The sequence below is a fragment of the Borostomias antarcticus genome, assembly GCF_949987555.1.
Source record: "Borostomias antarcticus genome assembly, chromosome: 9".
NCBI classification, from domain to species: domain Eukaryota; kingdom Metazoa; phylum Chordata; class Actinopteri; order Stomiiformes; family Stomiidae; genus Borostomias; species Borostomias antarcticus.
This window is the reverse complement of record NC_140242.1, coordinates 12,947,769-13,019,041: the sequence shown is the minus strand read 5'-3', so window position 1 is coordinate 13,019,041 and position 71,273 is coordinate 12,947,769. Positions and strand designations below refer to the sequence as shown.

At 47.9% G+C, this 71,273-nt stretch overlaps 4 protein-coding genes and 1 pseudogene across 8 annotated transcripts in view; 2 read left to right on the top strand and 3 right to left on the bottom strand.

The window, feature by feature from the left end:
- The window catches only part of dap (death-associated protein), a 9,879-nt gene extending 5,145 nt beyond the window's left edge, over positions 1-4,734 (top strand). The window contains exons 3-4 of the mRNA XM_084443614.1: positions 1,345-1,390; positions 3,691-4,734. Coding sequence (XP_084299740.1) covers positions 1,345-1,390; positions 3,691-3,810 — 166 coding nt within the window. The 3' untranslated portion in view covers positions 3,811-4,734. The remainder of the gene's footprint in view (positions 1-1,344; positions 1,391-3,690) is intronic.
- A 3,732-nt stretch (positions 4,735-8,466) lies between these two features.
- LOC311312842 (ankyrin repeat domain-containing protein 33B-like) lies at positions 8,467-23,781 on the bottom strand (the record flags this gene model as incomplete). The annotated part of the gene is made up of 6 exons (XM_084442847.1): positions 8,467-9,072; positions 9,306-9,504; positions 10,069-10,210; positions 10,318-10,458; positions 15,400-15,529; positions 23,371-23,781. 6 exons carry the CDS (start codon positions 23,779-23,781, stop codon positions 8,467-8,469), a joined length of 1,629 nt encoding a protein of 542 aa, XP_084298973.1.
- A 22,376-nt stretch (positions 23,782-46,157) lies between these two features.
- Positions 46,158-49,511, bottom strand: ropn1l (rhophilin associated tail protein 1-like; the record flags this gene model as incomplete). The annotated part of the gene is made up of 5 exons (XM_084443181.1): positions 49,417-49,511; positions 48,178-48,309; positions 47,900-48,023; positions 47,526-47,687; positions 46,158-46,337 (listed from the first exon to the last, which is right to left on the bottom strand). The coding sequence occupies exons 2-5, from the start codon at positions 48,306-48,308 to the stop codon at positions 46,158-46,160; spliced, it is 597 nt and encodes a 198-aa protein (XP_084299307.1). The 5' UTR covers position 48,309; positions 49,417-49,511.
- Positions 49,125-59,138, top strand: nup58 (nucleoporin 58). Of its 4 annotated transcripts, XM_084443176.1 has the most exons (14): positions 49,125-49,506; positions 49,774-49,931; positions 50,633-50,665; positions 50,759-51,019; positions 51,565-51,718; positions 52,021-52,086; positions 52,196-52,370; positions 52,515-52,594; positions 52,915-53,030; positions 53,169-53,251; positions 53,412-53,613; positions 57,900-57,968; positions 58,549-58,647; positions 58,934-59,138. In XM_084443176.1, exons 1-14 carry the CDS (start codon positions 49,424-49,426, stop codon positions 59,104-59,106), a joined length of 1,752 nt encoding a protein of 583 aa, XP_084299302.1. In that variant the 5' UTR covers positions 49,125-49,423; the 3' UTR covers positions 59,107-59,138. The 4 variants fall into 4 exon arrangements, with proteins under 4 accessions (XP_084299302.1, XP_084299303.1, XP_084299304.1 ...); XM_084443177.1 differs by lacking the exon at positions 50,633-50,665 and having other exon boundaries at positions 50,777-51,019; XM_084443178.1 differs by lacking the exon at positions 57,900-57,968.
- A 9,638-nt stretch (positions 59,139-68,776) lies between these two features.
- Positions 68,777-71,273, bottom strand: part of LOC311312841 (crystallin J1B-like) — a 4,805-nt pseudogene continuing 2,308 nt past the window's right edge. Inside the window, exons 5-9 of the transcript in view lie at positions 70,960-71,116; positions 70,698-70,813; positions 70,032-70,109; positions 69,309-69,448; positions 68,777-68,893 (exon numbers count right to left, since the gene is read on the bottom strand). The product of the transcript in view is annotated as a crystallin J1B-like (transcript). The remainder of the gene's footprint in view (positions 68,894-69,308; positions 69,449-70,031; positions 70,110-70,697; positions 70,814-70,959; positions 71,117-71,273) is intronic.

Genomic DNA, 71,273 nt, shown 5'->3' with positions numbered 1-71,273 from the left:
TCCTCTGCCCTGCTCCCCTGCCCCCCCCCCCCTCCCTCACCCGCGGGGCTGCGTCTGAATGGAGTGGTTTAGGGGGTGGGCAGCTCCACTAGGGATGAAATGGTTACCGGTTTCACGGTAAACCATAGTGAAAATTCCCGACGATTAGTATTACCGTTTCAAAATAAATGATCATTAAAACCGTGTTCGATTACCGTGCTTTTAATAACCACGGTAAATAGGCTACCATAGACATACAGTCCGACGTCATTCCACACACACACACACAGTAAATACCCCCCCCCCCCCCCACACACACACACAGTTATAGTACATACACACACACTCAGTGCTGTTCAAGTTCAGCTTTATTGCCATGGATGTTACGAAATCCTTTTTACATTTAAGAAACCCCAACCCAACACCAACATGAATATTCATACAACAGTGTGCATTACACACAACAGTGCACATTACATACTTTACCACAGTGGGCAGTGCATCAGCTGTTCAGCAGCCTGCCTGCCTGTGGGAAGAAGCTGCTACTGAGACAGGTGGCGTCTGGTGATTTGATTTCATATTTCACATGGAAGGAGCCAGAACAGAGCACGCGCGGGGCTGCTGTTGTCCTTAATGAAGTGTTACTTTTACAGTGGCGTAGATGTCGTGGACTAGAGGTGGTTCTGTGCTGACTCTTTTCACTGCTGTCTTTCCAGTCCTTTGTAATAGTCTGCAGTCCTGAGCAGTCATATTACCAAACCACACTGTGACACAGAATGGAAGAACACTCTTAATGTAGCAGCGATAGCATATATAAGATAGAGACAGACGGACAGACAGACAAGGTATCTGAGATGTGTGTGCCAAGAAATCGAAAGCTATCGACAATGTGAACAGGTGACCTGTAGATGGAAATGGGAGTGATTTTCTCTGATCTTTGATTCATTTAGTCTTAATGACATTGAGAGAGAGGTGGTGATCATGGCACCCTAGTGTTAGATCCTCCACTTCGCTTCTGTAGGCCCTCTCATCACTGTCACTATTAATCCAATCAGTGTTGTGTCATCTTCAAATTTAGATGTTAATACACAAGTTCATAGTTTATGTATGTGTGCATACATAAAGTTCATACATACACATTACACACACACACAAACACAAAGGCGGGCACGCACGCACATCGACACGCAAACAGGCTTGCACACACAAACCGTAAAGAAGCGCTGATGTCCTTGTGTGTTTATTAGAAGATTGACTTAACGTCTTCTACAGTACAGGTATGTCTCAGCAGTAGCCTGCTGGACTGGAACTGAGTAATGACTCTCTCTCTCTCCATCTTTCTCTCTCTCTCTCTCTGTTCCTCAGCAGCCCACCAAAGCCCACCGTGGTGGTGTCAGGAGCAGTCACAAAGGTACGAGCCCACACACACACGCTCACACACACGCTCACACACGCACGCACGCACGCACACACACACACACACACACTGCAAATTAGTTTTGTATATGCTATGCGCGCCCACTCGGCGCCGTCCAAGTAGCTCCACTCCTGGGTCCAGTTTCAAACATCAGCCTGACCCCTGTGTCCAGTACTGACGCGCACTGTAAAACGTCTCTGTTCAACTTTAATCAACGGGTCTATTTCACGTTTTTAAATAGCGTGTGTATTCTACGTTTAAGCACAGATAAAACGTGATACTGAGCTGTTTCACACAAGTGCCTCTACTCATCAATTACACGTTTAGCTGTGACACCGGTTCACACAGACAGGAGCGTCTGAAGCTTGCGGGCGAGTTCCAGAATCCTGCCGTGACGGCGCCCACCACAGGTCCTTCAGTAGTTATGTACAATGGCTTCTTTTGTGTTCTTGTTTAGTCTAATTATAAAACGGCTTGATAATGTTCCTATTGTTGAGAGGGCGTTCTACCGTGACCATTCACACGGCTAAAGGAAGTTAGTAGACCTTTAATTTAGCCTACGGTTGTCTTGTCTGTCTTTGATAGACATTTTATAAAAGCGTTATATTAACTTTATTCATCATCGCTTTGTTGTTCTTCAAGTTTGTAGCCTGCTTAGATTTGTTTTATTCTATCTAGCCTCTATTGTCGTGTGTGTGTGTGTGTGTGTGTGTGTGTGTGTGTGTGTGTGTGTGTGCGCGTGTGTGTGTGCGCGCGCGTGTGCATGCACATCAAAATGAATATAATTTATAAAGCAAAGTAAATATCAGCCCTTGTAGAACAGCATGAAAAAGAAAAAAATACACAGTAATAATACCACATATTGTGAGATGGAGTCCCCCTAAATTACCACTAGGGAAAAGTCAGCACCACGACAGCCTTACCACACACGTGCACACACACACACACACACATAGGATGCAGGGGAATCTGGGACAGCCGGTCTATTGGGACAGATAGGGTGTGTGAGGTGAGTGTGTGTGGCAGGGGGGGGGGGGGGGGGGGGGGGCTAACAGGCACGGCAACAGCAGGGGTGAATGGGTGAGCTGAGTGTGTGAGTGTGTGTGTGTGTGTGTGTGTGTGTGTGTGTGTGTGTGTGTGTGTGTGTGTGTGTGAGAGAGAGACCGGTGTGTCCTTGAGAGGGTCAGGATGGCCTGTGAGGGCTCCTGGAATGGTGTGTCTGCGCTGTACACACACTGACTGTTGGAGAGAGAGACGGAGAGAGAGACGGAGAGAGAGACAGACACAGAGAGAGACAGCGAGGGAGAGGGAGAGAGACTGACAGATATAGAGAGATAGAGAGAGAGATCTTCCTGATATCAGCATGGTGGCAGGACCCCCAGGTCTCCACCTCCGTCTGCCCCCCTCCCCCCCAGTTGTCCCATTTAGTCCTCATCCCGGCCACCACACCTGCAGGCCAGCGCCACACCAATGGGAGAGGGGGTCAATCGAACGATTTAGATTGGATTACTGTTTTCCTTCCTGAATGACTTTTATTTTGAAATTCCACTAGGTTATATTGCTGCCGGTTACAGCTTTGCTGAAAGCACTGTATCTGCGGGGGGAGGAGGGGGGGCAGGTGAGGCTCCGCCCTGCTGCCCGGCTGGCTTGAGCAGATTGAGATAGCAGTGAGTATCAGGCCTGGCGGGGAGGTCTGGTGAGAAGGCCTGCAGCTCAGGAGGGGTGAGAGACTTCCTGTCACACGGGTCCAAAGTCAACAGGATAGCAAACAGAACTGCACTGCCATGAAATAATCTCTCTCTCTCTCTCTCTCTGACTCTCTGACTGTGTCTCTGTCACTCTCTCTCTCTGTCCCACGCTCTCTGTCTCTCTCTCACTCTCTCTCTATGCGCGCACGTGTGTGTGTGTGTGTGTGCGCACGCACTTCTCTATGCGCGCATGTGTGTGCGTGTGTGTGTGTCCGTTATTCCAGATGTTTTAGTAGTGGTTATGTAACCTCTTCATCTGGCCTCCCTGCTGATTGGAATTTGACTTATTTATGTGTTTTTTATTTATTTATTCATGTTTACATAAAAACACGTCATTTCACCATCAAGAAACTGTAACACACCTACATTGTGTGCACATACTGACCCCCCCCCCCACACACACGCGCGCGCGCGCACACACATACACTCAATTATTTGTCTGTGGAAATGCCGGCCTGTGTGTGTTAAATGACTGTAATGTGTGTGTGTGTGTAGCCTACCTAACCCTAGCGTTGAACGTGTGTGTGTGACGGTTTGTGTTTCCAGGGGGATAAGGACTTCACCCCCGCGGCCGCCCAGGTGGCCCACCAGAAGCCCCAGCCCTCCGTCCCAAAGCTGCCCCCCTCCCAGCACCTCAACCAGCACATCCACCAGCCTCGCAAGTGAGCTAGCACTCAGCTAACCGCTAGGCTAACTCTGCTACAGCTATATGAAGCATGGAGGAAGTTGACGTTGCCCCTAGGCACAGATCTGAGTTCAGTTTAGGGTTTTTATACTCCCTGACGGTGGTGATGGCGTTTCCAGGGAGGGTAAACTGATCTTAGATCTGCACCTAAGGGCAACTTTGACCAGGAGCCACTGCGATGCACCAATATCAGACCACAGCGGCCAACCTATCCCAGCAGCCTACCGGACAACAACCAATCACCTGCCAGTGATGAGCATTAGCTCCCGCCTTCTAGCCAAGACTCTCCTCACAGACCACGAGAACCAATCAACCAATTAAGAGACAGAAAGCTGTTTATACCCTCGCAACCAACCAATGAGGAGGCTGATATTTCTAGGATTTATAATTGTGTAAGGGTTTACTGCTGAGACTGTTCCCCAACTGCCTGGAAACCTACTGGACCAGAGAATCAAGATCGGCCAATGGCAGAACAGCACATGAACCAATCAGCCAAACAAACGATCACCACAAGTGCTCTAATGTTATCAGGGCAACCCCGTTAAGCATTCCAATAGATCTCTTAGGAAGTTCCCATTCTCCCCATTTGCACACGCCACATACACGCACGCTCACACACACACACACACACACACACACCTACATGCACACTCACCTTCCATCAAAGCCCTGTCCCCTCCATTCTCTCCTCATCACTGAAGTGTCATTAATGCAACACTAAGTTCAGGGTTCCTAGAAAGAGAAGCAATGCCAAGAATTAGTAATTTGTTTATTTAATAAAGTTTAAGAGAAAAAGAGATGTTTATTTTGCTGGAGTTTGTGTTCTTGAGGTAAATTGTACAAAATCTTAGTGAGTGGACTTAGGCGTTAGGTGTGGTTGTCATTATAAATAAAGATTTAACTTAAAATCTCATGTTTTCATGTGTGCTCTGTGTTGTATGATGGGGGAATGAATCCTGAATGGGGGGAGGTTGTCAAAATAACTGACAGATGTAGTGTACTATTCCCTCACAACTGTCAGTTTTGCATGAACCCATCTGAGCACCTCAAATCTCTCACTCGCAGCATGGCGCTGTCAGACCCAGACCCTGTAGTGAAGCCACTCTCTTTTCCCTCTAACCTTCAGAGAGTCTGGACCTTCTAACAGTCCAGGCTGGTCTAGGCTATCTGGTGTATGATCTAAAGCCTGTATAGTGCCCACATTCACATGAGAACACTTATCCCTGGACCCGGCAGCGGTTTCAGAGGCTCTTAGGATACTGCTGACACGGTGCTTTGCCTTCTCCCGAGTCCTCCGGGGATGTGGGTGTTCAGAGTGGTTCAGGTAGCCTACTGGACATGACTGAGTTGTGATGCTATCGGTTCTGGGTGCTTCTCCTGAAAACCCACCAGCTGCTCTGTACGCTAATCTAGCAGCTCTCACATCTTTGTCCAGGTTTTTCGTGTTTGTTTACGTTTAGCTCAAGAAACCAGGTGTGCCTCGCTTCAGACGCTGAATTGGAACTGACAGAGCAGAGATATTAGGCATAGCCCTACACCGGCTGTAGATTTCAATGAGGTTGATGAGACAGATGTCTCATCTGTTAGTTTTACCAGAAGCCGTCCGGTCCAGAGAAATAAGATGTAGTAACGAGCTCATGCAATCCTTTCTGGCTTAATGCTAAATTAATGTCTTAAGCTGTGTCCTTTCCTACATACCATGACATGAAGGATTTATATATACATACAGTATAGCCTATGTGTGTATATGTATATAGGCCTATATATATATATATATATATATATATATATATATATAGCTTTTTTCTCCCTGGTAGGCCAAGTTTCTCCTGTAGCTCGTCAATAGAGCAGGATGATGGAATTGAAACCATTTGGCCCACTTGTGCCATAATAACTATCGTTGGCAGGTGGGCCTATAGTTTGTTAGCGTCCGTAGCCAGGTGTCGTGTATCAGCTTGAATCCTTGTCCTCAGAACGCCCCAAACCGGCTCAAACCAGTTGAGATTATCCTTCCAGGAAGGGGGTCTGTCTAAAGGCATATCATCATATCTTATCTGTCTCGGCATGCAGCCTACTTCTGTAGACTCTCAATGCAGGACGAGCATATGTATGAGATAAAGTAATCTCAAGACACTTTCAGGTCAAGGCTGTTTTATTTTGCTTTCCTTGTTTGCTTGTTTGAATTATGTGCTGTCCGATTTGTGCAAACCTGCCACAATGTGACAAAACGTGACGACCAACGTCAGTGTGACTTGTGTGATACAAAGTCACAATGACACTGACCTCTCACAGAAAAGAGTTGATGGACGAAGTAGCTGCTTTCCCCTGTCCTGCGCGGTGGTATACCCTCACCTTCCAGAAGAGTGCGCCAGCAACACCTCCTCAACCGTGTGGGATTTGGTTCGTGTGGTAGAAATGAAGGTAACCCCCTATTAATACATCCATGAGGTAACCTCAGGTCTAGGAGCACGTATACCTTCCCGACATCGTAACCCCTCAACTCTTTGGTGAACGCATTTACATATGACCCCGGATCAGCTGCTATAGATGACCTCCGTCCTGCTCCAGATTTGCCATGCGGGAGATTTGGAGAACGGCGGGTGAAAACCGCTGACCAAGCCTGCCGGGTTTATAATCCCAGGTGTCAATCTCAGCCAGCAGATGTTCACATAGAACGCTGGCCTAGATATTATATGACGGACGCCTGGCGACTGTCTTTACTGGACGCGCCATCTGTCCTGTCACGGCGGGAGCACAGAACTGTGTCACGGTGTCGGAATGCAGACCGCGGTACTCATTAGTTAAGTGCATTTACGTTTGATCTCTGCAGTGTTGAATTTCCTAGAACTAGGATATTATCTAATGATGGATCTAGGTCTCTTATCTCTCCTCGCCGTGATGAATATTTGAACTGCATGACGCGGATATTTCAAAAAACATTCTGCAGGTGATAAAGAGAAAAAAACAGGTCATTGTAGCCTATAAAAAAAAGTAGAGGCATAATCATAAATCGTGATTTATGTGAACCATGGATGGAAGTAGCATGCGGAAATAATCAGATGCTTTCTACTTCGGTTTTATGACCAGAGAATAGGCTACACAGACGTTAACTGTAGGCCTAGCTCACAAATCTGTTTTGCAAAACATTTTTTATTCACCACAAGAATATCATACATTTTTCATGTCCTTCCACCCAGCCCTCACACTCAAGTCATCGTAAACACTTCAGAAACCGTAGCCTATTCCTGAGACACTCTGTGATATGTAGGGGTGGTGGAGTCACCAGACGCACTCGTTTCCAGTGCTCAGATTGGCTCCCCTAGGCAGTCCTCTCTCTGTAATATTCCCGTAGCTATAGCCGGAACAGATGATTTACTAAAATGATCTTTTCTCGCAGTACACGGACTGACCCTGTTAGAACTCATCACCATAGCTATTAGACACACTCCTAGACGCTTCTTAAGCCCCCGGCCTTCCGGGTCGGAGCCGTGAAATTGTGTTCTTGTGAAGAACTTCACTGTATCAGTGCATTCCCATTTGCTTTTTCCAGCCTCATGGCAATTCTTCTTCCCCTCATTATTTTCCCATTCAGTTCTGAGTTAAAGCGGAACTGACCCAGACCTCGATAGCTGCGGATTTAATTTTAATGCCCATATGTGTTTCTGAATTAGCAGCACCACTCTGTTTCCGGCCTCGGCTTAACAACGGGCATAGACTGGTGGGCAGCTGAGCCAAAAGTTCAGGTTAGAAGGTTAGAGTTACACATACAGTAGGCCTACAATACTGCTGGTTCATTTGACAGGGAGCATCACCAAGAGATAGTGCATTATCTACTTACTGTCTAGATATTAACTAATAGGCTAAACACGACCATTAAAAGTAGAATATGACATTATCTTTTCATTTTCATCAGTGTAGCACAACACTGAGTTATAAAGTAAACAGTTAAGAGGATATGGTTCCAGTTGTCTCCCATCATCAACAGTAGGCTAGATACCGTAGCCCTATATAGGCTAGCAGTAGCATATTAATACATTCACATCTTAATAGTGTCAAAGTATAAGATAGAAGAAAATAAAAAGCCACCGCTGTATCTCAAAAAATATAGGAATTAGGTACATTCGAGTTGCAAAATACATTCATAGAAGTGCTCTTACAAAAAGCTGAAAGAAAATAGCTGCTAGTAGGATATCAGAGCATGATAAATAAAAAAAATCAATATTTATTGCTCAGTTAAAAAGTGTTAGTCATTAAGCTTTCACAAGTCAATATGACATATGTATGTGTTGAACTGTATGCAGTAATCCTTTAAAAGCCATAACATTTAACACATGAATTCACTTGAATTCCACTTCAATAACATCATGTGCCTTTTAGGCAATGCACAGTTCCATTGATGATGTGTTATAGTTAGATACATGTATGTGTTTAAATGATCCTTGTTAGTGCATGTGTGTTGTTTATGCTCTCTATATATCTCAGGCCCAAAGATGAACAACAAGCTTCACTGCTGGTATCTTGAATCACAAAACACTGTCACTTTTACTCCAAAAAAAGTAATAAATACGAAAATAAATTAAGGAACTTTTCAAGTATGGAAAACCTTTCTTCTTCCTCTTTTATCTGGTCATCTGACGTCACTTCCTCTTGGCAGCGGTCAGGTGTTTGTTGGCGAGCACCTCCATCCTCCTCTCCGCCTCCTCGGCACTCCTCCTCTCTGTCTCCTCGGCGCTCCTTCTCTCCGCCTCCTCGGTGCTCCTCCTCTCCGCCTCCTCGGCCCTCCTCCTCTCCGCCTCCTCGGCCCTCCTCCTGTCCTCCTTCAGCTCCTTGTACCTCCACTTGGGGACCTGGAGGAGGTGCTCGGCGCCGCCCGCCTGGCTGCCCTTCCCGCAGGCGCTCTCGGGGATGTAGGTGGGCGTGGGCGCCTTGGAGACCCTGACCTTGGGTGGCGGCGGGGGCGGAGGGGTCCCCGGGCGTACGCTGCTCCGCCTGGCCACGTGGAGGGGCAGCAGGCTGGTCCTGTGGGGGGGGGGGCCAGGGGCGTGGCCGGGGGCCGGGGTCTGGGCCCGCTCCGGCGGCGGTTCGGGCGTCCGCAGGGCGACGCCGGCGTTGTGGAAGAGCCGTCGGCGGCCGGCGGCCCTCTCCGGGTCGAGGGGGCGGGGCTCGCTGGCGCGCTGGCGACGGACGATCTCCGGGACGGCGCCGCAACGTTTCCCCGCCCGCGGCGGACTGCTGGGGCACACCTGACACAGATACACACACACACACACACACACACACACACACACACAACCACACACACACATTAGAGACGGATATCCACACACACCCTCACACCAGGAAAAGAACAGCGAGAAGGAGAGCAGGAGCAGAGGGGAGGCGTGGCCTAAGTCGAATCCGTCTGACCGTGCTGACAGGAAGAGCGAGTGTTGAAAGAGAGGGGGAGAGAGAGAGTGGCGTTGGCGAGGTCTCTCACCGTGCGGCACGCCAGCACCACGAAGGGGCTTGCCAGGCCGGTGGTGACGGTGACCAGGTGGTCGAGGACGCCGTCGTCGTCAGGGTTGGTGACGTTGGTGAAGCTGAGCGCATTGCGGACGACGTCGGACAGGCGCTTGAAGCAGTTGCGAGGCGTCGCGGCCTTCGCCACCAGGACGGCGAGCTGGGGCCACTCTGGACTTTGAGGAACAACAACGCACGTTACTAGAACATCACTGGAACACCACGAGAACATCACTAGAACACCACTAGAACATCACGAGAAAGTGTCAGGTGACACTAGGGTTGCAAAATTCCGGGGGATTCACAAACTTTCCAAAATTCCCAATGGGAATTTATGGGAATTAACAGGATAAATTCTGTTTTCCAGTTTTTTTCCCATTAATTCCTGTTAATTCCTATGAGAAGTTTGTGAATATTCCCAGAATTTTGCAACCCTGTGTGATACAAACCCAGGTCAAGTGACACTACTGTAAGTACAGTAGGCTACCTATAAAGCACATCTCCTCATACAAAGGGAATAGTAGAAACATATATATGCAAACTCCTCGTATCCTACTGGTAGAACATTCCGATAACGTCAACAAATAACTTTTTTTTTTAAACAAACATTTTTTACCCATAAGGAAGGAATGTTGGACTAGTCAACGATAAATTGTAACTTTTTTTTCTTTTTTAAATAGTTTATTTTATATTGTAATTTGTACAACAACACACATACACAGGCTGTTAGCTGGTTGTACCTGTAGGCTTCGCAGATCTGGCGAGGACAGGGGCGCGCCATGAGGCGGGTCATGGCCCAGGCGGTGTCGTATCTGCCCGTGAACCACGCCCACTCCCTGGGGGTCAGCCTCCGCCCAAAGTCCCGGGCTTCCGTGTCCGCTCCTTACACACACGGGAGGGGGATTGAATGAGGGGGGGGTGATGGACGAGTGGGTGACAGACATGATAGAGTATGGAGTGGGCGTCGCCGTGTGTGTGTGTGTGTCTACCTGCCATCATGAGAGCGCGTACACACTCCACCCTGCCCTGCATGGCGGCCTTCATCAGGGCGGTGAAGCCGTGACAGTTCCTCCGCTCCAGGTCCAGATCACAGAAGTAGTTGAGCAGGTAGTTAGAGATCAGGACATGCCCTGGGAGGGGGGGGGGGGGGGGAGAGTTTGTCGTGAACTCTTGGGACAGGAAGGTCATTTGTGCTTGGGTGTGTGGGGTTGTGTGTGCATGAGTGCGTGTGTGTGTGCATAAGTCTCTATGTGTGCACTTGTGTGTGTGTGTGTGTGTGTGTGTACAGTATGTCAGCCTACTATCACCTGAAGAATATATCAAAGATTAAAGGATTAATGTCTCAGCAGGATCTGGAAAAACGTGTCCATGCGTTTATCTTCAGTAGACTCGACTACTGTAACGGTGTGTTTACAGCTGCAGCTGATTCAGAACGCTGCTGCTCGAGTCCTCACTAAGACTAAGAAAGTGGATCACATCACTCCAGTTCTGAGGTCTTTACACTGGCTTCCTGTCTGTCAAAGACTTGACTTTAAAATTCTGCTGTTGGTTTATAAAGCACTGAATAGTCTAGGGACAAAATGAAGTCTCCGACGCAAATTCAGACGAGGCACGTACGTCACGCCCGGGGGGGTCAGCAGAGGTTAATCAGTCACGCATGACGCCAGCACCAGCTGACTGTAGCTGTCATAGCATTGGTCAGCTCACTAGAGCGCATGTATTTAAGCTGTCAAAACATGTCATTGTTCGCGCTTGCCATTACTGCTGGTTGTGCATTGTATGCTCGCTGCTTCCGCGTTCTCTGCTCTGGCGTCCGCTGCCATTACTGCTATTGCTCGTGTCTGCGCGCTCGCTGCTCCGCGTCTTGCTCGCGTTCCGTGCTCGTATTGTGATTTGGTGCGTTTGCTACCTGCTGCCCGCGGTGTCCTCGCTGCTTCCGCGTTCTCTGCTCTTGCGTTCCTCTCTGCCCGCGTCGTCTCTCCGGTCCGTGGTTTGGGGGTCCGTTTAGTGGCGTCGTGGAGCGCCGGCTTCCGAGGCCGAGGTGCCCGTCTCCCTGTAGCACCGTCGTGCCATACTTGCGTATGGTTCAGTTGCTCGCATAGCTTGCGTTGGAAGTCCGTTTAAGCATTGCTACGCCGCCGGTCACTGGGTTTCATTCATGAGCCGCTGATGTCGGAGGTTGTCCATGCCTCGTCTGCCGCATTCCTCAACTGTCGATGTACGCCGGGTGCATTCACCATTGAAATGTTTGCAGTTTCGGGCGTGGACGTGCTATGTGGATTCTCGTTATGTATTTGGTTCATCTAAGTCCTCCCCTCGCGGCTCGTTCGTGGATTCGCTGGCTGCATGTCAGGCATACTGCTCGTTGCTAACTAGCTGGCGTTCGTCAAGGTTCCCGTATTGCACGTCGGGGCATCATTATGTTAGATTGCCAATACTAGCTCATGATTCTCGCGTTCAATCGTTGCAGCCCGAGGGTTCCGGCCGAACTGCTCTACTCGCTAGCACCCATGATTGCGAGTGCCGCCACGCAGCTAGCATTAGCCGTTCGGTGGCTAATGCTAGCTGTGTCCCCATCAATCATCTAAGCTTGTTTGTTAGCGCATTTCATGCCCTGGGGCGGCACAGTGCGCTTTCCAGGGAACATGGGAGGTGGGTATACGTCCCACCCCTACATATTCTGGTAGGGACCTGACGTTCATGATCGCATCGAAATTGCTTCCGGAGATACAAACAATATAGAGATAAATGATAAATAAATAAATGAATGTAAGTAAAGAGATAAAGAACGATAAATATTATAATAATATTAAGGCTGTCTCGCCTGTCTGGTAGGCCTGGCTTGTATGGCCGATTGCTTCGGCATGTCCAAACCTCGTTCGGGGACAACGACGGCGATGATGCCTTACCAATTATTGCAGTTTACTGGCTTTATAAATAGTTCGGGTCAGTAGCATCGGGCTACTGCATGGTTCCTTAGGGCAACGTACTGTAAATTGTGCATTGTCATCAATTGATACAAGCCATTATGCTCTGCAATCTGCTGTGTGTGCGCGACTATCCTGGCTGTTTTGGTTAACGCGGTGCTTATTCCTTCCACCATTTACGTTCGTCGCCTGCTCCTCCGCGGTGTTTGGGGCAGGGTTTACGGGCTTTTATTTCTAAATGTAAAAGGGATGTATGCTGCGCTGGTCACGCTTCAATGTCGGATGTGTCATTTTACGCTGCGTTGGGATCCTGCATTGCTCTTCGCATTTAGCCCTCTGCGTTATTTCAAAGACTAATCACCTGATTATAATGCTGCGTGCATGACATGATTGGTTGTCGACTGGACGATGGATAGGGTGTTATGCGCGACGTGCAGTTTCTCTATCGTCGTAATATTTTGCGGGGTCCCTCAGTGGTCTAGGAACCGCTTCTCTTCTGCAATAACGGTGCACCGTGAATTTTATCAACTATGATCGTTCGTACATTCCGTTCGTCAATAATTCATGCGCTGCTCGCATGGCTGTCCGGGCAGGGGGAAATTCTTTTCCACGCATCCTCGTCCCCGGCCTCAACGATCGAATCGCTGACTCGCTTCCCTGTTTGATTTACAGAGTTCTGCAGACTGTGCCCGGCTGCGGGCGGCCCTGTCCGGCCTGGTCTGCCTCTTCAGCAGATGGTTCTGGACCAAGCGATGCCTCGTGCCCTACTGTATCCGCTGCCCGATGCATGAGAGCTGGTCTGGCCCGGACCGCATTGACCAATGCGACTGCATGGTCTCTTTTCGCTGCGTTCTGCTCCACATTTGATGAACCTTCGTGCCCGCTAGCGTTTCGGTTTATCAGCATTTATTGTCCATCGTGTTGGATCCAGACGGCTGCGGCCTCGATCGGTCGAAAGTGTCGTAGCAGGCGTACAATTTCACATGCGCTGCCTGGACCCCTTCATCGGCATACGAACGCTACCTGGGGCCCGGCGTCCACTACGTTCTGCTCCATATTCATGTAAACGTCATGCTGTGAATATTCAATACTATCAGCATTCATAGTTCATTGTGTCGTGTCTAGGCGGCTGCGGCCTCAGTCGGTTAAGAGTATTGTTGCAGGTGTTCATTCCACATGCGATGCCTGGACCCCTCCACTGTTTCTCTGCTGGGGAACCGATCCATCCAGCTCCTCCTTAATGGCATCACGAAGAGCATCCCCAAGGCAAGGATATACGTCTTCCCTTCACTCCTTCGCTCGTTCATCGGTTAATCGCACAGTTGAGGCAGGGGTGTTTTGGTGGTCACTCGGATTTAATGTTAGTCATTCTCACAGCTTTCTATGAGTTCCTAAGGTCGGCAAATATTCTACACGCACATTGTCATTCAACCCCGCGCACGACCTCACTCGGGCAGATGTCACGTTGCACGCGCTCTATTTCGTCCTGCACCTGCAGCATTCAAAGGCGGACTGAGCCGGTGCCGGCGTGAACGTTTCCTTATCAGGCACTAACACCTTGTTTTGTCCTCTGTCCTCCATGAGCTCCTACCTGACGAGCTGACCCCAGGCCGGTGAGGAGGAGCCCCTCTTCATGACGAGAGAGGCAAAGCCCATGACCAGAGCCTGGTTCGCCGCCGGACTCCGCACCCTCTGCCAGGCGTGTGGGCTCCCACCGGACCGGTACACTGCGCACTCCCTCCGCATAGGAGCGGCAACCACCGCCGCCGCATCGCCCCGGTGTCTACCCCGAAGTCCATGGGCCGATGGTCTTCACTGCACACTCCCTCCGCATAGGAGCGGCAACCACCGCCGCCGCCATCGCCCGGTGTCTACCTGAAGTCCATGGGCCGATGGTCTTCCCTGCACACTCCCTCCGCATAGAAGCGGCAACCACCGCCGCCGCCATCGCCCCGGTGTCTACCCTGAAGTCCATGGGCCGATGGTCTTCGTCTGCTTATGAACGCTACCTACGGCCTGGAGTCCTGGATATTCTGGATGCCCAAAGAGCTATGAGTGGACTGTGACATTGGGTTGGGGGGTACCTCAGTCATCAGTTCATCAGTCAGAGCGCTCTCCGTCAACCCTTCTGCGCATGCGGGCCGCGGAGTTGCTGGTGTGTTCTTTTGGGGGGTAGTCTGTCAGGTATTCCACTAGCGTCGGCTAGTGGATGCCAGAGTAGCCGCTAGCTGGTCTCTGTGGCTTTCCGTGGCAAACGTGGGCCGCTACGTCTCCGAATGGCCATCCAGCGGTCCCTCCGGGCGCCATGGACGCAGAGACACTAGGCTGTATCTCCCGCGGAACCCACGAAGCGTCGGCCCGTGGGGACTAGGGACTATAATGTACAGCAGTATTCCACTAGCGTCGGCTAGTGGATGCCAGAGTAGCCGCTAGCTGGTTTCTGTGGCTTTTCGTGGCGAACGTGGGCCGCTACGTCTCCGAATGGCCATCCAGCGGTCCCTCCGGGCGCCATGGACGCAGAGACACTAGGCTGTATCTCCCGCGGAACTCACGAAGCGTCGGCCCATGGGGACCAGGGACTATAATGTACAGCAGTCCTCCTGTGGCACTCTTTGACGGTCTTAGTGGGCTGAGTTACCTCCGAGCGTCTTCCCGATCGCCCACTCTGATCGTCATTGAGGCAGGGGGCTAGATGCCGTTCCCCCTTCCTGGCTCTCTGGGCCAAGGGCTTGGCCCAGAGGGGGGGAACACCTAGATTGCCTCCCCCTGCTAACGCGCTCCACGCCGGTGGAGCGCTTTCCACGACGGTGGAAGGCAGGGGGCCCCCCGGACAGAGCACACCGCCAAAATTCATATGCTATGTATTATGCCGCTTGTATAATAAATGTTCAAATTTGACAAAAGTGATCTCGACTGAAATATATTTTTGATTAAATCAAATAAGTATTTATTCATACACTGCACTGTAACTTTTATTCCTGTATTTTATTTTTCCTGTATTTTGTTTTAAATGTCCTTTTTTGCATTTTGTAAAGCACTTGAGCAGCTGAATTGCCTTGTTGCTGAAATGTGCTATACATATAAACTTGCCTTGACTATGTGTAAGTGTGTTTGTGTGTGTGTGTTTGTGTGTGTGTGTCCTACCCGCCTGCCCAGCAGTGATGAGCGCAGTGTTTCCCTCGGTGTCCTGCCAGTTGACGTCCAGGTGTGAACACTGAGACAGCGCCATGACGACGTCGACGTAACCCTGGTAACACGCCACCATCAACGCCGTCTGAGAGAAAGCGAGAGAGGGAGATGACTCACAGTTCTGCTGTTTACTCAACCTGCATTGGCTGGTGTATCTAGGGTGCGTTCAAATTCAGTGAGTATTTGCAAACTATTTCAAACTTTTTTTCAGTTAGCTTTGTGTTCTGAGAAGGTAGTTTGCGGTGAACAAAAATGGATGCAGGACTGAGGGAATTGAATATGTTCACTGCGTTCAATTTCAGCGAACCGAGGCAAACGTTCGTGGCGAACATGTTTTCTTTGAACAGTTAGTGCTATATTAGAACCGAGAGCCGTTCTGTGATCAACAATGATTTCCTGGATGATATATTTTGGATGTAGTCCCATTAGGCCTAGGCTACAACCTAATTTGACGTTAGAAGAAAAAGAGCCTCCGGTATTCAATTAATTCATTCAATCAATCATACAATTACAATTCCCTCAGTCCAGCGTCCATTCTTGTTCACCGCAAACTACCTTTTTAGACTGTTCGCTTATGTTTGTAAACATTTGCAGCGAACACTAACTGAAAAAAGTTAGATAGTTCGCAACGTTTGCCACGTTCGCTGAATTTGAATGCACCCCTGGTGTCGCAACATCTCGTCAGTATGCTTCCACCCTCACTGGTTCCATGCTGGGGTCCATCTTGAGTCCTCTGACCAGCCAATGTACACATGACCCTCCTCTCACAAACACCGCTTTAACAAGAGCTACTCGCGGATGTGCTTATTTAAACGTGTGAGTTTACCAAATTCAACTCGGTTACACATGGCCTTTGAACAGTGGGCCAAGCTGTTTGGCTCTGTGATACTGAGACTTTGAGACTGTCAAACATCAGGGAGTCGCTTATGTACAGTCCAGAACTAATACCAGAGAATAAACATTGAATCGCTGTTCTAACTCTTCACTTGTTGACCCTAGTGCAAAATGTGCTATCACTTACCATTGCAACTGTTTTTGGAATGCAAGTCTGGACCCGAGAATGTTTGTGAGGGAGATAGAGAGAGGGGAAGGGGGGGTGAGAGTAGGTGTGTGTGTGTCTGCGTGTGTGTGTGTGTGTGTGTGCGTGCGTGTGTGTGCGCGCGCTGTGTGTGTGTGTATTCGTCTCATCTGTATATTCATCACACACCCTGGAAACCCCTGTGAAATTCCCAGTATTTTCCGGAAGACCCGCACTTCATCAGCCAAAACAAACACCAGTTTACCGCCAGAGAGCCGTTGGAGAGGAGAGGTAAAGGATCTACCATTCAGATACCTTGTGCAAGCATTCACACACATGCGCACACACACGCGCACACACACACCCTGGCAGGCGTCCAACTCAGTGTTTCTGAACACTTATTCATACTCCTGCAGCATGTCTAGAGCTATCAATCAGACAGTGCCCTATTTTCACCGTTTAGACGGTATTACACACAGACACACACACACAAACCTGCACATTTTCACTTTACACACACACCAACACTGTACATCAGTGTGGTTGGGACTGAGGCTAAAAATAGACTCAGGGCTCAATACCGCAGAAACAATCAGGATGAGAGGCACACCAGGGTGTGTGTGTGGTTGCGCGTGCGTGTGTTTTGATCACACTGCTTTTTAAACAGGTTTGGGTAAGTGTGTGTGTGTGTGTGTGTGTGTGTGTGTTTGTGTGTGTGTGTGTGTGTGTGTGTGTGTGTGTGTGTGTGTGTGTGTGTGTGTGCATGTTAGTGAGTTAATTAAATAAAGTCTTAGGGCTCAGGTGCAGATTCATGCCCTTTTTGCAAATCCAATAACCAGATAAACTCACATGCTCTTTTCCATTGTAATCTAGAAGTATTTTCTGTTCTAAGAAAGAGGATTTAATTAGCCTGTATAATAGTAGTATGCTCCACAAAAGAGCAGAGCACAGTTTAAACATGAGGAGAGTAAACACAATTTTCATGCACAAGGAGTCTTTATACTGCAGATTGCTATCCACAACACTAACTCAGTCAGGCACTGAACAGCATAGATGTTATCATGGGTGACGCCTTTTCGACTGTGCAATGAGTGGAAGGGTTTTTGTACTGGGGTCTGTATGGGTGAGCAGATATCTGAGTGGAAGGGTTTTTGTACTGGGGTCTGTATGGGTGAGCAGATATCTGTTAGTACATACTCTACTGTTGTTCCCATCTTCAGAGCTGTAAACCTCCAGACTACAGATGAAGTACTGTATGTGTTTGAAGATCAGCGCTACCATCAGCCGCTCACAGGGGCTGAATGCACACACACCTGTGACCACCTTCTCTCTCTCTCACACACACACACACACACACACACACACACACACACACACACACACACACACACACACACACACACACACACACAAGTAATCTGGGGAATATTCAAAGCCAATAATAGAAGGGCTTAGCCCTATCAGCTACCTAGTGAGAGAGGGGAAGGGGAGAGAAAGAAGGGAGTGAGGGTGGGAGAGAGAGAGATAAAGAATGAGAGATGTTTCTCTACTGATTATTATGTGTTATCCAGACTGGGACTAGAGCCCATGGCCTGCTGGTTTGTAAACTGCTGGTTTGTAAATCTGTAAACGCCAGGCGTGTGTAGAGCAGTAAACCCCAGCTCTGTTCCGCCTGGAACACCACAGCCAGTGGAGAGGTCCCGGATGAGACCACGTGGAGAGACCGCCACTCCAGATATCAGGCTTAGAATGAAGTGTCGTTGCAAAACCAGATAAACACCAATTTTTCACATTTGCATTTTATTATCAGAAATGATTGCTAACAGGTACCTTTTGTGTATGTGTGAACTATTTCCGTCATCAGATTTTAGACACAGATACTGTAGACAGACACAATTCACAAACAAAGTTAAACATTTCTTAGGAAGCATTTCTTCTTAAATTCCACTTACACCGTTTCCAAGAAGATGCTGGCATTCACCATGTTCTCACATGCGGGAACTAAGAACAGAATCTACGAACATGGAAGAGAAGTCTTAAGTAGGCTATGGACTTTTCGTGCAAAAGACGTGTTCATTTAAAATGATTTGTGATTGTGTTTACTTCAAATCTACAGTTGTATAACATTATAGGATTGCAATACTATAATTGTTGCATAATTTATCTTATAATACTGTTTTTCATTATTTTACAAAGCAAGAGTGCTGTCTATCCAATAATATCCCTGATGCGCCGGATCCAGCTGTGTGCCCCTCTCCGGATACAGCTAAATATGGCAGGTGGAGTCCGGTCTTTAGATTTCCGTTTGGGCATGCCGCATTCGTAGACTATTGTAAATTGTACTCTATCACTTTGACATTTTGCACTGTTCTGCCTCGCTATGTTTATGAACCAAGGCAAATTCCTCGTAGTAGGAGGCCTTGGCTAAATTAAAATCTGATTTTGATTGGCAAAGCTGGAGTCGACCGCAGTCGTCTGACTTGCCAATACACCTGAAACAACCCCACCTAAACCATTATGCTATATCTAAAACTTGGTGAGTCAACGGCACGGATGACCGGTATTCATTCAGAGAAGTGACATCTGCGCATTTCCCTGTAGTTGCATATCCTTATATGCGGCTAGCGGAGAAACCATGGGATTCACCATTAAGAAAAGGCGAACTCATCCAGCGGTTCACAAACACGTGAATCAGACGGGAGCTTTCTTTAGAAACGTTTTTAGGAATACATTTAAGAACGGAACTTAGGAAGATATTGGTGAATGAGGCCTACTGTATAGCCTGGCTCCCTGAATCAGAATTTTCTAAATGCGTTTCAGGGTCTGGAAAGGCTCTTGTCCAGAGTGATTTATCGGTTGAAATTCCAACCAGGCCAATCAGCGTCCTTTGAATCTGATGACAGAATTAAACTGCGCAACGTGATTGGTTAGGGGATGAACTAATCGCTGTCTATCTCGGAAAACGGCTGCAATAGGGAGGGGAAGTGAAAACATGCGTCCCTAGCGGATTTGTTCCTATCGGAAAGGAGTTTCAATGTAAACTCCCATAGACCGGATTTTCTTATAATTACTACGAAGCCATTTCGGTGAAGTTATCAAAACTAAAACTTGTGAGTGTCTTTACAGTAATAACCTACTAACTGTGAGAATTTTAAACAGTATTTCGCCTTCTTTCAAATTTTGGAAATTGCTCCATTCCTTTCATAAATGGACTACAAAGCCGGGCGCGCTTATGTATGTCACTCATGAGAAAAATGCTGTGCTTTGTGCCAGATTGCTCCCATCGGCATGAGACGAATGGTTGCAAATTCTACTAATTTCCAAGAGATTCCAAAGAGCTGAAAAGATGGATACGAATAATAATTTGAGTTGAATTGCATATGGACAGTGCTACGTTGTGAAATGTCATAGCCCAAGCCTCCTATTAATGTGAGCTGGTTAGGATGGTATTAGCTGGTCAGACTGGTCTTAGCTGGTCTGATCCGCAGGTGCGCCTGGTTATTCTTACTGGTCCGTAACCCTAACCTTAACCCCTAATCGTAATAGGCTCACTTATGATGCTAACTCGCCGTAACATGATATGACCGGTCCTTCACGACACCTAACAGCTCCCCCTGCGAATAGCAGCATTTTTCTACATGGCCAGATCTAAAATGATTGTCAGCACGTGGGATGCACTTCTTGTTATTGCTGAAGTATTCTGCCAGCCATGCAATGCATATCGGCATTTTCGTAGTTGTACTGATTTGTAATTTGGTTGTGTTAGATGTTAGCTGGTAGAGTCAGCAAGCTCGCAGAGGCGCACAAAATGACGTCATGCATGCCATGCCGTATGTAGTTCTTTACCACCTCGTTACAAAGAATATATACATAATTCGGATTGTGATTGAAAATTAACTATGATCACTTGAATCAATAAAGTGTGTCTCCAAGTATATCATATTTAATGCATTCTACTAACTTTTCGATGTAGACCGAGATATACTTTTTCAGAAAATGTGCTATGAGAAATCCCATTCATTCTCTTGGCATTAGGAACACTACCGCTAGGGGGCGATGAGATTACTTTCCCTCCCTATGGGAGCTTGTTCAGAAATGAAATGGCAGTTCAGTGTGAGTGTCAGGCTAAAATACATACAGAGACAGACAGATGAACAGGTAGAGAAGAGTGGAGCTGACAAGGACAGGGACGGCCTAGCTCTGGTGATCTGTGAATCGATGTGTGTGAACAGAGCGCGTGTGCGAGACCGCTAAACTGGGTCAGTGGGAGAGGGACACACACACACAAGGCAGAAGAGGTTTTTTTAACAGATGAATTGTTAAAACGGATTAACTAGTCAATGTGCAAAACACACTGTGGACAGGACAGCATAGCATCACTGATGTTCACTCTGGCTGTTACATTACGAGACGTTAGTTATCCTCAACACGCGGTCGCCAGAACAGATCCATTTCCACAATTTGGTAATGGCATACAGTCCTGCTCACAGAGATCCAAACATACTCCTTCTATCTGCCTGTCTGTCTGCCTGTCTGTCTGCCTGTCTATCTGCTTCCTGTCTGTCTGCCTGTCTATCTGCCTCCTGTCTGTGTCTATCTGCTTCCTGTCTGTCGGCCTGTTTGTCTGCCTCCTGTCTGTCGGCCTGTTTGTCTGCCAGCCTTTCCATCTGCTCTGTATCAGGGCTTGGTCGGAGTGTGTGGCGCATCGTGACGACAGACCATACTAAACTGCAATGTGATCTACAGTAAGTGAAACTATACAGTAAACTCCTCCTCCTCCTCCTCTACAACGCTTCTGGAGAAATATGGTAGCCTACTCACCCTTTTTTCAGGAACCTTTTTAGTCATCATTTAGTCATCTTTAGGTTCTAGGAAGACGACTTTATTATTATCTGGCTAGCCTTAAGTCTGTCTCTCATTTCCTGCCGTTACGACACGCTGAGAGGAAATGGTTCCACCAGGTTAAACGACACCGGTTCTCGCTGTCAGGGGAAGGAACTGTGTCAGGATGTTGTTGCGAATGAAAAAAGACACAAATGTTAAACCGTTACACTTTCACATTCACACACAACAAGCATACTACACAGGATATACAGTCATCTCTCGAAGTCCTCTCTAGGTGTTTCCCCAGAACGCTGATGATGGGGGACCAGGCTCACACCAAAAACATGTTCTCTCTGTCTGTATCACACCCTCACACACACACACAGACACACACACACAAGGTGGGGGGCACAGCACCAGCTCGGGATAGAGACATTTTGTCTGTATCATGATATTCCAATGATGTCATTCACTCTCTTCCTCTCCCCAGGCCTATCGGCCATCATTGATTGGACAGAGAGGGGTCTGGGTGTACACTGAACCCAGCCCAGGCTGATAAAAGACCCCTCGGCGTCAGAGTGCACCATCCATTTAAAAAGGGAGTCAGGGTATTATTAAAAAGAGAGCTAGGGTTCGCGTGGCGAGGCCGGTTTCGGAACCACACGCCTGACAAAATAACCCTGCTCTGAGACCTTCCACGGCTAAACGTCGACAGCGGTGGTCCTTTTGGTCTAACGGTAGATGCCTGGGCTCAGTATTGTAATAGAATTTATAATGACTATATATTACTATATACTCAGTTTATGCATTACTGAGCACCTTTAGACCCGCAGTCCCCTGGCTGGTACAAGTGTGAGAAAGGAATGTGGGCTGCGTATGTGTGTGTCCAGAAACAGACATGCATTGTACTAGCAAAGGCAGATGTTGTATTTTTCAAGGTCAATGGGCACATGATCAGAGGCCCTATAAGGATGAGCTAACTAAAAGTTTACATTGTCTCAACACTGACACAAACATTGTAAATTCATCTATGTATCGGGTTCATTTGCGTCAGAGGAAAAACTAGTACTTAAAGCAGCATGGGAAGCTGACCTGTGTGCATTCTCCACTGAGCGACTTGCTGTATGTCTCTCTGTACTTGAATCCGCCATTCTTCAGGCCTGAACGAATTCAAACTTAACAGATTCTCACTTCTGAGGGACGGTGTGTTTTATTGCAAGGTTCCTACATTGAGTAATTCTTACACAGTATGCAGGAGACCGGGCATTGATCTCATTGGTATTATTAGCCATGTCAGATGTATCAGTTAGTTAGTGAGGGGCCAGCGAGCAGGGCACGGGGTCTAGAGAGCGTGGGTGGCCTCCAATCGCTGAACTAAGCGAGATGGGCCATATCCATAATGCATAAAGCTGTTTCTCCATTTGAAAGCCACACCCAACAACAGATGTCGATATGTGAGTAAAACCGTGGGATGATGCCTGTACAGGAACACACACGCACACACAAATACACAATCACACACATACACACAAACACACATGCACAACGTAAACCGTATAGACTGAATTCAACCACAAACATGAACAAACACATGCCCCTACACACAGGGCCGGTTGTTATGTTGACTGAGACCCAGTGTTTTCCTGCTGTAATTACGACTAGCAAAGCTCGGGGCTATTCACTTAGCCTAGACTCAGAAAGACCAGGCACGCACGCACGCACACACACACGTAGAGGTCGCTATGGTACAGACACATCTGGGTCCAGTTCGGCTTCCCCAACTGTCTCTAACCATCTCCATGAAGTGGAGTGTAGGGACATCTTGTCTGCATGTAAACAGCCCAGTGTCCCTTCTCATGAATCAGTTGTGTTTCCTGAGAGGACTATCGCCAATACGTTCAGTGACTAGAGTGAACAGACTAGGACCCAATGCAATAGTCCGCACACTTCATGGCCCGGATAGCGTTACGCGTCCTGCGTAATTACGCACAGGGAATTATCACATACCTGTTCTAGTAGGCCTAATGTATATGTTTCTGAACTGAAAGTATAGGCTACAACGATACAAAACACAACGTACTTACCCTGCTGTTTTTATCGGTCTCTTTGACCTCGTCTTCTCTTACACCCTGCCGTATCTTAAACCGGACGACAGCCGCGTTGTTTGTGCAGCACGCCTGGAAGAACGACAGCGGCCCGGGTCTCTCTGGGGACGGTGACCGCTCTGAGTCCGCGAACACACTGTGCGGAGGGTAAAACGAGTCGTCCGAGGTAATACTCCTCGTGTCGGGCAGCTCCTCGAAGTCATCGTATTCCACAAAGTAGTCCGCTTCTCCCTCCTCTAGATCGAGGGAGCCCAGGTACTCATCGTCCGATAAGGACGGCGGTTCCTCGGTTGTGACCGGGTGGACCTGCGCGCCGGCTTTGGGACTCTGCTGGAGCTGTTTGACTCGGACAGCCGAGCCTCCATCCCTGTCGTCCGTTATCAGCACCATTGACCCCCTACACCAGTAGCATTTGGGGGGAACGTTGGACGTGGGGCGGTGAGAAGGACTTTATTGCCAACATCAACGCCGAGAGTTAAGTCAAACTTTTAAAGCAAAAGCGAAAAGTAATTGCGGAGGGCTTGATAACAATATGTTTCTCTGTGAGACAGACCTACACTTTCAGATCCACGGGGTTATTCCCGGTATATTTGAACAACTCCGGCATCGTGGGCTCGCGTGAGAAGAAAACATGGAAATGAAACCGTTGCACCAGCCAGTCCATTAACTCCATGCAGAGTTGTAAACCCAAAAATTAAAGTTTAAAGTGTGGTTTAAATAGGCAACCATACAGCTAAAACAGCAACACGTCTGGTTTGAGTAACTTCCCCTATCCATCCGAACAGAAACAAAACTGCCTCGCCCTCTCGTGTTCTGTGGAGCGATTAAGAAAATTCCAGTTCGAGAGAAAGGTTAACAAAAAACAAACACACAACTTCCATGATCAAGCCAGTCCGGAGTAGAGAAACATTGGTTTCGTGAAACGATGGTCTGATAATCCGATTACTCTCTCTCTCTCTACTCACTCACTCACTCTCTCTCTCTGTCTCTCTCTCTCTCACACACACACACGCACACACACACTCACTCATACGCACGCACACACGATTTGCGACCTCAGTGAAACTCTGGGTCCGTGCCATCTCATTCTGGTGATGCAGAAACAAGATTGTATTTTTGATGTCGTGATTTACGTGATGAGAAAAGGTTAGTCCACCAACATAAACTCAGGACAATATAGACTATATACCAGTAACCTTCCTCTCCTCGTGCAGTTGACATACCGAGTTTAAGAAAGAGGCCAGCGAGGACGCCTTTCTTTTTTGTGTGTGAGGACGCCTTTCTTTTTTGTGTGTGCGCGCGTGTGTGCATGTGACCCTAATCTGTTATTGGCGCAGGCTGTCCGTCTGCAGTGTATCAGCACATATGCAGCTAATCTGATCCTACAGGAGAGAGATGAGCTGGCCAGATCTAACACACATACACACACACACAGCCCTCCCAGGCCCCGGGCCCTGCTCCGCTCCCCTGCTGTGAGACGCAAGGCTGGAGACCAATCCCAGAGCTGGCCGGTGGGTTTCAAGACGTCTCTCTCCCTATTTCCACTGCGACCTCCTGTTACACCAACAGTTATGGCGTCTTTATTGACCCTGTCGCTATACCTCAGCTAACCACATTAGCTCATCTCGGCTTGGAACAGCTGCATCAATCCCCAGACGGACAATCAGAGAGAGTGAAGGCCGGCTGTGCTGTGTGGGCCGGGTCAGGCAGCTGCTCAAATAAAACCATGTAAAGTGCATGTAGGTGAGTGTGTCAAATTGGAAACTGATGACCATATATGATCACAAAAAAATGAATAAAGGTATAACAGGTTGGACCCCCATGTGCCATACCTTTATCATTATAGTCTGCAGATGCATGACATGACATACATACATGACATGTGTGCCTCTCTCTCTCTCTCTCATTCTCTCTCTCTCTCTCTCTCTCTCCCTCTCTCTCTCTCTCTCTCTCTCTCTCTCCACCATGTTGCATAATGACTTTGTTTGGAGAACAACAGCGGCCAGCAAGCCATTACATCTAGTGTCGGGCGGAGGGGGAGGGGAGACAGCCATCATGGCTGGGCATGGTGTGAGAAGGGCCTTCAAAAGGGTAAACATCTGGAAGGCGACAGGTCCAGACGGTGTCACGGCGTGGCGTGTCCTCAAGACATGCGCCGGCTGACCGACTGGCACGGCGTTCGCACAGCGACATCCAGCCTGTCTCTGGCCCAGTCTGTCATACGCACATACTTCAAGGAGTCCATCATCGTCATTGGTACTCAAGTTACCGCCACCAGCCGGCCTTAATGACTAAAGCCTGGCAGCGCTCACCTCTGTGGTTATGAAGTGCTGCTTCGAGAGGCTGATCAAGCTGCTCCCAACTGCTGAGCACAGAGGACGCCCACATCCTTCACTCTGCCCTGTCCCACCTGGACAAAGAGAGGGGGAAGTATGTGAGACTACTGTTCATTAACTATAGTTCAGCCTTCAACACTTTAATTTAACCCAACAGCAAATTCACTCAGCCTGAAAACAAGACGAGACGGTATAACAGCAATGTTGAGTCAGTTCAGCTGTACGGCTCAGAAAGCTGGCGAGTTGTTGAGAGTGACATGAAGAAGATCAATGCTTTCCACAACGGATGTCTACGGAGGATATGTCGCATATTCCAAGGGATTTCCAATGAGGACCTGTATAAAAACACAAACTGTCGCAATGTGGTGCTGGAAATTAAACAACGCCGTCTCCAATGGCTAGGACATGTCCTCGAGTTTCCCAGAGGCATCCTAGCGCTACGTTTCTCGTAAGCTTTGGTGTTCATCATAGCGCGTAGCGCTACGATGCCTCTGGGAAACTCTGTATCCCCAAAGTAGCCTTGAGATGTATTCCACCTGGAAAGAGTAAACAAGGGAGGCTAAAAACAACCTGGTGAAGAACTGTGACCTCGGAACTGAAAATGTTTAACCTAACCTGGGGCGAGGCACAACATGCTGCACAGGACAGGAACAAAGGGGATTGAGGATTAAGGAAGAGGGTCACCCTCTGCCCCAGTGTCCCATCCCTGTCATGTATGTAATGACGTATCATTCAGTATAATGCTGAGTTGTTGTTTTTTCTTTAAAAAAATGTGGCATTCAAAATAAAATAATGTTAGGAAAAATGGGCAAACAATCTAAATTTTTCGAGGGGGAACTCAGTGTTGTACTGAATGACATATAACCTTGTACATCATTGACCCATATACTTTGTATCTTCTATCTACATTAGATACATAACACATTGTTTCCTTTCTAGGAGATAACGGAAGAACATTTCACTACTCGTTGTAGACCTGTATTGTGTAGGCCTAGTATGTGACATATAAATCTGACGTTGGCTACACTGATATTCTGAAAGATCATGATCTTGTGATTTCTCTAAAGAGGAGATAACCAGTTCATGTCAACAAAGCAAACATGTGGCACCAGACAACCTCTCACTGATGTTTTTTTTTAAAGAAAAATGAAGTGACTTGTAGTCTATTCCTGGTATTAAAGCTTCTTTGGAGACTTTGCTCACTGCTCTGCACCCGTTCTGTGTGTGTCTGTGTGTTCTGAAGGCACAACAACAACATCACCAGGCAGGTAACCGGGGACGTGGACGCGTCGGTGCGTGTTCTCCCTACAGACTCCGCCATTCATTCCCCAAACCACAGGCAGCCCACACCTTAGCCCGCCACAGGGCTACCTCTCCTCTGAAACGCCACGCGCTGCAAAGCAGCACACAAAGCTCTCTTGTGAGTCTTTCTTCAGGCACACTGACCTGTGTGTGTGTGTGTGAGTGTGAGAATGTGTGTGTTCATGTTTATGTCTATGTTGAGTTAATTTTTTTCCACCAAAGGACCAATTTGTTGGGGTTTTAATAGCTTCATTAGCAACTCTAGAATTACAGGTCAATCAGTTAATTAGACAGCATAGAGGACATGAGGTATTCAGAGGACAAGGCCACAAATTTGTCTTTTTAAGGATTTGTGTGTGTGTGTGTGAGGGCTTTAGCTGCCTGTTGAAATTAGATGATTCAATAGCACATGAGTGGCAATTAGCAACTTTTAATCACTCACTGATTCTCCTTCATTAGTATGTGTTTGTGTGTGTTTGTGCGCGCTGTTCAAGATGATTTGAGAGACCAACACAAAATCAAATAATCCCACTTTATTAAGCTAATAGAGTTGTTTACAATGTTAATGTAGAAGGTCGAGTTTGTGAACAGTTGCAATAAATAATAATGACTAGACACAGACAGACGTCATGATAGGCAGGCAGACGGACACATAGTCATTTATGTCATTGCAGAAATGGCCTACACACACATGTACTGTATCATCTCACAGCTGCACAGCCATACGTATGTACATTACACACACACACACACACACACACACACACACACACACACACACACACACACACTTCAAAGGGCTGCTTCACCCATAAGAGATAATGTGAAACATCCCTTTAGAACAGATCCAGAGTTGTGAGGTCCTCTCTGTTGTTGGACCCTACTCTGTCCGTCTGACAGCGGGACAGGCGTAGCTCCCGTCTCCGGGACGAGGACTCACGTCTATGTGATGGAGCCCCATAAAGCTGGCCGGTCCCACCATCCCTCCATGGTCGTCCCTAGGAGGACAGGATGCTGGTTAACGGCTGGGCACAGACAGGTTTGACCAGGCTGATCTTTTCCCACCAATGAACAAATGGCTTACAGATTACTGTCAGTGTCAACGCAGGGTGGAAACACTTTTTTTAAGCATCTCAATTTGTATTTTGTACATTCAAATTCCAGCATAACTATTCAAGAAATTACAGTTCAGGCCGTGGTTAAGAGATGAATCCGGACTGGGTGTGAAACTGGCTCCTACACATAGGCTACCTCACCCTTGCAACGGGGTCGTCTAGAGTTCAAGTGCGGGTCTTCTGCAATTAAACGTCCCTCGCTCCGTCCCTCACGCCGTCTCCTCCTCCTTTTCAAGTCGTTTCCACGCCGCCGCCCTCCTGTCCCCCACCCCTCCCCTTCCCTCCTCCTCGTCGTCTTCCTTTGTTCTCTCCATCTGGCTCTCTGTCCTCTCCTTGCTTCTCTCTCTCTCCCTGCCTGCTCCGTCTCATACAGACATGGGGGAACCATCCCACCGTGGGGAAGAAGAGGACCTTCCAGGGCGTCTGATATCAATCAGGCAATCAGCGGTCGGAATAGTTTGAGGTTTGAGCTACAAAAGCTAGGAAGCTAAGAAAGTGTGTAGGGAGTGTATGGAACATAAGTCACGTTAAGGATCTGGTTTTCTACCTCCGCCCCCCTTCCCAGTGGCCCCAGGTCTGGCCCAGGACCAGGGGAGGGGTTGGGGGGGGGGGGCCCATGTGCTGCTGCCAAAGCCAACAGGAAATGTAAAATCCCCCTGACCCCGTTTCCTCTACTGCCTTGTCTCTTAGGCAACTGCATGTTTTAGGTACTGTAATTACTGTAGCATACGTCGTGGGCCTATCTCCTTAGCTAGATGCAATCTCTGTGTGCGTGCGTGTGTGCGTATGTGTGCATGCATCCGTCGTTGATTTCCCTGGTGTCCTGGCCGTGCATGGTGCAAGGATGTACTCCAGAGATTTCCGCTCTGTTCTTTGGCTGCCGTTCAGGTCTGGCATCATCATGACGCTCTCTGTATATATAGATCCCTCCCTCACCACTGCCTTCCGCCCGCATGTTCACCAGACGCTACGCACTGCCCCCTGACCTGGGGTCAGATTACCCTAACCTGGATCCCAACATGAAGTCACCTGGATCCCATGAAGTGGACGAATGGGTGATATTGCTACATTTGCACATCTGTGCTACTCTAGCGTGTGCTGGCGTGTGCTGGCGTGTGTTAGCGCTGGGCATTTGTTCTGTGCTATCTCACCAGCTGCTCTTATCAGCGCGTGCTGGAGCCATCTCTCTCTGTTGCAGGCTAAGGAAACGCACGGCGTGTGCGGAGCGGGATAGAACACCCCCGGGGCTCGGCTGATAAGCTGTGGGGGCGATGAATGGACGATGAGAGGAGGCTTCGTTGAGTGATAGCCTGGTTACATTTCACACCTGCAGTAATAGCCTAACTCGCACGATGTATGACATGATAGCTGGAATGATGACTGCACCCATTTCAATTTTGACAAATGCCGCTGATAGGCCTATGTGGAAACCCAGAAGCATTGTAGAGTACTGCTAAATAAATAACACGAATGCGGAGAGGTTTTCGGGCGTTTTAGTGACCATCGTTTATTTGCTGAATAAGTAAACACTTCCTCCTGCACTTTCCTTCTTTCCGCTTCTCCCGTCCTCTGTCCTCGTCCCTGCTGTCATCTCGCCCTAGCCCGTCACTTCCTGCGGCTGTAGAAATTCGCCACCTGAATCACACCGTTCTGTTTGCCGCTGTGAGCCGCAGAAACATCAACATTCAGATCATATTCAGTCACTTCATCCTGTTCATTTTACAGACGAGAGCTATTGGATGTGGTCTGATGTGTCCAATCCGCCTAGACCCATGTTTAATAACCGGATTAAATAGGACACAAGAGGTGTCGTTGAGAGCTTTTGTTATAATTGGAGTGGTCTAGTTGTGGTCTAGTTGTGTAGTATAGTGGTCTAATTGTGTAGTTTAGTGGTCTAGTTGTGTAGCATAGTGGTCTAGTTGTGGTCTAGTTGGGTAGTGGTCTAGTTGTGTAGTATGGTGGTCTAGTTGTGGTCTAGTTGTGTAGTATAGTGGTCTAGGTGTGGTCTAGTTGGGTAGTATAGTGGTCTAGTTGTGGTCTAGTAGTATAGTGGTCTAGTTGTGTAGCATAGTTGTGGTCTAGTTGGGTAGTAAGAGTGGTCTAGTTGTGGTCTACAGTAGCTGGGTAGTGGTCTGGTTGTGTAGTATAGTGGTCTAGTTGTGGTCTAGTAGTATAGTGGTCTAGTTGTGTAGCATAGTTGTGGTCTAGTTGGGTAGTAAGAGTGGTCTAGTTGTGGTCTACAGTAGCTGGGTAGTGGTCTGGTTGTGTAGTATAGTTGTGGTCTAGTAGTATAGTGTAGTTATCTCACAGCCCTCTATAGTGGAGGTACACGCTCAAACAGACAGAGTACAGAGGAGATCACAAACGCCTCCATCTCCCAGCTTACCCCACACCCCACCTGGTTTAAAGGACATGTAACATGCTCGGTATGTGAACAGAGAAGATGAGGGACTGAAAAAGACTGTGATGGATGATGACGGTCAGGCAGGCAGACAGGTGGGGAGAGAGGAACAGACAGGCAGGTACACAGACAGACAGACAGACAGGCAGGGAAATAAGGACAGACATGCAGGCACACAGACAGACAGACAGCCAGGGAGAGAAGGACAGACAGACAGACAGACAGACAGATGGGGAGAGAGGGAAAGACAGGCAGGGACAGACAGACAGAAAATAAGGACAGACAGACAGGTACATAGACAGACAGACAGGGAGAGAGGGACAGACAGGCAGGTACACACACAGACAGACAGACAGACAGACAGACAGACAGACAGACAGACAGACAGGGAAATAAGGACAGACAGGCAGGTACACAGACAGACAGACAGACGGGGAGAGAGGGACAGACAGGCAGGTACACAGACAGACAGACAGACAGACGGGGAGAGAGGGACAGACAGGCAGGTACACAGACAGACAGACAGACAAGGAGATAAGGACAGACCGACAGACAGATAGACAGGGAGAGAAGTACAAATAGACAGACAGACAGACAGGGAGAGAAGGACAGACAGACAGGTACACATACTAGGGCTGTCAACATTAACGTGTTAACACTCTTGATTAATCTGGAAACTTTAACGCGTTAAAAAGAATAATGCAAATTAATCATATTACCAAATTTGAACCCAACTTCCTCCCGTAGGCTAATTCCAAATGCGAGTGTTTACATGGCTGAATTAAAAGACTGGTTGGTCTCTGACTGTGTCTTAAACTGGTTCAGAACATACATCAAAGGGAGAAAGTTATATGTCAGGCTTGGAGATCATGGTCTGAGAAACATGATACCTGTTTTGGGGTTGCACAAGGGAGCTGCCTTGGTCCATTACTATTCTCACTATACATGCTACCACTTGGGGATATGATTAGAGAGAACAGGAGATTGTACATCTCTGCTGAATCAAATGATGCTACAGCAATAATGAATGGATGAGCAATAACTTCTTAAGGCTAAATGAGGACAAAACTGAAATCCTACTGATCCGCCCTAAAACTAAAAGAGAAATTCTGTTTAAAAACCTGGGGAAATTTACATCCTGGATTAAACCTGAGGTCTTGGTGTTATCCTAGAATCAGATTCTAAGCTTCACAGTAGTAAAGTCCCATATTAACAAGGTGACGAAAACCTAATTTTTCCACCTTAGAAACATACAGTAGCTAAAGTATGGCTATTTAGCAAATGGATGCAGAAAAATTGATTCATGCTTTTATTTCAAGCCGACTCGATTACTGTAATGCACTCTTCACTGGCCTCCCCCCAAAAAACACTGAGGGACTTCAGCTCATCCAAAACTCTGCAGCCCTACTATTACCAAATACCAAGAGGAAAGAGCACATTAGTCCAGTCTTAGCTGCTCAGCATTGGCTTCCAGTAACATTAAGAGTTGATTTTAAGGTCCTCCTTATATACAAAGCCCTTAATGGGCGAGGACCGAGCTACATTGCTAACTCCCTTGTCAACTGTGCCTTTAAGAACACTGCAATCATCCACTGCTGGTTTACTAGAAGTTCCCAGCAACAGTCAGAAGAAGATCGGGAGTGCAGCCTTTGTCAATTATGGCCCAAAGCTATGGAACACAATACCTATAGATATCAGGGAAGCCAGCTCGCTAAATAGTTTTAAAAGAAAGCTAAAAATGTATCGCTTCACTTTAGCTTGCGGGCTACTGCCCTTCTCTTTCTTTTTTAATGTTCATCTCCAGTATAGTATTTTATTACATTGTTATTTTACACTGTATTTTATTTGATTTCCTATCTTTATCTCCTATTGTGTTTTATCTTCCATCTTATTTTCCAGCTTTTTGTTTATTTTATGTCTATTTTTATGTGAAGCACTAGTGCATGTACATTCTCAGTTGTAAAGCACTTTGAGCTGCATTTATTTGTATGAAAGGTGCTATACAAATAGTTTATCATTATTATTATTGTTATTATTATTATTATGGTGAAAGTATGCAAAATGTGGATAAGTTATTTTTAGTCTTTCAGTAGCCAGTTCAGCCAGGTAAACACTCTAGAAAAACGCTATAGTAAACACTCAACACTTGTGCTGAAAGGCACATTTTGTTTGAAAAAGCTTCCAGATGGAAATTTAGATAAAACCGTGGTTGTGTACACTTATTTCAATGATGTAAGTGTCTTTCCACCGAAGCAAGTTGAGTAAAAATCAGGCCAGGTCCAGCATGGCTTATGGCTGATGGGCGTATATACAGCTGTTCTTTTGATAGTTCTAATGACTTTGTCATGCATTTCTTTATTCGAACATCACAAATATTATTAATTGCTTTATTTCTCCTCAAAAATATAAGTAAATACTAGTATTTAGAGGCCGGGCAGCCTCAGCTGCCGGTCCCTCTTGTATTTCCCAGTATTATGATTCTTCTTCTTCTTCTTCTTCTTCTTCTTCACCCTAGGAAGTCTGACTTCCCATGCATGAAAAATCATCAAACTTTGCACATAGGTCCAGTCCTATGCCAGAAGTCCTCAACTGGCATAGGGGGCCAATAGTCTTGATGGTGGCGCTACAGCAACCGTCTAAAGTTTAAAACTTTAAAAATCATGACAAATCAGCCATACTGTACGTGCTATCACTTTGCAACCACCACCAACATGTAGGCCCAAGTGACCAGAAACTTCCATATGCTTTGAGCTGACAGGAATTATGAAGCCCATCACTCTGTTTTTCTCAAAACCTGTAAAGCCTATCAAACCCTATTACAGAACTTCCACATTTTTGGTCAATTGAAACCTCAATTGCTTCACTACATCATCAGACTGTCCTCCACAAACGATCTTCACAGATTTTTGAAATATCAACAATTGAGCCCACAGCGCATCAAAATGTTTTTCTGTAAACAGTACTTTATGCATAAATAACAACATTTTCATGACATGGTAGATGTAGTCTAGAATTTTATCTCAAAAACTGATTTTTTAATAGTATTTTGAAGTCTGTCCCCATTTTGTCCCCTAAAACTACTGCTGTTATGGAAAAAAATACACTACCCACAATCCTATAGAGCAACAGCAATGTCTCCACCAATCAGAGATGTTGTTGTTGGCAACCCCACCCCAATAGCGGACCCTAGGACTACAACTGCCTAAATTGACTCTGATTGAGAGGACATCTGTGCCATGATTCTGATTACTCTGATTGATTGGTTTCCACCAGTCTTGTCTTGTTAGTCTGTGTATATATACCCTACATATAGCTCCCCTCTTGTTTGTCTGTTCATTATTTGCTGTAGCTGTGCTTTGTCCCTGGTGTTTCCTGTGCCATCTTGTAAGTTTGTAAGCTTTGACTTTTGTTCTCCACTTGTTGGGTCTCATTCATGAAACGTTAGTAAATCTGTGTGTAGATTTGAACCTAAAAAGCCACGCTACTAAAATCCCTCACCGGATTCATCAATGCTGTGGGAAACTCAGATTTGATCGTGGGCACGTGTGTAAGTTCATGAATGCCAATCAATCGTAAATTGACAGCGCGCTCCCGCTACTCAGCAATTTGCATAAATCCCCTCCCATGAATAGACAATGATCACCCTGCAGAGTGCTGACGTGGCACAGACCTGGAAAGAGAGAGAGAGAAATAAAAACGTATATGAGCCGGAGATTGAGTGAAGTAGAGGCTAGAAAAATTATTTTGTTTTCCTCAGTTAGCAGTGGCGTGACAGGGACAGGGAAATCCAATGCATGGAAGGAGGTGACAGACGGCATCAATAAAGTCTCCTCAGTTCTCAGAACCACCCAAGAGGTGAAACGTCAATGGTTTGTGTAGTGGTCCCGACCACCAGTCAGGAACGAGGTGGACTGTCAAGTGCACCAATGGCTGGCACATTAGGACCAAGAGTCAGACATGAGAGACGAGAGGCCTACGGTGGCAGATCCGGCCCAAGCACCTGGGACAGGCCGGAAAGATAGTAATAAATATTATAAGTGGATCCCTCTAAAAAACGCATGGATGGATGAATAATGAATGGTCCACACACACATGGAACTGACAAGGGCCCAGCTAGCTCTGGTGATAAGCTTACCCCCCTCCCCCCTCTCTAGCCAGGGTATGGCGCTTATCAGAAGGAACAAAGGGATAGTGTTGGATGAACTGCCTGAAGACAAGCAACTTTCCTGTATGAGATTGCGAATAATAGATGTTAAAAGGAGAAGGTGTAATCAAGCAAGTAACACTGTTTAGAGTTGAATATCATTTATTGGAAATGTAATCACAAAGTAGAAGTAGACATTTATAAGTCATGTATCTGTTCTTAGTCAAGATCAATTATGTACTGTAACCATGTACACGTGTGAGACAGTAATGACAATGTAATGATTGGAGAATGTATCCATGTATCAACTGTTTGAGTATATAGGTAATGCTTACTGTAGGTAATGCTGTCTGCTGCAGAGGAGCGCATAGCTGGCATAATTGGAGAGACCTCTCTGTCAGGGATTATTCCTGATGGGGACAGCGACATGCCTCCACAGGAGCAGTCAACAGAAAACTCAGAGGGTAAGTTGATGTATGTGTTATAGTGAAGAGTTTTGTTGGCCTAGTCCTCAAATTGTTTGAATCTTAACATACATTCTTAAATCAATTCATCCTGCAGGCAAAGGAAATTAAACATCTGAAACAGATTAATCTACATGTATTTTTATTTTTCAATTATTAATGAGTTCAGCTGGCGAGTGCTCCTCCCATGATGAGGCTCCTCCCCCTGCTGCTACTGAGACCAGACAGTGAGGACGAAGAGGCGACCCACCGGTCCTCACCAATGAGGTCCTGCAAAATCAAGACAAGATACTTCAGGCACTGCATCAAATCAACGAGTCTCTTCAAGAAATAAACACCACCCTGAACGCGATGCCAGGCACTGTTGCACCAACAAAAATACATTCAATTTCAGTTTTCCTTCTGTGTGATGTCTGGTTATTTATTTACAAAACTTGTCAGAACACTGAAAAACTGTAGAAAATGAAAAATGGATAGGCCACTTCCAAAATCAAAATGTGCTGTTTCTCTTTCATTTGGATATTTTAGTGTAGCCTTTCAAGAGCTGACACATACCTCTTGATGAAATTACCCTATGTGTTCATATTCAAAATGATGACTCACTTTGCCAAAAACAAATGGCATTTTAAAAATGAATTAAACTAAAAACAGGATTTAGAATAGATCTATATATATATAAAACAAGGATAAAAACATGGGCTATCAGTTTTGCGAATAACATCAAATGTTCAAAGTAGGCCTACCTTACCCAATTCCCGTCTAATTAAACACTTACCATAGAATCGCTCTATAATTTGCTGGCGTGTCCGAATAGCCGCTGCATTGGCAGGCTCCTGAGCCGGTTCTGGAGGCAGGGTTGGTTCAGGTGCATCAGGGACCTCGGGGAGTGGAAGTTGCCATTTCATGGTGATGTTGTGCAGGACACAGCAGGCCAATATTATTTTGCACCCCTTTTCGAGTGCATAGAGATTACTTAACATGCAGAAAATACATGCATCAAGTTGATTTTAACAACCCATTCACATTTTTTATGAAGTAATATGACACTTAAACCTGCTAATTATCAATTAATTTAGCTTAGTGTTTGTCATGTTTAAGTTACGTGTTTCAAAGACATCTGCATATTGTGAACTTAACAGAGCACAATACAAATTAAAATTGTGATTTCTAATAATGACAAGAACTATTGATGCACATTGGGTATTTACACAATCCCTACATGCAGTCCGAAGCAGGTGTAGATTTTGTTAGTAGCTACGAAAAGATCGGAGCTACTAAAATAATGATGAATGCCGAAATGCACGTAAATTTCCCTCTGCTCACAGTTTACTCGGAAATTGGTTCTGCTCACATTTCGTGAATGAGACCCCTGTTGAGTGTGTATCTTAGTTTGATTGTTTAGTCTTTGGTTTCGTTTTTTACCCCTTGTGGTGCCTTTAACATTTTGTAAAACCTCCATGTTACATACACCTGTGACATACACCTGTGACATTTACATGCAACCCTTGATTGCTTGTCAGTGTGAAAACCATCTATGGCTTCTAACATAGCAGGTAGCTCATAGCAGGTACTGTTGCTCATAGCTGGTAGCTCAACAAGAGTTTAAGAATAACTAGAAAAACCGTGTAGCGGCTAAATGCCTCCGCCCAACAATGCCAGTTGCAGTTAACCTAACTAACCCTAACCCTAACCATGACTAACTGCTAACCTAACCTAACCCTAATGCTACTGGTAGCTAGCTAATGCTAATGCTAACTCTAATGCTAAAGCTAATGCTAGCTAGCTAAAGCTAGCATTAGTGTTAGAATTAGCATTAGCTAGCTAGCATTAGTATTATCATTAGGATTAGTGTTAGCTAGCGTTAGCATTCAAAAGTGCCTTTTGTGATGTCACGTGACCTTGACCTTTGACATTTGAATACCAAAATCTAATCCAATTAATCTAATTAAGTCCAACTGGACATTTGGCCAAATATGTACAAATTCTGTCAAGCTGTTTTTGAGATATCGTGTTCAGCAGGCCAAAAACACCTTTTGTGAGGTCAGTGACCCTTGACCCCCACAATATAATCAGTTAATCCTTGAGTCCAACTGGACATTTTACCCAAATATGAACAAATTCCGTTAAGCCTTTGAGATACTGTGTTCATCAGGCCAAAAACACATTTTGTGAGGTCACAGTGACCTTGAACTTTGACCTTCATGATCTAAGCAGTTCATCCTTGAGTGCCAGTGAACATTTGTACCAAAGGGGAAGAAATTCCGTCAATGCGTTCCCGAGATATTGCATTAACAAACATCGGACGGACGGACAACCCAAAACCATAATGCCTCCGGCCAGGCTATCGCCTGGTGGAGGCATACAAATGCTAATGCATACCCAGATAGCAAGCGGATGTGTAATGATTCTGGGTCATATATGGGCCGGAACTAAGCCACAAGGGCCAGACCTGGGCGGTATATGGCCCAGATCCGCTTGCTATCTGGGTACTCAGGCATTGTGCTGTGACATGATTTTTTTGAAAATATTTTTAAAGAAGGTTTAAATTATGGTCTGGGCAAATACATGAGCACACCCTTGTGTATTTGTCATTGTCTTCCCCATAATGTATTTATATTGTGGCAACCCAGGGGACAAGGAAGACCACAAATGCCAAAATGGCAGTGGCACACACAAGGGAACCAAGTTGCAGAGAATAGCCAGCCAGAGGTTGTCTCTTTAATAAATGTAACGAAGGTTACGTATTGTAACCCCAGTTCTACGAGTGGAGCGGAGCCCCATAGGGGGGCGCTAGCGCTCCTATTGGTAACCCATGTTGGCATGCCAACAACCAATCTGAAGATAAACATGTACTCTTATCGTCCTAACCAATCACAGACCCCGCACCTACTATAAAGGTGGCTAAACCCCAGCAAACTGCTCTCCCACACTAAGTCAGACGAGCTAGAAAGCTAGAGGCAGGGCCCGGAAAAAAACCCTATGGGGCTCCGCTCCACTCGTAGAACTGGGGTTACAATACGTAACCTTCGTTCTACATCGTGGAGCTACGCCCCATAGGGGGGCGCTAGCGCTCCTATTGGTAACAGGCGGAGCTCCAGCGATGCCCACAATGTACGCGGGCCAGGCCGACATAAAAACATCAACCCACTGGAGGCAAGGGAGTACACAAGCACCACACAGTAGTAAAGTGCAACTCCCTCCACCCGAACCCCAACGGAGGGCCGGTCAGGCAATAAGACGGGCGGACGAGGCAAAGGACCGCAAACGGAACGCAAGGGTCCCCTGGTGTCCACCAGGAGCTAAAAACCAAAGGCCGCGCACCCCGCACAGGGGCGGAATAATGGTCAAGCTGCATAAACATGCAAGTAAAATTGGCCGGGAGATACCGACCAACACAGCCACGCCATCTCAGGGCGTGGCCCCAGCAGCGACACTCAGGACAGAGTGTGCCAGGGAGCTAGATGGCACATCCAGTAGATAGAAGCGGATAAAAGGCGACGGCGACGCCCAGGACGCCGCCGCACAGATATCCTCCACACACACCCCTTGAAAGAGCGCAACCGAAGCGGCAACTCCTCTAGTGGAGTGCGCGCGCACCCGGCCAGGCAAAGGGCGACCTACCGCGGTATACGCAGCAGAGATGCCCTCACAAAGCCAGCGAGAGAGGCGCTGCTTGGAAAGGGGGGAGCCCAGCTTGCCCGCACCGTAGCATACGAGCAGCTGAGGCGTGGTCCTGAACGAGGCCGTGCGCCTAATGTAAACAGAGAGCGCACGGACCGGGCACAAGAGATGCAACCGGGCGCCCTCCACCGAGCAGTGCGGAGGAGGAGAAAAGGCGCGCAGCTCCAGAGGCCTAGCACTATAAGAGTGCCTAACCACCTTGGGCAGGAAAACCGGGTTGGGCCTCAGAACGGCCTTACTGCCGTCCCCAGTGATGGTGAGGCAGCCCGGCTGCGTCGACAGCGCACACAGATCACTCACTCGCTTACCCGAGGATAATGCGAGGAGCAATGCCGTTTTGATAGACATCCATCTGAGATCAACCTGCTCCAAAGGCTCGAACGGCACTTTGCACAGTGCGTCCAAAACCAGAGACAGATCCCACTGGGGGGCCAAGGCTCTGACAGGTGGTCTAAGCCGGACCACACCCGTCAAAAAACGCCTGACCAGAGGGTGAGCAAAGGCCGTAGTCCTAGCAAACCCCTCATGGCATGCTAAAATAGCAGCCGCATACACCCTAATGGTGGAGGCAGCAAGCCCCAGGTCCAACAGATGTTGTAGGTAGGAGAGCACTGCCTCAACTGAGCAGGTCTCCGGGTCTACATCTTCCCCATCACACCAACGCACGAAAGACTCCCACTTCCCAGCGTACAGCTTAGAAGTAGAGCCAGCACGCGCGCTCTGAATAGTGCTGATCACAGCCGCGGAGAGACCCCTCCGAGCTAACCTGCGCCGTTCAGTAACCAGGCCACCAAGCGCTGACCCAGAACCGGGGGGGCCTGTATCGTGCCGCCCGCCTGGGACAGGGCATCCCGCCTGTACGGAATGAGCCAAGGGCGAACCCGAACCAGAGCCATCAGTTCCGCGAACCATCGCGCACTGGGACGGTCTGGCGCAACTAGGATCACTGTCCGACGTTCGGACCGTATTCTGGTCAACAGCATAGGAATGATCGCCACTGGGGGGAAGGCATAGAGCAGGCCCTCCGGCCAAGGGGTGTGCGCAAAGGCGTCCACTCCCAGCGGGGGGCTGTCCGTCCGACTCAGAGAGAACCAAAGAGGACAGTGAGCATTCTCCCTTGTGGCGAACAGGTCCACCTTCGCACGACCGAAGCGCGCCCAAAGATGTGACACAATCTGAGGATGCAGCCTCCACTCGTCGTGGCGCGGCCCGCCTCTCGACATGAGGTCGGCGCCGACATTCAAGTGGCCCGGAATGTGCTGAGCCTGGAGGGAGCTCAAATTGGAGCTCGCCCACAGCCACAACCTCACCGCCGTGCGATGAAGAGCCACTGAGCGGACACCACCCTGACGGTTGATGTAAGCTACCGTGGCACGGTTGTCTGAGCGCACTAGCACAGGGAGCCCCCTCAGCGCAGGTGCAAAGTGCTGAAGAACCAGCAACACAGTCTCCAGCTCTAGGAGATTGATGTGCCTGTTCTCGCCAGGAGGCCAACGGCCCCCCACGGCTTGGGACAGGCACGTCCCTCCCCAGCCGGAGAGGGACGCGTCCGTGAAAAACGGTATGCGGAACGACACCCTGCCTAGAGGGACACCACGCGCGATGATGCGCGGGTTCCTCCAGAAAGCCAGGTCCGCAGCCAGGGACCCGGGCAACGTCACCATCTTGAATTTGTCCCTGCTGACATTCAGATGAAGACGTGCGAACCAACATTGTAAGCCACGCATGTGCAGGAGGCCCAGTGGAACCACCGCGTGGGCCGATGACATTAAGCCCAGCAAACGCATCACCGTCAGAGCCGTGGCCACCCTCCCTGGCAGGCAGATAGAGAGTGCCTGGGCCAGAGCATCGCGCCTCGGCGCCGCCAGGGACGCGCGCATCGAGACAGAGTCCAAGCTGAGACCCAGATAAATGACAGACTGAGACGGGCGCGGCGTGCTCTTTTCCCAGTTGATGGCGAATCCCAAGCCTGTGAGATGAGTCACAAGCTGGGAGGTGTGCGACCTGGCCTGAGCGGCTGACGAGGTGAGGATCAGAAGGTCGTCCAGGTAGGCGAGCACTCTGATGCCCTCGCGCCTCAGCGGTAGAATCGCCGTTTCCAGGCACTTGGAAAACACCAGAGGAGCCAGCGCATAACCGAACGGGAGCCTGGTGTACTCGTAAGCCACACCCTGGACGGCAAAACGCAGAAACTTTCTGTGACCCTCTCTGATGGGAACATGAAAGTATGCGTCCTTTAGATCTATGCTCGTGAAAAAGTCTCCCTGGAGAACGGAGTCCAACAGGTGCCTCACTGTGAGCATACGAAAATGCCGTTTGGCTACGCATTTGTTCAGAAGGCGCAGGTCGAGGATGGGACGCATCCCCCCTGTTCGCTTCGGGACGAGGAAGTAACGAGAGTAAAATCCCGCCCCCGAGCGGCTCGGTGGAACCACCGCTATCGCCTCCTTGGATAGGAGCTCCGCTATCTCCGACTGGAGAGCGCTCTCCTGCCGCGGACCCGAGACCACAGTCTCCACCACCCCGGTGAAGGACGGAGGGTGGGCGATAAACTGAATCGCATACCCAGATGTCAGGATGCGAAACAGCCAGCGAGGGAGGCATGGCAACCGCATCCACGCCACTCTGCATCGCGAGAGAGGGCCCGCCGCCGTGCGCGGGACGTTCGCCAGAAAGCGATCGTATTCTAGAACGGCCCCGACCGCCACCGCTGGCACCTCCCCACCCGTGGGGGCTGCAGCAGTCCAAGGGGGGCCGCATATGAAAGGGAGGCGAACCGCAGACACTGACATCACACACCGACTTACTTGAAGTGGGGGCAACATCAATGTCAGAACAGTGTAAACGTCCTCCAGAGCCTGGAGACGTAAGCCCGTAAGTAGCCCGAGAGCTGTTGTGAAAACCAACTAACATCTCTGCAGACAGTGGGGCCGCGTTAGTGTATGCACATGAAGAGGCCACCGACTTAACCTGTGTAGCGGTAGCCCTTGTATCGCTCACAACGCAAGGAAAAGGAGCATCGCTCTCATATGCAAATGAGGCAGACGGCTGAAGTAGCGGAGCCCTGTCATTGTATGCAAATGAGGCCGCCGCCGACATAGACTCAGGCTGTGTGGAGGCAGACGCCTTTGAACTTGCCGCGAAAAGTCGGGGAATCTTGCTCCCATATGCAAATGAGGCAGACGACCCATACCGATGCAGCGCAACGGGGGGAACCAATGACGTACGAGCATTCAAATTTGAAGTATAGCAGAGCGAGCGCTCAATTTCAAATGAAGTTCGCTCAACGGTCCTAACGACATCAACCGTCTCTCGGGCTGTGTGCGAGAGTAGCTTAGTCGAACGAGACACAGGGGCTTCATTTCCCAGCCGTTCACGATGGTGCGGTACACGAATACCTGCGCTCACCGTAGAAGTAGCAGAGAACGCCTTCCCAGTATTACACACCAAGCGAGACACAGGATTAACTCTATGGCGAGCCCTTCTCTTGGAAACGGAAAGTCTAGCTGCCGAAAGCTGACCCGTAGAGGGGGAAGGCTGCCCGACAAACTTCCTTGATATCCCCGCCGGGGTAGGAAGAGTAGCCAGGCTAGCGCTAGCCAACTGAGTGGATGAACTGGCCCGTAGTTTACTTGAGACATGATAACGGGGCAGAACAGCGCTAACCTCCACCGACTTAATTCTCTCGGCAGAGAGCGGAGGGGCAGGCGCAACCATCTCAGAACCAGAACCCAGAGACACATTAATCATAGCATCAGACTGTCGAGCATGGAAATGACACAAGTGACCACCGGTGTACACATGAACATGCTCTTTATTGTGCGAACCCCTAATACAGGGACCACAACCACCCTCTAATGTGAGGGGAGGGCCATAGGGAACAATAGCAGCCTGAGCAGACGTTAATTGTCACGCATTAGTGCCGGGCTTCTTTCTCTTCCACCGCGGAGCAGGACCTTGGCGAGCGGTGGAAGGAGCACGGGGAGCCTGAGCGGATCGCTGGCTCGCGGGAGGGGGACCGGGGGCAGCCCTCGGAGGGGCGGACCTCGCCGTCCTCTTCCTCCTCTTTACGGGGGCACGGGAGGCAGCAGACTGGGTCCTCTGGACCCCGAGATGCCTGGCCACCAGCTTGGACTGCTCCTCAACCCTGCCGAGGCGTTCCAGGGTTTCGCCGGCGGCAGAGCCGAACAGCCCGGACCGGTAGATGGGAGCGTTCAGCAGAGCCGTGCGAGCTGTGTCGTTCACAGAGGAGACGCCCAGCCACAGCAGGCGATGGTGCACCACAGCGTTAGCCATGACGCGGCCAGTGCAGATCGCGGCAGCCTGGCAGAGCTGCATGGCCGCTCCAGCCGCAGCTTGGAGGTCGGGAACCCGTTCGGGCGATGGCTAGGCGCCGCTGCTCAACTCCGATGCCAGGGTAGTGACCAGGATGGAGATGGAGGAAACGGCGGCTGTGGCCTGGGCAGTGAGGACATACATGCGGTCGGAGAGGGTAGCCGCCTGTCGGTCTCGCGCCCCGGAAAGCTGAGGCTTCTTGGTATTGCTCCACGCAGCCGCACCAGGAGCGAAGTGGGCGGCAAAGGAGGGCTCGAGCGCCGGGACGCCACCGGAGATGTCGCGTTCATAGCCGGACACACGCGTGGCGTCAGTCCAGGCGCGAACCGGGGCCTTAGCCTGCTCGAGGGGCGCCACCCAGGTACTCTCGACAAACTTGTCGATATGTTCCATGACCGGGAGGGGCCGCTTGATTCTCCGCGTCGAGAGCTCGAAGCAAGAAATGCCCCAGAGGTTGGTGCAACTCGCCTCAGGCTCTGACGGGAGGGGGATTCCGATGGAGACCGCCGCGCGCTCAAGTATACCGGGGAACACCCTCCGGAATACGAGCGGCTTGGCCCCACCGGAATCCCGGGGCTCATCGTCTGGGGGGCCGCCCTCGCCGCTGGCGGGGGGCTCGGAACCAGACACAGATGAGCCCGTGCGTGGGGAGGGGCCCTGAGAGGCGGGCAACTCCCCACTGTCCTCCGAGTCACTACTATCCCCAGAGTCGTCGTCGGAAGGCTCGGACTCGCAGGAGGGGAGAGGACAGGGGACGGTACTCCGTGCGCGCCAGAAGTCCAGGCGGGCACGCCTGAATTCAGAGGGCAGCAGCGCGCACTGGGAGCACGGCGGGTTGGGAGAGACTCCCTCTTCGGCGTGGCTCTTCCCCAGGCACGCCACACACCGGTCGTGGCGGTCCTCCGGGTCCAAGGCACCACAGCCGCAGTCCTCGACCCGCGGGGCATCTTCTTCCAGAAGAGGAGGGGCGGGGACGTCCATAGGGGATCCAGCAGCGCCGGAGTCCCTCAGAGGTAGGTCGCCGCCGTTCTTCTCGCTCTTCTTCGTTTTCTTCATCGTTCTTCAGAAAGGCTTCCTTTAGCTGCTTGAAAGCTCGTCTGAAAATGGGAGAGCAGTTTGCTGGGGTTTAGCCACCTTTATAGTAGGTGGGGGGTCTGTGATTGGTTAGGACGATAAGAGTACATGTTTATCTTCAGATTGGTTGTTGGCATGCCAACATGGGTTACCAATAGGAGCGCTAGCGCCCCCCTATGGGGCGTAGCTCCACGATGTAGAACTTAGTGTTACAAATGAAAGATCTCAAACAAAATCCACACATGAGACAGCATGCTTTCTGCCTCAACCCTCTTCTCCAAGGCTTCTTACATTAGGCCTAGTCATTTAGTTGACACTTGTATCCATAGTGACTTACAATAATAACATTTAACATAGGAAGTTGGTGTACTACTATTCACCAGAACTCACATGTGCATCTCCTTTCTAAACAAGTGACTAAGAGTATAATCCATTGCTTAAGGTAAAGTGCAAAAGTAAATAATTAAAGAAAACAATAGGTGCTTAAGAGGGACAATCCTGGTAGTACTTCTTGAAGAGGTGAGTTTTAAGCCTATGGCGAAATATGAGCAGTCTTGATGTCAGTGGGCAGTTCACTGTGTGGCCAGGACAGAAAAGAGCTGTGGCCATGTCACAACCTCAAACCTAGCTGTAGCAGTTAACAGGAAAACATAATGCCTGCACCAGTTTGTGTATTTTGGGTACACCTAGACATATTTGTCATTTGTCTCCTCCTCCCTTACTCGCCTGACCCAGTGCTGCGCAGCAACTATATCATTTCAACGTGTGATTAATCATTATTAAAGGTGCTCTGTTTGATTTACTGCACTTTTTGTAAAAAATAAAATAAAATCCAATATATGCAATAAATAGGTCCAGGGGAGTCATAACTATCTGTACAGAAAAAATAGCCTAGCCAACGGTGCAGTGCCTGTGGAGTAAATGCAGAATTTCTTTTTATTATGAGCGAAGCCGGCCCGGTGCTGAGCCCCACCCCCTGAACGGCACCGTATATAAGAGAGGGGCAGCGTCATCTTGATGGATGTTTGAGACATGGCTGTTGGGAATAGCTAACGTTAGCTGAACATGGCTGAGAGAAGTTATAGTCCGGGAGCAAAGACACCATGGTCTTCGGCTAAAAAAGAAAATCACTTACACAAATCAATATTGGGCTGGCTTTTACTATCTGGAGAGGTTGGAGCTACTTTGGGCATCAAAAGCGACTCGGAGCTCGTCTTCTCCTCGACGCGTAAGTAGCTAAATTCAGGTTCATAAGCAACGTTAGCCAGCCCTAGTCCTCCTAAAATGTTAGCTACCATGTATTTCTGATTTATACCGACTAACATGGTGTAGGCATACACTAACATACATGAATACAGTTCCAGCAAGCTAACTAGATACCAAACGTTTGCTCCCACTCAGGCTAGTGTCCATATATGGAGTGAAAACGCCCACTTGTTTAAATCTGATATGCTGCACCACTGCCCCATCTAGTGGCCGAAAAAAATAAAAGAGAAATCGAACTGAGCACCGAAATGAGCACAGCCCATTGTGATTACCTTGATTCATTTTTGTAATTGATTGACGGCACTAACACAGACACAGACAGGGAGAAAAGGACAGACAGGTACACAGACAGACATGGAGAGAAGGACAAACAGACAGACAGACAGACAGACGGAGAGAAAGACATACAGACAGGTACACAGACAGACAAACAGGGAGAGAAGAACAGACAGACATGGAGAGAAAGACAGACAGACAGGGACGGATTGACAGACAGACAGACAGGGAGAGAAGGCCAGCAGGTAGACCAGAGGGAGGCAGGGAGAGAGGCAGAAACACGCCTCTGAAGAGAACCTCTGAGGCGTGTGGGACTGAGACTGATGTGAGGGCAGGTTAGCCCACCCCCGGGGGGAGGAGCCGTGTCCGTACTCACACAGGCTCCCGCAGGGTGCTGAGGAAGCTGTCTATGTGGTCCTGGGGAATCTCTCCGTCCAGGTGGGCCAGGTAGGTATACAGGCTGACGAACGTCTCGAAGGGAATCCTTGCTGCGCCCCCCTCCTCGTCCTCCGTCAGGATCTCGCACGCAAACTTCATGGCGCTGATGATGGTCTGGATGCACACACACACACACACAAGCAGAAACTATCAAGAAAAGGGCCAGGGAGTCATGAAAGTGCCTGAGCGCCCCCATGGGGTGGATATTAGAACTACACCACAGCTGCATGGAATGACTATACAGTACACCCAAGCGCCTTCAGCTCAAACATTAACCTGTCCTTCACATTCACAATAGCAAAGTGCTGTCAATCGATTAAAAACATGAATCAAGTTCATCACAATAATAGGCTGTGATTAATCATGATTAATCACTAGTTTAAAATACTAGTGTGTTTTGGGGGAGAGATAAAACAATTAGTGTGATGTTAGATAATCAATATTCTAACCATATTATAACATGTTTTCAAACGAAATTTGCTGTTCAGCACACCGGACACCTGGATGAATTAGCTACTGAAAGGCTTGTGAAACGCGCAACTTATCCACGTATCACATCCTTTCAGTAGTTCAGCCAGGGAAACATCGCGTTTGGAATTACTGGAGGTTGAAATTTGGTAATATGATTAATTTGCGTTATTTCTTTTTTTTTTCATGCGTTAAGGTTTCCAGATTAATCACGAATGTTAACGTGTTTAATATTATATATATATATATTTATTCAACTTCATTTGTAAATGCTTGATTCTGATTGGCTGGGAGGGATACATTATTTCTGTATATCCCACCCAATATTTAAGCACAGCTGTAGATTAATGCGCCGACCCAGAGTAATCGAATCCTAATAAGCCTAACATAAAGCCTCGCAAGTCACGCAATGCATTGAATGGCTGCTTGGGGTTACGAGGGGCAATGATGAGCCTAAAGGCTAGAGGTGAGGGATGAAAAACTGACTAATGATTTGATGTTAAAAGAAAACATCCAAAGAGATGTAGGCTAATTCAGACAGGCAGTAGATGCGTTGCTATGATTGATTGAGGTGCGCCATAGCAACGCAGTTCACCGCAAAATGGACTATGCAACTCAACTTCTAGCCTACACTTTTGAAAGCAAATATATTTGAGCAATACTTTTATTTTGTTTTCATAATTATGTTTTGTTATGTTTTCAGTTGAAAAGAAGTTGAATAAGCGGAATATTTACCTCGGGGCCGGGCAATATGCTGTTTCAATGCCCGAGTGGAGGGTGTTATCAGTAATATATATAATTGACTCTGAATATAATTGTATAATTGCCTCTCACCCCTCCCAGGGCACTGCAGCCCAGGGCGAAGAAGTGCATCCAGTCGATGCTGGCGCTGAAGTCCCCCAGAGCCAGCAGGGTGTCCAGCTGCTCCATGGGCAGACAGAGCCCACGCCACCTCTGATGGAGCTCCTCCTTACTGGTCGTCTCCTTAGGGGCCAGCTGGAGCACGGAACGGATAGAGTAGAATAATGCAGAATGTTAATGATGTCAAGTCAACACACAGTAACAAGCAGCAAGCATATGGTTTAGTATCTCATTGCGTGTTGGATGTTTTTTGACAGGCAGACCTAGCCTGGCATGCTGAAGTGCTGCTTTGACCTGAGAGGGTCTGGGATAACTGTTGAGAAGTTTAGCTAAGCTACAGTGCATACCTGTTTGTGTAGGACTTTGAGCAGACCTGGGGTCAGCCCTGTGTCAGTTTTCTGTGTGGCCACAAGCATCTCCAGCCTCTCTTTGGCAGGGAGGGTGTCCCCTCTGCACAGGGCATTGAAGTACCTGAGTAAGAAAAAGAATCAGCCATCTCACTATACTAAGTCAATTAGGCTTGCTTGCATCTCGCATATTCCAGCACTTTGGCCAAACAATGTTAAACCGTGAGGTTATCTCAAGAAGCAGGAAGGCAAAATGGATAATGGAGCTGGATACATACGCAGCAGACCAGAGGAGCACATCCTGAGGCTGGGTTCTGATGGCGGCCTTGGTGAACTGTTTCAGGATGTCTGGTAGTTCAGGGGGGATGTTGATCTGCTGGGCACAGTACATGGTGTCTGGAGGAGGCATACTGCTGAAGGGAAAGGGGGAAATTAATAAGGAAAAAAACTGAAACATTTGCTTAACTATTACAAACGTTACTTGTGCAATCCCAGTTAGCAGGGAATGTTCCCACAACATTGGGGAACATTCCCAAGACGTTCTGCTAATGTTTCCACATTCTTAGAACAAATTATTGCTAGCTGGTATCCCATTGCTTTAACGTAAGCAAAACCAGAATGATTCGCACAGACACATTTGAAGGCAAGGCACAAGACACAAAGGTAAGCTAGCTAGCTGGTGTCAGCTTCGCTTGCAAGCTAGAGCCATCTCATATTAATGTTAGCCGTACCACGGTTTAAAAAAGAAGAAAAAAAAGAAAAACTGTACCTGTATTTGTTGACTTTCTTTTTATCGAGAAATAAACCTTACTTATTTACAGAGTGAACCCAGTTGAATTACTAACGGTCTTGCACTTACACTTTATTAGCAGCTACTCATTTATCAAACAATAGCATAGCAACCTCATGTTTGTCAATAACGGTACGTCACATAGCAACAGTAGCTTGTCTGCCACTATGCACCAATACATCCATGCTATGCACCCACAGGCAATGTGATATGTTCCCTTTTATTTAACTAAGAAGCTGGCCAACCACATGGATATTCACATAAATAATCAAAGCACACATCTAGACGGTTCTCTCTAATTTCAGATGATGGTCGTAATGTTCATTATTTTATTATTTAATCTCAATATGATGTTTGTGAACGCTAGAGGTCGCCAAATACCAACTAGCTAGGAGGACAACCCAGCATGCACCGCTCCCGTCCCCGGAAAACGCAGCGAGCAAAGCGGCGCGGAATCGAAAATTCAACGCGACACACGAGAAAGTTGCAAATGCTCTTATGTTTTTAAGTTGAAGCCCGGCATTTGATTATAATTTGATCGTTGACTATAAGAAAACGTTCGATCCCAACTATCTAAATTGGACGTTTAGCTGCCAGCTGCCATGAAAACAAGCGGCTAGCTAGTTGGTGCGTGTCGGACTTCACCGCAGTTCCGACTGGCTAGTGGGCCGCTCAGCTAGCTGGCCGCCAAGTTCACATTTGTCCATTGAATGTGTGCCTCTATTACCTGAAATATGTCGGGCTTCAATTTTGGAACTACTGGGACCCTAGGGTCCACGAACACTGGCGGGGGGTTTTCGTTTGGAGCCGCTGCAAGGTAGGCCCAGGCATTAGCTTGCTAGCTAGCGACGCGTGACTTGTAACGTTAGCTATCCTATTGAACCCGACCAAAAACAGCGAGCAGCCGTCCTTGTATGAACTAGCACACGATGGCTAGATTGTAGTTAAAACGAGATTGAGCATGTGAGTGGTCTGTAAGATTAGCTAGTTAATGATGGCCTAGCTAACCTGTAGTCTAATTGCATTGCTCCATGTGTGTAGCTAACTTCCATGTGAAATCAAAGGACTCCCCCTCTCTTAATAGCACCCCTGCTGCCGCTGGCCCCGGGGGGTTCACCCTGGGCGGCGGGCTGGGCACCGCTGCTGCTCTTCCTGCCTCCACGACCACCCCCGCCTCTCTGGGCGGCCTGTTCGCTCACAAACCCGCTACCGGGGGGTTCTCCTTCAACACACCTGCGGCAGGTAACGTACATCCCGGCGGTACCCGTCTTAACCACACAACCTCTCACCCGTCGTCCACATATCCCAAGTACCTGGACATAGACTCAAAGTTCCATCAATGTTCCATCAATACACTTTAGCATCTATGCCTGTATAGGCGACACATGGGGAGTAGTGTGTATATATATATACATATATATATATATATATATATATATATATATATATACTAGGGCTGCACGATTATGACAATATATAATAATTGCGATTATTTGCTTAAAATGCTAATTGCGATTAATATTTAATATATAATATTAATATATAATAACCAAAATGCTCCCAAATCACGGACGTTGATCCCTGACCTCGTTTTCGCAAATTCTTTCACTACTCACGGCTGCGGGTACTGAAATTGCTGCGCACAGCGCACTCAGCGGCAACGCATGTGATTGGTTAGACAGCATAAGCGCCTGCGATTCGTCCGTGTAGTCCTAGCACACTCAATTCAAAGCAAAATTATTAATCACTAATTGCGGCCTTTTGCTATTAGTTAATCGCGGAGGTCATAATCGCGATTTCGATTAATTCACGATTAAGTGTGCAGCCCTAATATATACAGAGCAGCCCGACTGCCTCAGGTACCACACCTGTCGCGCACACACACAAACACACAGAACTACACATTAAATATCCCCTTTCAAACACGCATCTTGTCTGTGCAGGCGCTGTTGCGCCCACGACTGGCCTTACGTTAGGTGAGTGGGTCTTTCTGCCTGTAGTCTATCCTTTTGCTTCTACTTAAGTGCATCTGTAGCCAAGGTTTTGACTGTGTTTGGGTGTGTCTTCAGGTATCCCCGCTTCCACAGCGGGCTCGACTGGCTTCAGTCTGGCCTTCAACAAGCCCTCGGCCTCTGCCACGCCTTTCTCCCTCACCGCCGCCTCTTCCTCCTCGGGGGCGGGGCTGACGCTGGGCTCCGCGCTGACCGCCACCGCCCCGCAGCAGCAGGCCGCCATGGGGTTCGGCCTCAGCCTCGGGGGCGCGGCCTCCAGTGCTCCAACGATGGGACTGTCGCTCGGGTCGAGCCTGTTCCCAAGCGGAGTGGCTACAGGTGGGGGTCGTGGCGTCGTGCCTGCACACAATACACATCATCACCAGGCGCAGTCACATGTTCACATAATACACATCATCACCAGGCGCAGTCACATGTTCACATAATACACATCATCACCAGGCGCAGTCACATGTTCACATAATACACATCATCACCAGGCGCAGTCACACGTTCACGTAATGTGCAGAATATTTTATAAAACTTCTGATAGGCCACCACACACAAATCATTTCACCAAGTTTTTAAATTGAAAACCACAAATAAAATTAGCAGCACTATACACTTTCAGTTACATAAACATTAAAATAGTGTCTTGGAGAGTGTTGCTAACTTTGGTTGATGCTGGGCAGTATTAACTGTGAGTTTTTAAAGCACCGAATTTATTTTATTGCGATAAATCTAATGAAATTGCGGTTTATCATTATACCGGTTATCGCTACGTCTCTATTTGTCACGCTTGTTAAATCGTTTGTCGCTCTCCACTCTGTCGTCTACCCGGGCCTGAATAACTCTGCTTGTGTGTGTTGTTTTGTGCGCCTCAGGTCTGGGTCAGTCCACCCTGGGAGGGGGAGGGGGGTTGACGTTGGGTTGCTCCCTGGTCGCGACCTCCGCCGCCCCCAGCCTCGGACTGGGCGGAGTCGACTTCAGCACCTCGTCCGAAAAGAAGAGCGACAAATCTTCAGGGGCCCGGCCAGAGTGAGTCCCCTGCCGACTGACAGCCCTCTGGGCCAATTAGAGTCCCCCACTCCCCCAACCGGCCTGGGATCAGTGTTTGGACATGACTGACCGTCATCCGTTATTATTCTCTCTCGCTCTCCCTCTCTCTCCCCATCTCTCTCTCTACCCCCCACCCCTCTCTCTTTCTCTCTCTCTCTCTCCCTTTCTCTCCCTCACCCTCTCCTTCTCTCTCCCTGTCCTTCTCCATCCCTCTCTCTTTCTCTATTTCCCCCTTTCTCTCCCTTTCTTTCTCTCTCTCTCCCTCCCCCACTCTCTCTCAGGGACAGCAAAGCGTTGAAAGACGAAAACCTGCCGCCAGTCATCTGTCAGGATGTCGACAATTTCCAGTAAGTTCTACAGTCCTGTCCCCTCTGCCATAGCTGGACATAACAAGCATCTGTGTCTATGGTCTCATCTCTCTCTCTCTTTGTCTCTCTCTCTCTCTCTCTGTAACAGGAAGTTTGTGAAGGAGCAGAAGCAGGTGCATGAGGACATCAGCAGGATGTCGTCCAAAGCCATGATCAAGGTCCAGGACGACATCAAGAGTCTCAAACAGCTACTGTCCGTCAGTGGCAGTGGCCTGCAGAGGAACGCCCTGGCCATAGACAAGCTGAAGCTGGAGACGGCACAGGTACACACACACACACACACACACACACACTCAGGAACAGCAGAATGCCCAGGCGTGCACGGTCTCTTGGTGAGCCTTGGTACGCAAATACAATTCCCCTCACGTCCTTCCCTCCACCTCTCGTCTCTCCCCGTCTCTCTGTAGGAGTTGAAGAACGCCGACATCGCCCTGCGGACGCAGAAGACTCCGCCAGGCCTCCAGCACGAGAACACGGCCCCGTCCGAGTGAGTCCCTGAGCTCCCTGCACCTCACCCTTCCACCACCTCCATCATCTACCAACATCTCCAAAGAGGGAACGCCTTCACAGCCACTGACCAGACGCTTTCTCTCCTCTTTTCATCCTCTCTCTCTCTCTCTCTCTCTCTCTCTCTCTCTCTGTCTCTGACTGTCTCCCTATCTCTGTCTCTCTCTCTCTCTCTCTCTCTCTGTGTCTCTGACTGTCTCCCTCTCTCTCTCTCTCTCTGTGTGTGTCTCTGACTCTTGTCTCTCTCTCTCACCGTCTCCCTGTCTCTCTCTCTCTCTCTCTCTCTCTCTTGCTCTGTAGTTATTTCCGGGTTGTGGTGGAGCAGTTTGAGGTGCAGCTGCAGCAGTACAGACAGCAGATCGAGGAGCTGGAGAACCACCTGACCACGCAGGGCAGCTCACACATCACCCCCCAGGGTGAGACACACACACACTCTCTCACCATGGCACGCGTATGCCGCGCACACACACACACACACGCGCAAGCGCAGGAGGATACGCACATGTGAGATAAAGCCAGCGTTCTCTATCACTCCGTGTGTGTGTGTGTTTCAGACCTGTCCCTGGCCATGCAGAAGCTCTACCAGACGTTTGTGGCGCTGGCCGGTCAGCTGCAGTCCGTCCACGAGAACGTCAAGGTCAGTTTCCCCCCCCCCCCCCCTTCAGCCCTTGCGGCCCTCTGGACGACCTCGGCAGCGGTGGTCCGAGTGTCGCCCCCCCGGCCCCCGCCAGACCCCCGGCCTGCTCTCTGACGCTCCCTCCTCTCTCCCCCTTCTCGTTTCCTCCTCTGCGGACTAGATCCTGAAGCACCAGTACCTGGCCTACCGCCGCGCCTTCCTGGAGGACTCCACCGACGTCTTCGAGTCCAAGCGGGCGGCCAACAGGAAGTTCCAGAGCGCCCAGCGCGCCACCACGGGCCCCGCCCCCTTCGGCAGCGTCCCCAACGCGGCGGCGGTCGCCATGGCGGCCACTCTGACGCAGCAGCAGCAGCCCGCTCCAGGTCTGACCGCCTTCAAGTTCTAGAACACCCCCACTCCCACCTGACCTGCCCTTTGACCTCTCAACCCTGACCTTCTGACCTCTGGGGGAGCAAGAAGAGAGAGAGGAGAGAGAGCGAGAGCACAGGGGAAAAACAGCTAGAGAGAGAGGAAGGGGGGACAGAAATTTAAAAAAATTAAAAAGCAACTTTGCCGGTGCCAAATTCTGCTTAGTTTGTTGGTTCTTTGTCCTGAGAAGTTAAGAGGAAGAGAAAAAGGTAAAGCTGAGAATAAAAAACGAAATGGCAGGTGCCAAACCCTCTCTTGTGCTTTTTGCACTAGTATTGGGAACAGTTTACAGAAGGGGTCTCCGGCCCCAAGCTGCAGGGACCGGCCGCGGGGAACGCCGGCTCTCAGAAAGATGACTTCGGCGTTTGTGTCTTTTTGTACTCTGCCTCTCCTCCGACTGTCGGAGAGAAGGACTTAGTTAGAGTGACAGGACCTCAAGCGGAGGGAGAGACCGCAGCGGAGGCTGCTTTCACTGGAGAGGTTGGATTTGAAGGCCCTCGCCCAATGAAAACATTTTTTGTAGGTAGGCGTTTTGGTATTCTGGGGAACTTCGTTGTGGCATTGTGTGATCACTTTTAGATTCAAAAGGAGTATTTATTTGTTCTCGACTGATCTGGTGCTGTGAGTGTTAAGTTATTGAAGCGGAATGTAGCTCAATTATTGCAGCCTGTGTTAATGTAGGCTGCACTTAAAGAAGACACACACACACACACGCAACTGTAAAACCTCACATCGCTACAGCGAGTGTCACGGTCGAGCTGGCCATCATTTCATGCTTCTTTTTCCACCCCTCTTCTCCTTATCCCACACACACACACCCTTTGTGCACTTCACTTCAACTCTTTTCTTTGGATGTTTGCTTTTAAGACAAGCGTGTCTCTCTCTCTCTTACACTGTCTCTCTTATAATAAACACACATTCACACACCACATTGGCAGGGCACAGAACACCACATTGACCATCTCAGTATTTCTATTGAGGACGGGTTGTAAGCTCAGATGAACGACTCGTATTCAGACTGTTATTGTGATAACATGTCAGGACATTTCATACAGTAAACATGGCCTATGTAGTTGTCCCCTCAGAGTGGCTGTTGAGGCTGGTTTAGGCCACAGACCAGTTTATGAAGCTGGTTTAGGCCTCAGACCAGTTTATAATGCAGTTTTAGGCCTCAGACCAGTTTATAATGCAGTTTTAGTCCTCAGACCAGTTTGATGCTGGTTTAGGCCTCAGACCAGTTTATAATGCAGTTTTAGTCCTCAGACCAGTTTATGATGCTGGTTTAGGCCTCAGACCAGTTTATAATGCAGTTTTAGACCTCAGACCAGTTTATGAAGCTGGTTTAGGCCTCAGACCAGTTTATGAAGCTGGTTTATGCCTCAGAACAGTTTATGAAGCTGGTTTAGGCCACAGACCATTTTACGAACCCATTCCCTTCTGTCGCCATGCCAGCGTTCTCCGTTTCCACAGAGTCGTTTAAAAGCAATAATGGCATGCTGATTTTGCTATGGCAGCCATGTTTGAACATCAGTCAAGGTCCGTAGAGCCGCAGCCCAACGTGCACGGCGCAGTCTGTGCGCGTGCGCGAGATGTGATTGTACGGAAACACACAATGCTACCTGGCCCGTTTACACAAGCCGAATCAGTCATTATGCATCTCGCAGCCATAGCCTTAGGCCTTGCGCTTGTGACAGTATTTGAATCAATTTGTCCGACCTCACGGTGAACGCTAGCACGGGGCCGTGGCGCGCCACAGGTAGTCATAGAGTGTAGTCTGGCGCTAGGTAGGACGTAGCGGAGGGCCGACGCTGAGGGCGCACGGCGCCGGTCTGTCCCTTGCAAGCCTCAAGAGTCGTCTTTGGCCTGCGGAGACCCTCTGTTTCACGCTCTTTACAGCGCCGCAAAACTGTACTTACTGAGACGTCTGGGTGTCGGGTCACTCGGGCTTAATCAGGAGAGGCAGGGCGCCACAGAAGGGCCTGGACCATACAACCATGCTGCTTGGACAACCCCGATGTCTGTAAACCCCACTCTTCTCTACTTATTTTGACTCCCGTGTGATTGAATAGAAGGGCTGCCCTGCTCCATAGCTCTCTGGGCGGAGGCTATGGGGAACTTGCTGCTCGTACTGACTGGGCCCTAGGAGCCAGCCAGATCATTTGGGTGCCAAAAAAAGTCAGTGTTTCTCCAAGTGTAAACTCTTTGTCAGATAGGCAGCCATTTTGTTCTCTTTGAGATGAATTACCTGCTGCTCTGGGTTGAACCTGTCTGCTCGTCTCGCTCGGAAACACTATTGTGGACCTTAGGTCACCCCTCAAAGGTCTGGAACTTCTGGGTTGTTGTTCTTCAGTGCGTTTAAGTTGTTGGTGGTCAGTGTTTGTTCTAAGCTCTTTTATTGCAGAGCTCTTGTGGAGATCTGGAGGACCTTGTTCTGAGGCCCCTGGTTCTAGATTTACACTGGTATAGCTGACTGGTAACTCGCATGGAGTTTTGAATGTGTCCTTCTAGCTGCGACCAGCTGCTCTCTAGCTCGCTCGGTCCGTTGGTTGGTCGGCCGGTGCACAAAAACGTCTGAAAAAATGCGTTCTGGCTGCACACATACGCGTATGTAGTCGCGGCTATTGCGAATTTGCGATTGTTTTTGTCCCGTTTGACTGTATAAACCACGCCATAGGCCTAGTTTGATCTTTCAGTGCTTGAAGGTGTATTGTGATTGGACTGCGTGCTACAGTCAGCAGGCCGTCTTCACCAATGAGGAGAGGGGGAGAGGGGCTGGTGATCGTATGTAGCTGTAGTTTCAGTAGTTGGCCAGCGGAAACGGTTCTTGTGTCCATATCGCTGGCCTCTGGGGGGCGGCGTCTCCCTAGCATGTGAAGGCAGAGCTGAAGGGCTAGCTGGGTTGTTAGTTTTGTACCAGGCCAAGGGCGTGGCTACTTGTAGCCCACATTTAAGGACAACCAACCATATCCCGTATTGAAGGAGGAGGATAGCATTTTAGTTTTGAAAAAGTGCCATGAGTTTCATGATCTGAAGTAAAAAATAATAATAATAAAAAAGAGACTTTGCATCAAAAATGATTGTTGGTGGGACCAGCCAACCTTTCCCTGACTTCTACTGGTCAGCGGTAACACATACCTGGGTTTTAGTCTCCCACTATACACAGTGACGATGCTAGATGCCAATTCTGATTGTCTGTTCTGAGTGGTTCTGTTTAAATGAGTGTTATAATCCTATATAACCAATGCTTGTTCATGCATATATGAATATATATTTAATCTGATATGGTGTGCCTTTGAAACTAGATGTAGGCCTACATGAATAACGTGCGTGCGTGTGCGTGTGCGTGTGCGTGTGTGTGTGTGTGTGTGTGTGTGTGAGTGAGAGAGAGAGAGAGTGATTTTTGGCACATGCTAGTTCCTTCACTCACGGAATCTTGACGTTTTTCAAAGTTGTCAAAATGCAATAGCGCCTAGCAATTAACAATCAGTTCTGTCCTAAACTGTTTGTCTCTGTTTTATGTAAGTGGAATTGCATTGAATTGACAATAAATCCCTTTTTAAATGAGAGACCCTTGTCTTGTTTCTTTTTGACTGATAAACATCTTACTTAATTGGAAAAACAAAATTGATGCAGCCAAAAATATTGTCCACCTTCGGTTTGCATCTCCAAAATCAGTCAACAAAACTATGAGCCTAAATTTGACTGGGGGGAAAACAGTACAAAGGACATGACTGGAATCCTGAGTGAAAGAACTATCAGTTATTCCTGTTTCTCATCTGATAACTAAGCAAAGCCTAAGTTGTTACTAAACTTAACACGAGTGGTGAATGGGAGAGTTTGGTGTATAAACATTGCCAGTTCCGTAGCTGTGCTGGGTATGGAAAGCTTAAGGGGAGGTTGGGGGATGGAGGGGGGGGGGGTAAGCTGAGGAGGAGTCCAGCTGCGGTCATCTCTGAGGTGACAAACAGCTCTATATAGTAGTAGAGCTAACAGAAGGAGCTGACGGAGGTGGCAGTGCTAGCGTCACGGGCCCCTGGATGTCACTCAGTGAGATGGGGGGGCTGTTTGATCTATATAACCTCACGGTGATGCAGAACTCTTCAGCCAATCAGAAGAGCTGAGAAAGGAGAGAGAGAGGAGGGAAGTGGTCCAGAGGAGTAAAGTGTGTCTGTGTGTGTGTGCGCGTGTGTGTGTGTGCGCGTGTGTGTGTGTGCGTGTGCGCTCTCTCTCCCCGTCTCAGGGTCCCAGGCACGCCTGGGGGCAGGGTTTGGAAACCCCTTTGCCTCGGGAATGGGCACTAGCCTTGGAGGTACTGCCCCTCTTATTAAATCTGTGTGTGTGTGTGTGTGTGTGTGTGTGTGCGCGCGCGCGCGTGTGTGCGCGTGCGTGTCGCTTAGCGCACAGCTTCAGAGGCCTGTGGCATGTCTGCTTTCTGAGTGCTGAGAGGTTGCGTAGTGACCCTTATCAGGTGTGATCAGGGGGTGGGTATTCACTGTCCTCTCTCTCTCTATTGGCCAATGCTCACTCGCTCTCTCTGTATTGGCCACTGCTCTCTCTATCAGTCTGTTCTGCTGCCCTGTGATAGTTTCCTGATTGTTCCTCCCACAGGGATTATTAAAGAACACATGTCTTAGTTGCACTGTAACCATGTGTGGCACACTGGGGCTTTGTTCGGCAGTGAGGTGTGTGTGTGTGTGTGTGTGTGTGTGTGTGTGTGTGTGTGTGTGTGTGTGTGTGGGTGCGTGCGCAAGCTTGTGCTCATGTTACTGAAGTTCAGCTCCCTCTTTTCTACTTCTCCCCTGCCGTTGTGTGCGTGTGTGTGTGTGTGTGTGGGAGTGTGGGACACCAGCCAGGGCTAAGCTCTCTCTCTCTCTCCCTGCCTCCCGCAGTGTTCAGTGGTGGTCCAGGGTTTGGGGGGGTAGCAGCGGGGGGCTCCTCATTTGGCTTCTCCTCTGCCAGTAAGCCATCGGGAGGGAGCCTGAGTGCAGGTACACACACACACACACACCTGCGCTTAGCATGGGGAGAACTCAGACCACGAGCAAGCTTGCAGATAACACAGTAGTGACCTTCACTGCTGTATGTTTCAGAATATTGATACTGACGTGTCTCCCCCCACTCCGACCCCTGACCTCCATACCCTCCCCCCACCCTCTCCTCCTCTCTCTCTCCCTCCCCTCTCTCCCTTTCTCTCCTCTCTCTCACCCTCTCATCTCTCCCTCTCATCTCTCCTCTCTCTCTCAATCCTCCTCTCTCTCTCTCTCTATCCTCCAGGGTTCGGCAGCAGCAGCAGTACTGCTGGTTTCAGCTTCAGTAACCCCGGCATCAACGCCTCGGCCGGCCTGACCTTCGGCGTGTCCAACCCCCCCGTCACAGGCCTGGGCGCTGGGGGACCCCTGCTCCAGCTGAAGAAGCCCCCCGTCGGCAACAAGAGGGGCAAGAGATAGACCGGGTCGGGGGGAGGGAGGTGGCCTATAGATCTCTGCCCAAGACGAGGGTGTCTTGTAAGGGTGTAGGGTGGGACTGTCCATGGGGGTTGGGTTGGGTTGGGTTACACTTTATTTTTTTTATACTGGGGTTGAGGAAGAGAGGGCTGACGGGGGTGTACGGGTGGGGGGGGGGGGGGGGGGGGGACTCTCAGAGGTAGATCAGCACACGGTGGGGGGGGTGCACAACCTGTGTATGGTTTCTTTTGGGGATTTTTTAGCGTCCGACGACCTCATCATCATGGCTTCATGATCACTTTGCTGTTGTTGTTTTTTTTATATATATATCTTCTCTACTTTTGTCTGTGTGTGTGTGTGTGTGTGCGTGCCGTCACATAGGGAGAGGTAACCCGTGCTGGTTGTCCCACATGGCCCCCTTTTTAGTAGAACTTGAAAGGGATTGGACAGTTAGACTCTGCTTACCAAGTACACAACTGTCTGTCTGTCTGTCTTCAAGTGCATGTGTGCTAGATCAAATTTGCACTTGCCAGATTTGTGTAAATTAATTGACAGCAATTGATATGTACACGTGTGTGTGTGTGTGTGTGTGTGTGTGTGTGTGTGTGTGTGTCAGTGTCAGTAGACTGGCCGTGTATAAGGGTCAGGGGATGTGAAGATCTTTCTTGTATGTCTGTGCTTATGAGCTGTCCACTCAGACTATCGTTACCAAATAGTAAAGCCCATCTTTTCTAGTAATCTCAATGTGCAAACCTGTATTTTCAAAGAGCAGTTTAATATTAAAATTCTCATTTCGATGGTTTTCCTGTCTCTCCATTTCCTTTAACTTTCTGTACAGTTCATGTTAAAATGTAATAGTATTTTGCTATAAGAGGTATGATAATGGTATGTTTGTCTACGTAATGGGGATATTCATCATTTTCTCAGAGTTTGAGATGAGATGGCTATGCCTTGGATCACAGCCTTGGATTTTATGTATATAATATATTATTTGATGAGCTCAAATCTGTCAAACACAGGTCTCCCGCATACTATCTTCAATTATATAGTGACTAAAGCCTTTTTCCCCTCAATACTTCCTGTAGCCACCAGGTGTCAGACTTTCCTCTTGGTTTGTAGAGGGTGTAAATCCAGGTGCCCTCTAAGCACCTACTATTTATGGGGTTCATCCCAAAAAAGACAAGATGATTGACAAATGTTAATGGTGTTAATGTGGAATGGTGTCTGCACACGGCCCCAACCAACGCCAACCAACTCCCAACACCCAACATTCAAAAAGGCTTTAGTCACTATATAATTAAAGATAATGCCACTTCACTATGCGGGACACCTGTGTTTGACAGATTTCAGCATCCAAAAGTTGGCAGTTGTTAGAATGTTGGAAGTTTAAAATTCAGCTGCAAAAACCATCCAACCGACGCCAACAGTCACCAACAAACATGGCACACCAAACCAACGTTGGTGTTGGTAGGGGCAGTGTGCAGACCCTTTTAGACGTGTGGAGTTGGAATGTCATAAAATGAAAGTACTTCTAACACCACAACCCTTTTAAAGGAGATAATTGATCAATCAAATTTCACTTTGTTCTCTATACAGTCAGCCGGCTTCAATGGGTCAGTGGAAAACATTAGACATTGACTGTTAGCGAGACTGCTGTTTCTCATTGAGGCTCACAGCTGTAGAGCACCACTTCCTCTTTCATCTTTTATGACGCGTGCTTGGTCGTAGGTGGAGCTAGCTGTTCCTGGGAGGGGCCTCGGCAAAGCCCTCCCGTCACACAGCTGATACAGCCATGGGGATGTGTTATAGCCCGCCCCGGAGACTGTTGCCATGCACAGCAGCCATCACCACAGAGACAGGAAAGGGAAGGCCCCGTGTCATGCTTTCAGCGCTGGGAACCGCTGATAACCTCAGACGCCCGCCCCATGATGCACTGCTGTCTGTGTAACCAAGTGAAACGTGAGAGTAGCTGGTGAAACATCAAAGGAGCGCTGACAAGTTCCTCCAAGAGGGACGTCCCTATTGGTGCAACTGTCAGCGTGTCCGCCTCCCAAGCAGCAGACCGGGTTCTAATCCCGCCCGGGGCATGCCGAAACGGATGGGTTGCATGTGCTCTTCACTATTCAGTTAGTTGATACATGATCCTATCAGTTGCTTTGCAGCACAGTCACATTAATGTAACATGAACGCACTAACCTGAAATATGTGTTATGGTTGCTTTAAAGGAGTAGTAAAGAGAAAAATCATGTATAGCCCTGTTTTAAGGTTACTTATGATCATATACAATGGTTCAGATCAAAACATTGACAAAACTAGCACTTTTGAGAAAGTCTGATAATTGCTCTACCACCGTTTTGGTCATACAATGGATGTGGATGGGCACCTTGAAAAATAATTCAAAAACATGTTAAACTCTCGATTTCAAAGACAAGAAGCTCACCGAGGGTGTAATTGGTGTCCGTTGGTGTTCTGATTCGCAGCAAAGTATGAATCCTGTAGGGTTTTATTGATCATTTTATGAAATCCATTGACTTGTATTGAAGCGACTGTTGTAGATGTGTAGATCAATCCGCAGAGGGGATTCAGGAAGCGGAACTACTTATGGTAGCTATTGTTATTGTTTATGTTGCTAGGCTACCTAGTTTGCGGAAGTTTACACACGTACCTGCTGCGACTAAATAGTTCTATACTAAATATTTAAAAAATCATTTCCAGATGAACTAGAATCTTACTTTATGGCGAATTATATGTCAGAACGCCAACTAACACCTAGGTGAGTTTCTTGTCTTTGAAATCGAGAGTTTAACATGTTTTTGATTGATTTTTCAAGATGCCCATCCACATCCATTGTATGACCAAAACAGTGGTAGAGCAATTATCAATCAATCAATCAATCAAAGCTTTATTTGTATAGCGCATTTCATACCCAGAGGCAACACAATGCGCTTTACAGAGAACAAGGGAGGTGGGCATACGACCCACTCTCTACATATTCCAGAGGGAAGCAAAAAAACAGTAATCACCCGGGGGCCAGATAAGTGAGCTGTAAAAATTCTTCCCTGACCCCTCTCAACAAGGCGATCGAGCAAGCTCCAGGAGTATGTTTGTCTACCGGCTAAGAACATTTATAAAGCAATACATTACATTAAATTACATTTCAGAGTTAGAGAGGCTAAAAAAACATCGTAGGAGAGAGGACATTCTACGGACATGCTACGACATCCACAGCAGACACGGGGATATCTATCGGACTCCGGGAGGTCTGCTGGTGACAGTGGGGCATCCACTGGACCTGGTTAGAAGATAGGAGGGAGAGAGAGAGGCACTAGAAAGAGGGAAGGCAGAACAGGGTTAGTAGCACATAGAGCCAAACAGACCACACAGATATTGAAACAGGCAACCTGGGGCAAGCTCCTGGAATATATTTGTCTAATGGCTAAGAACATTTAAAGAACAATAAATTATATTAAATTAAATTTTCAGAGCAAGAAAGGCTAAGAGCATCAGGTCCAGGCCTAAGCCAGATGTGGACTGATGTGTGTCTGTGTGTACGTGTGTGTGTGTGTACTAAATACTACGACATCCACATCTCCACAGCTGACACAGAGGTATCTATCGGACTCAGGGTGGTCTGCGGGCGACAGTAGGGCATCCACTGGACCTGGTTAGAGGATAGGAGGGAGAGAGAGAGGCACTAGGGGAGGCAAAAAATGGTTAGTAGCACACTGAGCAAACACAGCTGTCAGAACAGAACAAGCCTGTTTCAGGGTAACCAGCTTCTGTACACTACTTGATATACATACAGTGCATAGCAGGATAAATACCAATGTATACAGAACCCTTTCTGTGTCTCAAGGTCCTAGCTAGTGATTGTAGGCTAGGTCAAAAAGGTACGTCTTGAGGTCTCGCTTGAAGACCTCCGTTGTTTCGGCCCTTCTTAGGCACTCCGGTAGGGTGTTCCAGAGGTTGGGGGCATAGAAACTAAAAGCTGCCTCTCCGTGTTTCTTGGTCCTGGCTTTTGGAACTGTTAAAAGTTCAGTACCTGAGGATCTGAGTGGTCTGTTGGGCATGTACTTAACAAGCATGTCTGAAATATATTCTGGTGAGTGACTGTGGAGAGATTTATAGACTAGTAATAGTATTTTGAAGTCTATTCTAGAGTTCACAGGTAACCAGTGTAGTGATTTTAAGGCTGGTGTGATGTGTGCCCTTCGTCTAGTCTTAGTGAGGACTCGTGCTGCAGCATTCTGTATTATTTGTAGCTTAGAGATTGCTTTCTTTGGTAGGCCTGATAGTAGAGCATTGCAGTAGTCCAGCCTGCTTGTGATGAAAGCATGCATTAATCTTTCGGTGTCAGCCTGAGAGAGAAAGGGTTGCACCTTGGCAATGTTCCTTAGGTGGTAAAAGGATGTCTTTGTAATATTCTTGATGTGGTTTTCGAAATTAAGATCTGAGTCAAGTATGACACCTAGGTTTTTAGCCTGGCAATTGGTGTCAATTTCCAGAGTTTTTAAGTGTGCTGATAGTTTCTCTCTTTCAGCTTTTTCTCCAATGATCAGTACTTCTGTTTTGTCCTGGTTTAGTTGGAGGAAATTATGTGACATCCATACATTTATATCTGTAATACACTTGACAAGGCAGTCAACCAAGCTGTAGTTACTGGGTGTTACAGAAATATAGAGTTGGGTATCATCTGCGTAGCTATGGTAGCTAATGTTGTGCCTCCTGATGACACTGCCAAAGGGCAGCATGTACAGGCTGAAAAGTAGAGGTCCTAGGATCGATCCTTGGGGAACCCCACAGGTCATAGGGATCTTTCCTGAGCTATATTCACCGAGGGCAACGAAGAAATCACGACCGTTTAGATAGGTCTTAAGCCAATTTAGGACTGGACCAGAGAGGCCAACCCACTTCTCCAGTCTTTCGATGAGGATTGCATGATCTATAGTATCAAAGGCTGCACTCAGGTCCAGGAGGACGAGAACAGAGAGCTCTTTGGAGTCAGCATTAATTCTGAGGTCATTTACAACTTTGACTAATGCCGTCTCTGTGCTATGATGGGCACGAAAGCCGGACTGGAAAAGGTCAAGGGTACAACTTGTAGCTATGAAATCATTAATCTGTTTGAAAACAATTTTTTCCAGAATTTTACTCAAAAAGGGAAGATTGGAGATTGGTCTAAAAAAGACAAAAAGAACTGAAGTGTCTAAGTTGTTTTTCTTCAGTACGGGTCTCACCAAAGCAGTTTGAAGTATTGGTGGGAAGACACCTGTAGATATGGAGTCATTAACAATGGATAAAATGTCATAGGATACAGAGTCAAAAATAGTTTTGAAAAAATTGGTGGGGATGGGATCCAGCAGGCATGTGGAGGATTTGAGTTTGGATACTACTTTTCTCAATATTTCTGTGTCCATCAGTGTAAACAGGCTCATATGTCCATTACATGGAGGGAGAGGATCTGTGAACGGGATGCATGGCCTTTCCTGGGTGATATTCCTCCTAATATTCATAATCTTATATCTGAAGTAAGCTGGAAATTCCTCACATTTGGAGGTAGAGAGCAGGTTATCTGGTGTTTTTACGGCAGTGTTTATTAGGCTATCAATTGTTGAGAAGAGCACTCTTGAATTATTTCGGTTGATAGATATCAATTTTGAGAAGTGGTCTTTCCTTGCATTTCTTATTGCTTTATTAAAAGCAGAGAGATGTTCTTTGAGAATATCATGGTGGACCTGTAGCTTGGTTTTTCGCCATATACGCTCAGAACTTCTGCAGGTTCTCTTAAGTTGATTTGTTTCCTCATTTCGCCATGGAGCTTTATTATTGGCTGTGATCCTTTTCAGTTTAATAGGTGCTACAGAATCCAAGGCTGCCCTTACTCTGGTGTTAAAGGTGGTTGCTAAGTCTTCAATAGTTACTAACGGCCCCACTTCTGGAGTTGATACATTGTTTGTGGTCATTATTTCTCTAAAACTATTGGCTACTGTGGAGGTAAGATAACATTTATTGATAAAGCGCTCAGTACTACTTTTGACTTTATCAAATTATATCAATTATCAATTAAATCAATTATCAACTTTCTCCAAAATGCTAGCTTTGTCAACATTTTGATCTGAACCATTGTATATGATCATAAGTAACCTTAAAACAGGGTTAAACATGCATTTTCCCTTTACTACTCCTTTAACCCACTGTTCAAATATGGGAAACGTAGGACAGTAGGATCAGGCTATCCCCTCGTGAAAATGAATGTTTCCACTAGACTAGTAACTCTTAGAGGGGGAGTCGTGCAGCAGGCCTACATGATGGATATCACATGTGGCCTTACCAGCGCTGGTCCGGGGACTGGGTCTGAATGGATGGGTGGTTGTTAGCAGAGGAGGAGGTGTGTGGAAACATCCAGGATATCACACCAGGGACAGTGACCCAGATCGGCCCGTGCTGGTCGGGGAAGGAGGCAGGCAGAAGGCTGGTCCAAGTCGGAGGCATGGAAAATGCACTACACCTCTCAACCTCATCTGCCCCCCCCCCCCCCACACACACACACACTCTGTCTTCCTCTCCTCTTTGTCTGGCCTATATATGGATCCAATACAAAGATAGATGACTCACGGATGTGCAGGTACTATGAAATGCTCCCTTGAGACCTCTTCACATCTAACATACATGAGCAACTCTCTGTATCTCTGTGTGTCTATATCTCTGTCTGTTCCCATATTCCTCGGGCACCGTCGGCCTGACTGCATTCATATTTGGCATGGATACCGGCAGGGGTCCCGGGCAGATGGTGACAAGGCTGGATTTTCTTAATTAGTCTAGGCAATTAGGGCCAAATAAGTGGCCAATCAGTGATAGTAATAGTACTACTCACAGCAGCCAGCCGGTGGCACATTATTGTACTGTATATACTAGAATACAGCTAAACAACTGCAGATACGTGTGTCCGTAGAACATTTTTGTCACAGCATTTCCGTGAACACTGGACGATGACTTAATGGCCAATTAGTGATTATGTGCTCCAACGGATGTCAGAACAAGTAAACAATAAAAACAAGCAATCAAAACAGACTACGTAGAGCTTAATGGAGGAGAAAGCTGTAGGTAAAGAGCCTTACCCCTTCGGCTTTGTCCAAATGTTTTTGGTTCTCCAATAAATTTTTCCACAGAGTAGTAGAGGGTAATTGAGGAAGGATATGGACCAATAGCAGTGAGGAGCTCAGACCCAGAATGGACCAATAGCGTGCTTTATCTTTGTGCAACCTGGTGCGGAGGACCACTGCGACCCAGCGCCCAGCAGACCATCCAAGGACGCCGGAATGCTACTTGGTGCCAAGAACATCCCGGAACAGAACTGAGAAAGATGTTCAGGAGGAACAGAAAATGTTGTGATCTGCCACAGATGTGGTCCACCGTAGGCTACTAGACACGGGAGAGCTTTTTTAGCATGAAAATATGTGGTTGAAATGTATGATTGAGTCACATGTGGAAGTCACTTTTTAGTCTTGTTTTTAGAGCATTACTAGGTAGGACTAAACCCGTGCTGTAACGGTAGCTACTGTTGCTGTCGAAGTTTGTTTTCAAAACTTGCACTAAATGATTTAAACATTCAGGCTCTGCAAATGGAATCTGACCCTAATGGTTATAATTTTTTTGAAAGTGAGTTGTGCTCACTATACAGCTAACTGTAGGCTACTGTTACTCCACCGTGAGAGAACCCAGACGAGAAAAACATATTGCGCTTGACACAGCCTCTTTAAAGTCAGACTACAATGAAAGCATCAAGGTTTCGCCTGTCAAATATAACAAAGATGAGTTGACAGTATAAGATATTCGACGGGGGCTTTAAATCTAATCGCAGCTGTTCTAGCTGACTGGGACAAAATACATCAGGATAACAATATTGACTCTCCTGTCGTGTCCTGCCTCTTTGAGGATAAGGCCTTTGAAGAACAGGACACCTTCTCCAAGGTCTGGATGTAATTACCTTGAATACAGCCCAGTACCTGCTGTGTGGGAGGAAGGGAGTGAGAAGGGATCAAATGGCTTCCTCCCATAACTAATGGAAATGGGAAGACTAAGCCGCCTCTAGAGATGACATGAGGATTTTTGTGTACAGTTGCATGTGATTATTGTGCTCTGTGGCAGTGTGCATTTCCCCCTGTCTCTTAACTTCTTTATGGGAGTTGAAGAATCCATTTTGAGGTGAAGCATTAATACATTTTTATCAAAGTAATTATGTTATGATATCGCTACAGTAGAGGGACATAAGTCAGTGGTACTGGGAATGTGCTACTGCAACTTTAAAATCAATGCAATACTGTCAACATGATTTGCCTGCCCTCAAATGGATAATAATTACCTCAAGTTGTAACTCTACTTATGTTAATCATGTTAAGTCAAGCAATACTCAAAATTTGGACCGCCGCTAATTGTGGATTTCCAATGTACTTAATGGAACATACAGTTTTCAGTGAACTATTACAATTGCAATGTCCATAGCACTGCTCAGTACATCTTAAACCTCCATCCATGTAAATCAACACAGAGCATATCATGAAGCTCTTTTCACAAATGCCGTCTATGTCAAACATATTAAGATATTGGCATCACTTTACACCGAGAGCTTATTCTAAATCATTGGAGGAGTCATTGAGAACATGATTGTATGGAAGTCAGCAGTTTAAGGGAAACAGAACCAGTCCTCTGAGGGAGGGATAAGTTGCTGTCCGTTTGTCGTTTCAGCTCTGTTAATCTTTGCGTGTCTGTTCTTTCACTTCAGGGGAACACATGCCAGTAGTGTTGGGAGTGCTCGTATTGAAACCTGCTGAAATACGCTTCTGCTTCAGAAAAAAACATTTCTGTTCTTTAAATTAGCTACGGTTTCTATAACCTGGCCTGGGGTTATTAAAACTCTCAACACTAACAATAGCCACAGGTACCTTTTTTTTTTTTCTTTTTAAAGGAAAGTGATGCATTAATAATTTGCTTTAACAACATTAGAACTGTGGTGAGATGTTTTATTCTTCTCTTACAAATACATCCTTCCTCTTTTAATCAGCATTGTCAGAGATCTGACTCATTTTGCCACACAGACTGTCCCTTCCTGTTACACAGTGCATCTTTGACAAAACAAAAAGGTTCAAGTTCCATTCGTCAATAATCACTTTAAAATGAAACTTTCATAAACTGGTTTGTCCTAATACAACTGTGACCAGAGATGGTCTTTAAAATGCAGTAACGAAATGGACTAATTAAAGGAGCAGTTTGGTATTTAGCATCATAAGCCCTGTTATAAGGTTATTTATGATCATATACAACGGTCCATATAAACATTCTAATGAATTCACTCTTGAGATATTAGTGCTTAGTGCTCATGTTACAGCTAACCATATAATGGATCTCTATGGGCATATATAAAACACTATAATACACTATATCCATAGTGTACTCAGCTGTGACATGAGCAATGAGTGCTAATATCTCAAGAGTGCTGTCAACATTTTTGATATGGACTGTTGTATGATCGTAGATAATCTCATGATAGGGCTTATAATGCTAAATACCAAACTACTCCTTTAAGAACCAATTACATTACCATAGGCCTTTACATGTTAGATCGGTTAACCTGCACATTTTATTATATAATAAGCTGCTTAGAAGGCTATATGAGTTAGTTCCAGCGAAGCCAGGCTTGGTGTGAGCTGACAACTTTCTTGGCGAGTTGGAGCAGCAGAGGATATCTGAGGGTTCTGCTCCTCCAAGTCTCTGGGATTCCTTGGAGACCCGTCTGAAAAACACGAGTGAACAGATGAAGGCTGAAATGTGGTGAGCTTCTAAACAAGTAGCTATCCAAGGTCAAACTCGTTAAGCAGGAGCCAACGATGGACAGGAGACCAAGAGAGAAGAAAGAAAGAAAGGATGATTTCATACTGCTTTGTTGTATATGTTGTACAGTACACCAGCAGTTTTCTCTCTTTAAAACTGTCTCTTTAAAAAGTCCCAAAGACCTACCACCAGAACAAACGACTGTGATGAATGGACAATCTTTAAAGCTGGAGTTTACACGTGCCATGCTAAAGACCAGAGTAGTCTCCAAAAATATAAGCAAACTGTTCTGATATAAACTAGGGTCTATGTGATGTAATATTGTCATATTTTGGAATTATTCTTTTTTTTGGAGGGGAGGGGTGTTGGGTTCCCACCTTGGCCCCGAAGCAGGCCCCGATGAAGGACCCCCGACTGGCGGTGCAGCCCCCACAGCGCATGGTGGCCCTGACCGCCTCCTCCAGGCCGCGCTGCGTCAGGACCGCGTGCAGCGCTCCCTGGAACGCGCCGGGCACAGCTGCGGATGGAAGACACAGAGAATGAGTGTATGTGTCTGTGCGTGTGTGTTAGTGCTTGCGTGCTCAGTTAAAACGAAGATGATACCAGTTGATACCACGGGGCTTGTTTAAAGGTCAAAAGGGGCGTCCTGGTCTTGCCATCTGTTCTCTGTGTGATGGGAGGGGTCTGACCACAGAGAGCAGATTTGACAGCTGACTAAACAATGCTTGACCTCCAGGATGCAGAATGTGGGTGGCACTCAGATCAGTGCCTTCACCTGAGGCCATTGAGAGCTTTATCCCCCCGCAACTCCAACGGTACCAGCCACCCACCCACTACACCCCTATAGAACCCCTTCTCAGAGTCTCAACACATGTTTTCCCTTCAATAGGTCGCTCCCCTGCTTCTGTGTGTGTGTGTATGTGTGTGTGTGGGGGGGGGCGAGGGGTTCATTAATTGCGGCATCAAAGGAGAGAGGGAGGGCGAGAGCTCCTTCTTGGAGCGGGAATAGCGGATATGCTGACAGAGAGGGTGTGCTGTCCTGCCAAGTCGACAGACTGGAGCCCGCTGGTACCCAGAGCTGCGCTGGCGGGCAGACCTACCTCACGTGTTTGCGAACACAGCGGGGACGAGCTCCTTCGCCGTCTTGCCCAGGTTGTCCTTAACCTGTTGGATGTGGGCTGCCGTGATGAAGGGGAGAGAAGGAAACGACAAATCTTAACGCTTCCCATAAGAGTTATCTTTACAATGAACACAGAACTGTACACTTTATATTTCATTCCTTGACACTTTCACGGTTCACCTTTTCTCATTTTAAAGGTGCAGTGTGTTATTGTGGGCGGCATCTAGTGGTGAGGTTGCAGATTGCAACCAACTGAATACAATTATGTGGTGCAACATGGCAGCCTCCGTGGAAGGACCCGCTCCCTATGTAGATAGAAAGGGCTCATTCTAAGGTAACGAAAGATAATTCAGATTGTCATGGGATGACTCACTAATTAAAACATACCTATGGATATTACATTCCATTTCTGCCAGGTCCACACAAAATTCTGTCACAAAATTCGACACACTGATCCTTTAACAGTAGATGCTATAGATGATTACTCTGCAATCTCCATCTGTTTGTATAGCGGATGTCCTAGCGTATTTCCTGGGTGTGGTGTTAGACAGAGGGGTGTTGGGTAGACAGAGGGGCGTTGGGTAGACAGAGGGGCATTGGGTAGACAGAGGGGCGTTGGGTAGACAGGGGCGTTGGGTAGACGTACCGATCACAGCTCTGTCCAAATCCTGGGGATTCCTCCTCTTTGGGTCGTTCAGTTGGGCCAGCACCACGTCCAGAACGTTGGGGTCAGGGCCGTTCACAATGAAATGCTCCAGGAACCTTTCAAAGAGACAAGACGTCATCGCTCACGCACGCACACACACACATTAAGACTGTTCATAACGGCAACACATTGGCTGGACAGTCATGGCTTGTGGGAGAAATCGATCGCCATGGGGAAATCTCCGGGTTCCCGCCAGCCCTACCTCGCTGCCGCCAGCGTGTCCGCCACACACATGTCATCGTTCTGAGTGACGCGCGTGGTCGTCTCCACCTTGGCCAGCATCTCGGGCCTCCCGGCGTACATGGCCACCACTGGGGCCAGCTTGGTGATCCCATCCATCTGACAGTCCGTGTCACATCCTGAAACAAACAACCCACGTGACCCCTCAACTCACCCGGACTGACATTTCAAGCCTGTATTTCCACTCGTAGTCCACTGAGGGAGACCCTCATTTCCAGCAGAGCCGAGTTAAAGGATAAAGCATACATAGTACAATACACAAACAACTAAATAAGG

Bases quoted from the DNA above. Each gene is read 5' to 3' on its own strand.
- nup58 (XM_084443176.1), top strand. From the start codon at position 49,424: ATGTCGGGCTTCAATTTTGGAACTACTGGGACCCTAGGGTCCACGAAC. The intron at 52,087-52,195 runs GTAAGTTCTACA...TCTCTGTAACAG, and splicing joins CAGGATGTCGACAATTTCCA to GAAGTTTGTGAAGGAGCAGA. The intron at 52,595-52,914 runs GTGAGTCCCTGA...CTTGCTCTGTAG, and splicing joins GAGAACACGGCCCCGTCCGA to TTATTTCCGGGTTGTGGTGG.